Source organism: Abramis brama (genome assembly GCF_963993115.1).
Source record: "Abramis brama genome assembly, chromosome: 5".
In the NCBI taxonomy this organism is placed as follows: domain Eukaryota; kingdom Metazoa; phylum Chordata; class Actinopteri; order Cypriniformes; family Leuciscidae; genus Abramis; species Abramis brama.
The window spans coordinates 49,512,830-49,578,719 of NC_139967.1; the positions used below are offsets into that span (position 1 = coordinate 49,512,830).

Consider the following 65,890-nt stretch of genomic DNA (forward strand, 5'->3'; position numbering starts at 1 on the left):
ATTCCCTCTGCACGCAATAGGACAGCGCTTCAACCAACCAGAGCGTTTTCCCAACAGCGGAGCTAGTTGATAGATTCAACTTTTGCCATATCTGGCCGGCAAAACTACGAACACATCTTCCTTTTTTAAGAATGACTTCAGTGCCGTTCTTTGCTCTTTTCTCAAAGAAAAACTTAACTCCAAGTCCTCCAGAGTCGCGGCCAAAGCCGATTCGAAAGACTGTTCTCCAGCAGCCGCCATTCTTTGTTTTCAAGTAGCAGGAAACCGTCGCAACTCTGTCGTCATTATGTTAAGCCCGCCCTGCCTACTCTATACACGATGTGATTGGCCTGACCCAATTTAGGTTTTTGCAGCTCCGAAAGTCAATGGAGAGTTGCTAGACTACCCTGACTGCAAAATACATTTTGCTGCCGCTAGGGTGCGTCTAGATTTCTAGGCTAGTCAGACACATTAAAGAGCCACAAAACGCTATTTACTGTTTAAATTTCTTAAAAAATGACACAATTTGAAAGTTGGACTTTGTTTCATATCAAAAGTAAGCTGGTCTGTCCTGTCTGTCGGTGTGTTGTCAGCATCATCACATGGTGTGGAGTGAGAGAGGCGTGGCTTGTCGGACATAGCAACAGTAACTAAAGGGGGCGGGTCTTTGCGAATGGTCAATTGCAATCTGCCGGCCCAGAAAAGTTAGTAAAGCATAAAAAGTATTCTCGTCGCTTGATAAACTAGATAAAGGTTGAGCCACTGTAGTCACTTGGACTATTTTAACGATGTCTTTACTAACTTTTCTGGGATGGCAGATATCGATTACCTAGAAGCCTATGGAGGAGTGAGACAGCTCTCAGATTTCATCAGAAATATCTTAATTTGTGTTCAGAAGATGAACAAAAGTCTTACGGGGTTGGAACAACATGAGGGAGAGTAATTACTGACAGAATTTTCATTTTTGGGTGAACTAACGCTTTAAGGTTAGTAGGCTGTCTGTTGAGGAGCATCAGTATAAAGTGTTAGCTAATCAGCCTGTGGGACATCCGTCAGGAGAAGTCGTGCTTGTCTTCTGGACGATATCAGAGGAAACGTGTGTGTGGCACCGGCTGTCTGCCGTCTTTATCTCTGTGAGAAGCGGGATTCATGTCACTCTCTCGTCTGTTTTAACTTCCTTCTGTCTGTCGCTGCAGAAGGTCTGGATGAATCTCACACTGATAATGACAACACTTCTGATCTGGTCATTTCCCATCATCCTCTTGATACGGCGTCCAGAGTATCATGTGTGATAATGTGTTCATGTGCGTTATCATTTTGGGGCCAAATCAGGATAAAAGTGACTTACGAGATGTTCTGGGTCCGTGGTCGACGAATGTGCGGCTCCAGATAAGGGATCTGGGTGTAGTTTTAGACTCATCCTGAACATTTGCTGCTCAGATTAAGTGTGTGGTAAAAAAAGTAGATTCTTTCAGTCGAGGAGTGTGTGTGTGTGTGTTCCCCTACTGTCCACCACAGTGACCCTCAGTAATGTGTGTGTGTGTGTGTGTATATGTTAAAACACTGTGGTATAAACTGTACACTCATATTTTAATTTGTTACACTGTTAATTTGTACATTTAAATGTATGTTATAATATTTTATTATTTTGATGTCTTTATAATTATTCTATGTAATATTGGCAATATTATATTATGTACAGTCATGCCAATAAAGACATTTTGAATTGAGAGAGAGAGAGAGAGAGAGAGAGAGAATGAGTGTTTGTGTGAGAGAGAGAGAGAGAGAGAATGAGTGTTTGTGTGAGAGAGAGCGAGAGAGAGAGTGTGTGTGTGAGAGAGAGAGAGAGAGAGAGAGAGAGAGTGTGAGAGAGAGAGAGAGAGTGTGTGTGTGTGTGTGAGAGAGAGAGAGAGAGAGTGAGAGAGAGAGAGAGAGAGTGTGTGTGAGAGAGAGAGAGAGCGCAAATGAGTGAGTGTGTGTGTGTGTGTGTGTGTGTGTGTTTTTCAGTGTGTTTCCCCAAATTCAACTGAAAATGAAACTTTTAATGACTTCTGCAAAATGATTCAAGCCCCTGAAATGAATCCCTCACAACAGCACAAATCTGCAAATCCTCACTAATCAACAGCTTCATTAGTTGCTTGAGCTAGGACAATTCTTATTGCTCAATCTATTTGCCACACACTGTGTTTTATGGTTTTGATGTTGAATTTTTGCCAATACAGGTTGAATGTAGTAGATTATTATGAAAAAGATCACAAATCAAAAAGACTGTTGACATTCAATTTTAGTAGATTAATTCCCTTTGAAATGTGATTTCCTATCGGGAGCGTGATGTGTTATGATTGGTTGGGTTCATTTGTGCAAATGCTATGATTTCAATCAAGAGACACTGCATGACAAAAAAAAGTCACGTTTAGATTTAAATATTACATTATTGCAGGGATTAATATATGTTGTACGTTTGGGAACAGTTATTTTAACCCTAACATTTCATCTATTAAACAACCATGTCGGAGGACATATCCCATTGCCATATTCCAGGATCACAATGCCAAGATTCTTTGGGCTCAAATTGTGAAAGAGTGTGTCGGGGATCATGAGGAATCAGCTTCACCACTGAGTCTATATGTAACCCTGGACCACAAAACCAGTCACATGGGTAAAAAATTTTTAAACTGAGATGTATACATCATCTGCAAGCTGAATAAATAAGCTTTACATTGATGTATGGTTTGTTAGGATAGGACAATATTTGGCCGAGATACAACTATTGGAAATCTGGAATCTGAGGGTGCAAAAAAATCGAAACATTGAGAAAATCTCCTTTAAAGTTGTTCATTTATGTTCGCGATTGTGATGCATTCACTAACAAAAATAAATGTTTTATACATTTACGGTAGGAAATTTACAAAATATCATCATGGAACATAATCTTTACTTAATATCATAATGATTTTTGGCATGAAAGAAAAATTTACCAAAAATTGACCCATACAATGTATTGTTGGCTATTTCCACAGATATACCCGTGCGACTCGATACTGGGTTTGTGATCCAGGGTCACATATTAAAAGTCTTGGGATGCAACAAGGAAGACTTTACAGAGCGCTTGAACTCTCCCATCGTCAACACAAGATCTGCTCTGGAGAAAACCGTGATGTCATCGTCCAGGGCCGGGTTTCCCGATAACGATGTATCTTAGCTCTTAAGAGCGCTTTCTACGTGCAAGGTTACAAACGCTCGCAGCAATTCCACGAGCGTTTCCCAAAAATGCACTTAACATGAACGCGCGAGAACGCGCTCTACGTGCTACTTAAAAGTCGCTGTCCATTCGTGAAGTGCTGAAACATAACCTTATATGGAATCGTATTCTGAACGTTTAACCTAATAATTGTCATCTGTTGTGGATTAGCAATCAAGAAAAGTCTATATAAAGCACCTACAGGCGGGGGCACTGACAAAATGGCTGAAAAAAACAACAAGAAAAGATACCTTTCAAAGAGATGAAATTAATGTCCTTTTAGAGGAGATAGAGCGAAACAAAGATGTAATTTTTAACAGATTTAAAGGATTTCTTTTATTATTATATTTTTGTTCATTCATTTAATTTTGATTAAAATTATTAGATTAAATGATTTATATATTTATTTTTTTTCTGACCTTTTTAATTATTTAATTTATACATTAATTTAACCAACAACAAAAAAAGAGTAATAAAGTGTACAATAAAGTACAATCAAAACCTTATTATAATCACTTAGCATTGCATTTGAATAAACTTAAAGGTGTAATCTGCCGGTTGTCCTGCAGGTGTCCTCATAAATCTGTCTTCTTACGATGCACTTGGGGATGTACGATTACTCCAGAGCACTCGTAGATCTACGAAGATTTTCAAGTGCTACTTAAGCTACGATGCTTTTGGGAAACAGATCGTAATATTAAGATCAGTCGTACGATCGTTTTTACGATCAACTTAGGCTTACGATGCTTTTGGGAAACGCAGCCCAGCTCAGTTCAGTTCTCATATAATGCTGTCAATGCAGGAGATCAAAAATATTGTTGAATATTAAATATTAAATGTCCCCAACTAAGCAAGCGAAAAGCCAAAGGTGACATTTCTTGATGGAAATAAATGCTGTGATGTTGCATAAGGTTGTCGAAACAATGCCAAGATAAATGCACATAGTAATCAAAGCTAAAGTAGTAGAAAGTAAGTTTCTTTCTTTCTTTCTTACTAATCTTTCTTCCTTTCTAACTAATCTTTCTTTCTTTCTTTCTTTCTAACTAATCTTTCTTTCTAACTAATCTTTCTTTCTTTCTTACTAATCTTTCTTTTTCTTTCTAACTAATCTTTCTTTCTAACTAATCTTTCTTTTTTCCTAACTAATATCTTTTTTTCTTTGTAACTAATCTTTCTTTTTTTTTTTTTCTAACTAATCTTTCTTTCTAACTAATCTTTCTTTCTTTTTTTCTAACTAATCTTTCTTCATTTCTTTCTAACTAATATTTCTTTCTCATCTCTTTTTTCTTTCTAACTAATCTATATTTCTAACTAATCTTTCTTTCTTTCTAACTAATCTTTATTTATTTCTAACTAATCCTTCTTTCTTTCTTTATTTCTAACTAATCTCCCTTTCTTACTAATCTTTCTTTCAGACTAATTTCTTTCTTTCTAACTAATCTTTCTTTCTTTTTTCTAACTAATCTTTTTTCTTTCTTTCTAACTAATCTTTCTTTCTTTTTTTCTAACTAATCTTTCTTCATTTCTTTCTTTCTAAATAATATTTCTTTCTCATCTCTTTTTTCTTTCTAACTAATCTTTCTTTTTTTCTTTCTTTCTAACTAATCTTTCTTTCTTTTTTCTTTTTTTCTAACTAATCTCTTCATTTCTTTCTAACTATTTCTTTCTCATCTCTTTTTTCTTTCTAACTAATCTTTCTTTATTTATTTCTAACTAATCTTTATTTCTAACTAATCCTTCTTTCTTTATTTATTTATAACTAATCTCCCTTTCTTACTAATCTTTCTTTCAGACTAATTTCTTTCTTTCTAATTAATCTTTCTTTCTTTTTTTCTAACTAATATTTCTTTCTTTCTAACTAATCTTTCTTTCTTTCTTTCTAACTAATCTTTCTTTCTAACTAATCTTTCTTTCTTTCTAACTAATATTTCTTTCTACTACTAGTCCGACTGAAATAATATTGACTTTCTTTGGTCAGGCAGTGTAATATACTGTATATGTGCAGAACAGAGTGAAGTTGGACAAAACTTTAATGTACAAAACTTCTGCTTTGGCAGTTCTGCAATTCCCAGAACAGGACATTCCCAGAACATCACCGGAGAAGCAATAAATAAACTGTAATGACATTAGGAGGCGTTGTTTTCGTGATTTAATTTAAAGTGTGTCAAATTGGATTAAAATAATTCTTCAAAATGGGGAAAACTTGAACAAATATTACCAGATAATTACCGTTCGGGAAGTGCTTTAAATGGTAATGTTCCAGAGAAAACAGAAACATGCAATACAAATGTTATTTATGAAAGTTGATATAACAATGCAGTATAAAACAGTTTACATACAGACACAAATAATTATATGAACATACAAGAATACCACAGATATTGCACCAAATGCTCAAGTGGCATTTTCCTGCTTTTCACATCCAGCCGATGTTAAATGATCAGTTCACAGCTGTGCGCTTCATATACACACCACACACACACCACACCCTGAAAATGATTCAAATTTGGCTCTGTTCCTCAATACAAAACTGTCAGATGATTTCAGAAGACGTGGGATGTGGTGAATGAATACTTTTATGCTTTTTGACGCTCGACAGCCTCTGTCTGCAAAAGAGCAGCGTGAACATTGTGCTAAACGTCTCCTTTTGTGCTCCACCGATGAAAGAAAGTCACACACACACACACACACACACACACATAAAATTAATACAAATACATGAATAAATTCACATGAAATGCATAGTATACAGTATACTGTTGTAATAAGATACATCACAAGAGTTTTTGGTTTTGTTGGGCTCATTTTCACTTCAAATATAAAAACTCAAATATGAAAACTTCAGGCCAACTGCTGAAGTTATGAATTTACTATATACTGAATCTACAGCATAATGCATATACTGTACATATAATAACCACACACACTTTTTTTGAGGTAACGTAGTTACATTGTACTTTCTCAAATAAGTACTCAGAATATTAATTAACCATGTACTTACTATAGAATAACGGTTGTGGTTTGGTTTAGGGTTTGGTTTGGTTTGGTTTACTTGTAATTATGCATAATTTACTGCTATTAAAATAGTAAGTACATGAAGTAACGTGTAACTACGTCACCTCAAAATAAAGAGTTACAAAACAAAAAAACTGATTTGAAGTTGCTTAATTACTATTGCTAATAACCACATTTTCATGACAAAGTTACAAAATGTAATGAACAAACCATTTGATCTATGGTAAGTGTTTGATTTGAGAGAGAAAAATAAAAAATAAAAACACCCATACGAATCTCATGAAAACATCTTAGGTCATATTTCACCCCATAATCAAAAGAGAAAAAAAAAAACATTTTGCATAGAGAAAATTAAGGATTATTAATTTATTATTTATTACAGCCATAATATTTATATTTAAATGAACAATTTTCAATTTAGCAATGCAACAAATACAACTATGATCCAAAAAAACTCTTAAAAATTTCAGTAATAAGAATGAGATTGCAATGCAAATAAAAAGTCTTATAATTAATTTTGGCTTTGCATTGATTTGGGGGTTAAATATGCAAATTATTTCATGAGATTCATGCAGCCACTGTTTCTAGTTTTGGTCAAGCAAATATTTAACAAATCTACATCCATAGAGACTCGAGGTAGCCATTTTCCAATCTGTCCCATGCATGCGAGAGTACAGTAAGAACTCTAAAAATAAAAATCCTTCATTTTATTATCGCTGTTTTGATTTGTTTGAATGCTTCATCATATCACATCATGAGTGTTATGGGATACGAAGCGGTCTGTCTGTCTGACGTTTGTTTGTTTGTCTCTTTGAGCCGCGAACTGATGCGTCATGTGCTGTTTGTCTGTGAAGTCTTCTGTCGCCTCCATCAGAGAGGCTCCGGCACAAGAATGCCACGAATTTCCTGTTAGTTCCTGGGGGTTATGCGTTGTTTTTCCTGTCTCTGGGAGCCAAGTGTTTTCTTTTTTTATTCTTCGTCCCCGCTGACTTCCCGTAGCCGGCCGAGCGAGTGGAGTGTGTGAGGTACAGGGAACGTTTCTCTGGCTTTCTCCCGGCGTGGAGCGAGACGGCTTGAAGAGGGACGTTATGGTTGTGTTATGGTTATGTTATGACGTTATGCCATGCTGCTGGTGGGTGTGCTCTGGGTGCTGCCGATGCTGGCGTTGGCACTGCTGTCCTCAGATGGAGACGGGTGGGTGGGCACGGGCTGGCGTTTGGTCAAACCACATGGGCATCCGGATAGAGAAAACACTGGACAAAACACAGGGAATATTCAATTCAGTTCACATTTATGTGTATAGCGCTTTTCACAATACACATCATTTTAAAGGGGTGGTGTAATGCCCTTTTCACAAGATGTAAAATAAGTGTCTGATGTCCCCAGAGTGTGTATGTGAAGTTTTAGCTCAAAATACCCCACAGATATTTTTATATAGCATGTTAAAAACGCACCGTTTTTGTGTGTGTCCTTTTAAATGCAAATGAGCTGCTGCTCCCGGCACAGGGGGCGGAGCTTCAAGAGCTCGTGTGTTTTCAGTGTGTGTCTGTGTGAGGTAATCGGAGCTGCTAACACACAAACACACACGGAAAATTTCAAAAACTTTTAGCCTTTTATGTTCAAACCGGAGTCAGACAATGATGGAGAGACTCAAGAAGAAGTGACAACATGTAGAAGCAACAGGACATTTCTGAATGGTTAGTTGATGAATTTATGTAGCTGATGTGTAGTTATCTTCTAGTCATTGATTAGCATATTCTGTCTTGATAATCTATAAATCACGTTCCCGGGGGTGGGGTTTATGTAAATTTTAGGGTTGGTGATGTCACTAACCCGGGAGGAATGTGGTGTAGTCTCTACCAGCCGTTTGTTGTAGTCCTTAAAAAGCGATTTCTATAAAAGCAAATATCTCCCTTTGCTTTGAACTTTGAGCGTTTTAACTTTGCAGATGTTGTTTATGCTCAAACAGCAACATTACACACTAACTAAAGTTAGAAAAGTGAAATCATAATCAACCACCCCTTTAAAGCAGCTTTACAGAAAATGCATGAGTCTAGATTACAATTAAGGGCATTTGAAACCTGAGAGTCTAAGGTCCGAACCAAAGTTCATGTTTTGATACGTTTTACATATTCGGTAAGTTTTGGTTTGGTTTCACATTGCAATTATGCGAGCGCAATAAAGAACTTTACATGTCATACTCGCGTCCTGTCGTCATCATCTATGTGGGCTGCATCTCGACATTGATTGGTTTGTAAACGAACGTGTGTCTGACGTCAGCGTGTTGTCAGTTCGGCGGGAAACTTTGACAAGAATGAATGAACAGACGCAAATCGTTGCCACTATACTGTTATTATTACAGCATTACTCCCTGCAGCACCAACTATACTCGAGGCTAGTTCACAATTCGCCAAATGAACGTCCTCGTTGTGCGAACATTTTATAGTCGCCGGCAGGAAAGGAGGAGAAGACTGCGAGCAATCCTGCAGGAACCACCGGAACCTCCTGTAAATGGTCTGAAAGTCTGAACCATACAGAAAATGCTTTCACACTAGAAATGAACCAAACCTTTGTTCAGTTTGATCCGGACCAAAACTACCTCTTTTCGTCTGACCAAATTTCGTCTGTTCGGTCCGGACCGTGGTCCGGGGGAGGGTTCACACCTGTAATTTTGATTCGGATCAAACCGAAAAGTCTGAAAATCCGGACCAAACAAGGTAGGTGTGAAAGGGCCAGTCAAACCAAAAACTATTCAGACAACAGATATAAATTTTTTGGCGTTTTTTTGGCGTTTGGTCAAACCCCATGGGCAGCACTGGACAAAACACAGGGAATATTCAATTAGTGCTGGGCGGTATACCAGTTCACAGGGGCACCGCTAGCAGTTTTGGGCCCTATGAAAGAATATGAGGTTGGGCCCCTACCGCACCCATTCTATTAATAAAATCGATCTCTGGGGGCCCAAAAGTGCGTGGGCCCTTAAATTCGTCCTAATGTATTAGTTTAAACAATGTAATAATTTAATGCAGAAACAATGAGCTCAATGATCAATGTTAATGTTTGTTAACAATTGTGGCCCTGGATCACAAACCCAGTCTCGAGTCGCACGGGTATATCTGTGGCAATAGCCAACAATACATTGTATGGGTCAAAATTATCAATTTTTCTTTTATGCCAAAAATCATGAGGATATTAAGTAAAAATCATGATCCATGAAGATATTTTGTATATTTCCTACTGTAAATATATAAAACATTTATTTTTGTGAGTGAATGCAGCACAACCGTGAACATATATGAACAACTTTAAAGGAGATTTTCTCAATGTTTCGATTTTTTTGCACCCTCAGATTCCAGATGTTCAATAGTTGTATCTCGGCCAAATATTGTCATATCCTAACAAACCATACATCAATGGAAAGCTTATTTATTCAGCTTTCATGTGATGCATACATCTTAATTAAAAAAATACCCATGTGACTGGTTTTGTGGTCCAGGGTCACAAATGATTATGCCATTTAGAAAAATGCAGCATTGGTGCATGTTGATTCAGAGTTTGCGTCATCTGAAGTCTTCGCAGGAGTTGGCGCCGTCTCTCATATATTGAGCGCAATCCACGAAAACAAATAAGGACAGATTTCCACAGCGACTATCGTGCGAAGCGATCGCACCTCAAGGAAATGCGACAGGAAAAGAGCAGAGGAAGTGTGCAGAAGAAAAGATTGAGGTTTACCTGAGAGTTCGGCCGCTGTTGATCTCATTCCCAGAGCCACAGGATGCCCTGAAACACATGCACACATTACACCACGAGTCTAGAAGCTCATGAAGGGATCGCTTATATTCAGGACTTTTCCAAAAGTCCAGGGGTCTCATTTATAAACGTGGCGAACGCATGTTTCCAACCCCGTTTTACCACTTCCCAAGCAAAGGTTGTGATCTATTAAAAACAAACTTGTCGGAGAATGCGCACCTGTAAGTAAACTCTGAGCCATGCGTACGAACGTTTTGGAGACGGAAATTGGCGACACCGATGGTGAACGGAGGAACTGACGCCAGACGCTTGATTATGAGTCCTAATAATAAATACAGTGCATGTTCACAATAACAGTTTAAATAAATAAAAGAATGATTTCAACTATGTTTTACATCTGATATACACATTTAGATGAAATATGTCACTCTCATTAATGGAGTTAAGCACTTAAATGACATGAAATCATTACCGAGAAGTTACAAGATTTTTTATATTCTAATAAATAGAGATATTTGTAGTGTATGCGCTGCTTTTAAAACTTTTCCTGAGGCATGCTGTGTTTTAAAGTTTGCTTAACGCATGATGACAGCAGAACTCATGGTCTGAGGAAATATTTTTGCGCAAATAATGATCAATAATGCACAGTAAGACCAATCTGTTTCCATTAAAAATATAAAGGAATTAAAATACTATTTAGCCAGTGGAAAAGATTGAGAAAAACTTTCTTTGAAATGTATTTTATACTATTTTAGATTTATTTATTCTAAAACAAGGCAAGGATCAGCTTCTAAAGGATTTTTAGCAATGTAATGTGACGCACATCCGTATCTCATATTTTCCTAATGTCTCGTACCGTTAAACATGGAATCACGTGGATGAATATGCAAATGATATGCAGATGAGGATATGCATAGTAAAACGAGGCGTTGTAAGCTCATATATGGTTATTTCGGGTTGGAAACGCATGTGAACACAATCTTCCGCTGACTGGGGTTTATAAAGGGAATTCTGCGTACGAACGGTTTTATAAGTCTGAATATTTTTTAGCGTCCGCCATTTTTGGCTTTCGGGCGCATATACACTTTTAGTAAGGATCCTACGCACAGTTTTATAAATGAGACCCCAGATCATCAGTCTGGAGATACTGCGGCCTTACTTAACTGCTTCATCTTATTTCTAGTGGCAAATCATCGCGAGGCTTGTTAGAGCTGCTCTCTCCACCTCTCCCCTCATAAGCTAAAGGAGCAGAGAAAACTCTACCAAATACATCTTCTCACGCTTGAGTATTCATGTAAGTCACACATAGCTCATTCCCCACGAGTGTTACTCACCTGTGCGAATCTTGATGAACCATAAAGCACCGGTGAGGAGAACCCCGATCAGGAATCCTCCGAACGCGATTCCCAGAACAGCCGAGAGTCCGAACTCAAAACACGGATCTGAAACAAAGCAAGCAAGCATTCAGTTTTCCTCATTCAGTGGAAGACAATTACATTGTTTATGTCTTTGTAAACCCATTAACTTCCCCATGGATTAGTCGGAAATGAAACTAATCGTCCGGGATTTGAGCCTCTCGCTCCACAAGACAAGAATCAAAGTTACAAGAGTCAGGGAAGTTACTTTGAACCTGTAGTTTGTCAAGGTACACGCTACACATAATGCAGGGTACTTCAACTACAGTGAAAATACTCTGAAAAAGACACTAAACGCTAAACTAAAGTTATTGGAAAGTGTCAAGATTAGTAATTTCATTGATATAGTGCTTTCAGACAGAAAAGGACTGGCGTTAAAGAGACCTGGTATACAGTCAATCTCAGGGTTGAGATATTATTAATGAGTTGAGATTATATTAATACGTTCATCATCATTCAATTTATTATCGTTTTAATAAATGACATTATTTTCAAACCTGATCAGAACATTTGGAGTGGATCAGACCTGCAGGAGCTCTTGTTACTGATCATTTATTTATAAATCAAACCCAGACTTAACAAAATGAAAGCTTTCTTATTATAGTGTAATTTAAGCTCAGCAAGTGAAATATCCCTTACATGGAGGGTTCCTGCACCAATACATCATCATAAAACCTAAAACCTAATGCTCATTCAATGGTTCATGTCTCTGACGTCTGAAGAAACCGTTTCCTTCACGTCGAGGGGATTATTGCCTTGTTTGTTCAGCTGTGAAACTGATGTAGTGTTTCGTCACTACTCGTAGGAAAAAACAGCTTCACTGTCAGAAAAACATGCAATAAACTTTTAGGGTTTGAATAGCGCGCACTGGGGAACAGTAGCATTGTTAGCCAACACGCTAACCCTGTTTGAGGACCCTGTTGACCAAGCTATTAAACCAGTTGATGACCGCTGTTACAGCAGCGCTGTTGACCTCATTTACTACATATGAAAACTGCTTCCGTAACCAAATTTAGAATCCTGCAAACATTGTTCGCTGATCAGTGTTTCTATGTGACTAAGCCTAAATTAAATCTGCTCATCATTTAAAGCAATCGTGTCTCTTCTTGGATTAAACTGCTCGATTCTTGATTCTTAAAGCGTTAGTTCACCCAAATTCTGTTAAGTAATCACTCTCCCTCATGTTGTTCCAACCCCGTAAGACTTTCGTTCATTTCAGAACACAAATTAAGATATTTTTGATGAAATCTGAGAGCTGGATCACTCCTCCATAGGCTGCTAGGTAATTGCATTTGTTTATCAACCTTAACCTTAAGTTTATCAAGCGACGAGAATACTTTTTCATGATTCTTAAAGAACGTTTTGAAGCTTCAGAGTTTCAATGGAGGGACAGAAATCTCTCCGATTTCATTAAAATAGGCTATCTTCACCTTTGGATTCTGAAGATGCACGAAAGTCAAATGGGTTTAAAATGACATGAGGTTGAGTAAATTATGACATTTTCATCTTTGGGTGAACTAACACTAACCAAATCGGCGTGCATGCTTTGGCTCAGTGCTTGTCATATATCACAACTGTGCACTTTTGCAAAAATGTGTGCAATTTTTGGAACTTCAGATTCATATATCATCTGAAAGCTGAATAAATAAGCTTTCCATTGATGTATGGTTTGTTAGGATAGGACAATATTTGGCCGAGATACAACTATTGAACATCTGGAATCCGAGGGTGCAAAAAAATCGAAACATTGAGAAAATCTCCTTTAAAGTTGTTCATTTATGTTGGCGATTGTGCTGCATTCACTCACAAAAATACATGTTTTATATATTTACAGTAGGAAATTTACAAAATATCTTCATGGAACATGATCTTTACTTAATATCCTTATGATTTTTTAAATAAAAGAAAAATCTATATTTTTGACCCATACAATGTATTGTTGGCTATTGCCACAGATATACCCGTGCGACTCGAGACTGGTTTTGAGATCCAGGGTCACATTTAGTTTGTAAAATGCACGCTGTCTATGTAAGCGGCAATTAAAACCCTTCTAATTGGACACCGTGTTTTATTCACATCAGAAATACGCCGTTTCTGTTACTAAATAGTTTACTTTTAGTTTTACTTTTTATTCTTCTCCCAGTTCACCGGCCACTTACTCTCATGTCTCTAGGGAGAAGTGGATGAATTTGCATATTGTAAATCCGACAACTCTGATTCTCTGCCCTGAAGAGAAAACTATTACATGACGGCGCCGATCACGCGTTATCATCTAACATGATCATCATAAAAGTGTTTAAAAGACAAAATACAATCACTAACACACATTTGAAAATCGGAATATCAGATAATCACAATAAGAAGACAATTGTTCAAGTTAAAAACCCATGAGGTTTATTTTCTCAAAGCTACTGTAAATGGACTCTGTGTAATTTTGAATATTGAAGACAATGGACAAAATTAAGACTCTTGATGAATCCGAAACCAAGAAAGTCTTAATCTTAAAGCTTAAGGGAGCAAGTTCCATAGTGTAGACAATTTTTGATATGCAGTTTAAAGTTAAATAAATATATATTTTTAAATGTCTCACTTAATTCGATTCAATATTACTGTGCAATTCAGAGTAAAATGATACAAAAAAATGGTAAACGCACCCCATTCCCACACTCCAAGGGAAGGACCCTTAAAGAGACTTTATACCCTAACTTACTCTGTAAAAGGTGCATGTTAGTACCGTTGACTAGTATTATGTACCCTTAAGGTATGAACCTTTTAGGGGGAAATAAGGTACAAAGTTGTCCCAGTTGTACCATTAAAGTGTTGTTGTTGGAAAAACTACACTCATTTAAAAACAGCAGAACTACTGTCCGAACTACTGGCAAATGTAGTTGAGCTAGTCAAGTCAAGTCTCCTTCATTTATACAGCGCTTTAACAAAATAGATTGTTTCAAAGCAGCTTTACAGTGATAATAGGAGATTACAGGAGATTGTTTAGGCTTTACAGCAGATCTAGAATAAAGTTATTGTCCAGCTGAAGTTAGTTTTGATTGATTCACTTCCATTGCAAAGATCATTAGTTATTAACTTAGGGGCCGCTAACACGACACCGTTCTAACAGTTCAGTTGCTAGTAGCATGAATACTTTGAGCTAGTTACTCGCCAGCACTGACAGCACTTCATTGGTCCAGACCAGGCATGTTGATGCATGTGCGTTAAGGCTGATCTTCTGTCTCCTGGGTGGATTGACTCCTGTGGTTTCCACTCTTGAATCCTCTCTAGTTACACATCCAGCGTATGACCTCCACGTCCCAGTGCTCAGAGTGCCGCTCCACACACGCGCTCATCTTCCTCTCCGTGACAATGATGGGAAGCAGGAAGGTCAGCGGCAGCGGCTTGTTTTCGCTCGAGTCGTCCGTCTCTCTGTGATCGTGCACTTTGATGGCGAGGTGTTTGCTGAAGGCCAAGAGACGGCGAGAGTGTTTACCAAAAACACCTCGGCTGCTCAAATAATGCTTCCCGAGGGCCTTGAAGAACTCTTGGTTTGATGCCACAGGAAGGGTCTGTTTTATGTCCCTTTTGATTTGTTTTCTTCCCCAAGTCCGCCGCAGAGCTTCCACCAAACATCAGCTGTATTTGTGTGTTTGGTCAGAGAGTCTGAGCTGAGCAAACAGAGGCCGGAAACGGCGGAGCAGGGGGTCAGGAGGGGATGACCTTCGACCCCTCAAACAGGAAGGACTCGCATCCTCCAAAACACAGTGACTCCTGACAAATCACACGCAGTGCCGATCCTAGACTTCTGTCAATGCGTTCATAATGACCCTCAAACCATTAATCTGTTTTTTTCAGAGCAGTTACACATTCAACAAACAACAGTGAGATGACACAGTCATACCATGAACAATAGGACACATACAAGAACAAGACGAAAACATACAAATTAAATAAACAATTTAGCCTATAATAATAGCCAACTATACAGAACTATATCGTTTTCTTTTGTTGTTTGATGAATGACACGGACAGTAGCAGGTTTATTAGGCTGCTGTCACTTTAAGACGAAACGCACGGATCTAATATACTGACAAGGCTAATTTGCATATTCATAGAACTGCATATTCTAAATTAGGCAAGGGTGTCGAGTTACATTCAAGCTATTTTAAAGCATGACATTTTTTTCAAGGGAAAATGTTTAAATGTGTAATTTTGGTGATCAAAGATCAGTTTTAAGAGATACAATTATTGAATACAGGGGGACTTAATGACTCATTTATAAAGAGAGCCATTTACTTCTGAATGAATCTGCAGTTTGAGCGAATCAATCGGGTGAACCAATGATTCAATGGTCCATTTATAAAGAGAATCATTTACTTCTGAATGAATCAGCTGTTAGAAAAAATCGAATGAATGAATGATTCAATGACTCACTCATTTAGACATTTTTAGCTTTTCCTGGCAGTTTTAGCTTCTTATTTATAGTACCATTTCACATAGAAAATTATTTCATATTTTGTGGATAGTTTGCCCAAAAATGAAAATTCTGTTTATTTACATTTACTCATGCTGTTTCAAACCTGTATTTCTTTTGCGCAACATAAAAGAAGATACCTTAAAGAATGTTAATAAGTAATTCAGATGCAGCTTCTGAAAAAAAAAAAAAAGACCATTGTAGCCTAAAATTCTAATTCTATGTTGATTCAAATAATGCTTTCTATAAAATGATTGCCTACAGGGGGACTTTAACAGCAGCAATGGAACGCAAAAACAGAACACAAACACATAATATACCCTACTGTTGACCACTGCCTGTTCCGGATGAGCATCAATGCACTGGACAAACAAAAAGAAGAATAAACAAGAACTTCAGACGACTCGTCCATTGTCTCAGATGGAGGAAAAAACAGCGAGTGCATGAAGACGGGTCCGGCACGTACAGTCCTGCAGAAACACGACCCCGGCCGCCGGCGAGGAATGCGAGGGTTTGTTCTTGACTCATCTTCCCGGGGACTGTCTTCCCTCTTGAAGAACAACACCTTCCCTTCTTTGTGAGATGCTGACAATAGAGACCCGGGCCCGTGTTTCGGAAAGGCCATGCATACCAGACCTCGGACACAATAAATCCCCCACTGGCTCATTATTTCTGATTGCGGCCACAAGGTCATCGAGCAGGCCTTCCTATAAACACCCCCTTCCCGTTCTCCTGTCCTCGCATCCCGACCTCGTCACATGACGACTGATGATGTCACGACTCCAGAATAAACCCGCTTTGCTGAGGCGAGATGGGAGTTGTTGGGATCGGGGACAATGGCGTGTCGTCTTGTTGTTGTGCGCTCAAGTCAATGCTGTGCAACCAATGGGAGGATTTATTTCCTGTATGTTTCCAAATCAGGACTCAAGGTTATCCAGCATGACGGGGTTCAAGGTTACAGGGTATCATGCGTTTCCTGAATATCCTGAGATATTAATTTGTAGCAGCTGACGCACACAGATGACCCATCAAACCTGTGTTTATAAAATGGATGTTTCTGCAGATTTCAGCTGCGATTGTGTGTTTATTTTTAGGAGAAACTATACTTGGAAAGACTTAAACTTGGGACGGTGTTATTAATTATTGTAACTATTAATTAAACATTAGTGTGCGTTATCATACTGCCATTTAATAAAAGCAATTTAAAGTTTGTTAAGGACGTTTAATGCTATGAGTGGCTAATTGCCGTAATTAACCCTCTGGGGTCTGGGCTGTTTTTGGGGCCCTTGAGAAGTTCTGACATGCTCTGACATTTGTGCTTTTTTCAGTTGCTTATAAACATAATGGCAAAGGTGTAAATTCACTCTATAAAGCATAAACAGGGCTACAATAATATGTGAGCCACGTGTATGTACATGTTTTCATTTTTGAGAGAATAATGTTTATGCATGGATATTGAAAAAACTAAAAACTAACATTTCTGAAATAAGGCCACAAAACACATAGTAAATATGTGTCAATAAGACTTTTGACTAATGGATGTCCTCGCCTAGAATTTTTTCTTCAAAATTATGTGAAAATAGTTTTGCTTTATCGTTCACATAAAACCATACATTGATTTAAATTGATGTAAAACAGGTTTTGCTTGGAAAGCCAATATGCGAGGGGGGCGTGAACGAGGAGTGGTTTACACCTGAGAAATACAATGTCCCACCCACTCTGCATAATGAGCCATTCACTCAGGTGTGAAACTGACTGAGCCACAATGCAAGGACAAAAGATATATTTAGAAGAAGACTTATATTGACCATTTAAGATTTTGCTTACATCTATCTTGTAAATATGTTTAGCTATTTTATTAAAAAGGTTACAATTACAACAATAATTACAATTTCAACAATATTTCAAGTGTACTCTTTCTTTGTAAAAAAAAAATGATTATAGGCCTACATTTTATCTATGTATTCATTAGTTTGAATATAGTCAACATTGGAACAGCTAACATCTTAGTTGATGACTTATTTTTGACAAAAATAGTAATTTATATATAGAAATTGCTAAACAAAAGCTTATTTGACGTGGCAGTATATTCTACAGTAAAAACTGTACCCAAATCTAGTCAACAAGATGTTGTCTTTCATATTTCGCCTGACTGTAACGTTGTTTTCATGAAATATTAGGGCATATTGTTAATTTGCAGTTTAATACGTTGCTTATACAAATAGCCTACATTTTATTTCAACATATTTCAGTCGATTTTTACTCATCTCAGTATAGCAATACAGTTTGCTAAAACATCATCATTCATTCACACACGCGATTTAAATTTAACTTCTGGCAAAGATGAAGTTGACGATAGGCTTTTGACTCGCGATCTTCGCAGTAGGCTAGTGAACGAAATCCAGGAAATTTGTTAATGAAAAAATTATTAAAATTAAGATACAATTGATACAAAACGAAATTCGTTTTAAAGAAAGGATTTGTACTTTCTGTTTTGAGGTCTCTGTGAAAGTTTGAAGTGCTTTTTTTAGAGCACTCGCGTCCATAATGGAGAACTGTCACGTAATATTGTTTTTTGCCAGCTGTGGTAAACAGCGCGCATCTATGCCGTTCATTCATTCATAAACAGAAACCCGAGAAGGAAAAACTTACTAGTATTCCTCAGCTCGTATTCCTCGTAGTCCTCATTATTCCTCACAGCGCTGCGAGACGTTGTAAACAAGTAATGTTCTGAATAAACTTGTGTTTTGGTTTTCTCGAGCTGATGGGGGCGTTCACAGAGGATTGCGCGGATTACCTCAGCCATTTGCGTTTGAATAGCGTGCGCTCTCCGTGGGCGGAGTCACATTACATTTGAATTAGCTCTAATGAGGTCGACTGGAATCGCTCTCTTTTAATACAGATTTCACAAGATGAGAATATTTGTTTTTTATATAAATTACTTCATTTAAAAGAAGAGAATTCAAGCTTCATGCCTGTGTGTCTGTATGCCTGTTTGACTGAGTATTCACTGAGTTATTGCTCATTTTCGGACGCGTTTCAGAATGGACTTTACTGGCAGAGAGAAGGCAGAACTCGCTTCGTGTTTATTTTTCTTTATTTGGAAAAAAGCACAACACTTTGTTTTTATTGTGAGTATACACAAAAATAATACACATTTAACAGAATCGATTGATGTATGAAACTTGTTTTGTAAAATCAAAGTCAAAAGAGTATTTGGGGTCTCAATTCAACTCATAAGGAAAAAAGCGAGCAGATCACGCCGGCGTGATTGTCGACCTCTGAGGGTTAACAGGATAAACAATGTTTATTTGGCCAGTGTTTGAGCACAAATTTCCTAAAAATTAATACATTTCAGACATTTTTGTGGACATCTTATTTGCTACTATTGTATTATATAGAAGTCGATCAATATGGATTTTTCTTAATTACCAATGCCGATATACATATCAAAATATTTAATTTAAAGATAGCAAATAATAGTTGCAGTGAAACTAATACTTGACATATTTACTAAATTAGAAATAAATAATTAGAAAATTAATCAATATGGAAAACGATATATTTGATGTTGAACATTTTAAAGAAAAAAAATAGTATTGTCATTTCTGTTGTTCCTTTAAAATAAAATTATTATTAAATACTTGTTTTTTATTTGACAGTACAATAGCATTATTGCAACAGTAGTATATATTATTATGTATATTATTTTTTTAATAATTTAAATACAATTTAAATAAAATATTTTTGAGTAATAAAATTATAAAGCCAATATATTTGACATCACAATCACTTTGATTTTTAAACATCACAATATTTAATTTAAAGTAAATAATACTTGCAGTAAAACTAATACTGTACTTAACATAATATTTACTAAATTATTAGAAATAAATAATTAGAAAATTAATCAATATGAAAAGAATTAATTTGATCTTGATGGGGAAAGAACAGATTTGCAACTTCTTGATTCTGTAATCCTATTGTAATATTTTTTTATGAATGAAGAAGTTGTAAAAATCTTGACTAGAAAGGATCATGTCAAAATAAAAGTCCCGTTTCCTACACTTATAAGCAAACAGAAAAACGGATATGCTGATGCTGATAATAAAAAAATCAGCTGATCACTAGTATTATTACAATACCAAACCAGTAGTTATTGATATAATCAATGCTGTGTCATTTGAACACTGAGCATTGCGCTTTAAATGGACTTTTAACTTTTTTTCTTGGTGCACTTCTGAAATATTTGAGATGAAATGAGATGTTTTGTAAGTCGTACTCACTTGGGTTTGGTATATATGGCTTGACCTGCAAGTTCCTCTTGACTTGTGTTTCTGCGGCACAACGCTAAAATCACAAAAGAAAACAAGAAGAGATGATTGTATAATATGGGCTTTGGAAAAAGTCATGTTTGCACAACAGAGCTCCACAAACCTCAAATGAGAAAAAACAAAGTTTAACTGCACATTCTAGGTCCCACGAGCTGGATGGCATGTCCGGAAGCATCTCGAAGGAGAACCTGAGTTTATTGGGACAGTCGTTCGAACACGACTCCTCTTTGAGCAATATGTTCCTCACCACTGGCACGGATCGAACCCAACACCTGCTGACCTTGATGCGGAATGGGATCTCTATCATGGGAGGATGGGAGATCTGGTGAAGAGAAAGACATGCATGTTTAAACAAACCCAGACTGTGGTATACATGCATACACAACCTCAATTTGATAAACTCCCCTTCTGCTGGTCCTGCAGGCACAGAAACAGTGATGGCACAGTGAGATTTAATAAAGGTTTACAGGAATCATTGCTTTGTAAACGAATTTCCTCTAGTGGAAGCGTTTGGTACTGCAGCCAAACAAAATCTTATTGAAAGCTCATTTTTTTAAATATCAGACTCAAATTTTGAACACAACTCGTTTAGATTTTTTTAAGTTCACTTTTAAAAACTTTTTTCACTCCAGCAATAATCTGCCATGTGTCGATCAAACGTCAGTCTGTTGCTCTAAAGCATTCAAGACTTGCCACAAATTTTTATTTTTTTTTTTTAATTTGGAAATTTAATTTTCAGGTCTATGCTCAATCATAAACTGGATATTTGCATTTTTGAATTGCTTAAATCCTAGGAAAAATATAGCTGCGTTTTTAAATACAGATAATCGGCAGACTTTTACACGCGAGCCGCTCATGATCCGGTGTTTTCAGCGTCTCGGTTCACAGTGAACGCTGTGAGTTTGGGACACTTATAACATGCATTTGAAAATGCAACACGTGCAACCATCATTCCAGATTTGATGAGAATCATTTATAAATCAAAAGAGAAGATGTGAAGTCTCCCAGTGGTTTTCTGCCAAAATAAAAACTATATAGTTTTACATTTGAAAGCAAAAAAATAAAAAATAATAATAATAAAAATAGTACATTGCCGGAAGATCATAATTTAATTACAATATTCTCAAATGCGTACACATTAAAAGATAACAAAAAGCTGGTTTCTAGATTGTATGGAAGTATGCAAGCTTCCAAGAATCATTCATCAATATACATTAAACAAAAATGGGAGAAAGAGTCTGACTCACAAATAACAGATGAAGACTGGACAGATATATGTGTGATACAGGCAAATACCACAAACTCAAGATCCTGGAGGGAATTTGGATGGAAGAATTTAGTAAGATTTTTTATAACTCCCAAATTAACAGCACTTCATACAGGCTCACAGAGCCGTGGCTTTTGCTGGAGGCAATGTGAAACCCCGATGGCTAATCACTATCATATTTTCAAAAATAAAATTATTTTGTCAAGGAGTAGTGGCAGAGATTGGGAAAATATTTTCGTTCACTACTATATATTTAGGTAAAATACCAGGAAATGTTTTAGACAAGGATAAATATTTATTAAAAATATTGTTAGCAAGCAGTAGGAAAGCAATAACCCGTAAATGGTTGCAGGTTAACCCTCCAACTAAGGATCAATGGCTAGGGATCGTAAACGAAATATACAGTATGGAGAGACTTACATTTATATTAAAGGAACTGTATGTAAGATTGTGGCCAAAACTGGTACTGCAATCACTTTCAAATTACTGTAGAGCAGTGTATCCCCTCCCCCTCCCCCCTGACTCGAGGTTGCCAGATAGGCTGCAGGATCCAGCAGGAACGTAGGCTGACACGTTTGTAGCTGCAGCTGTGCTAACTAGAGCAGAGCTGGCAACCCGGATGCTGAAACACAACTGACTTCGTGATTGGTAGATAGGTGGAGGGTGGCGCTTCAGGCCAAAACACAACATGACAACATCAACATCAGTTGAGGGCTGCAACTATCACTTTTAAATGACAATATCCTGGCCGTACTACTGTTGTCAGTGATATAAGTATTTGAAATGAACATGATTTCTTAATGTCTAGTGACACATCAGGGCCATTTTATGATTAATGGAAATACATTTCTTACATACAGCTCCTTTAAGGCTCAAATTTGACAAATGTAACAAGTTGTGGGAAAAATGGATTATGTATGTAAACCATTGAGGAAATGTTGGAATTATTTTGTGATACTGTCTGATATTGTAGCATCCATGATAACTTTGTGTTCTTTGTTCCAATAAAAAAAAAGTAAAAAAAAAAAGTAAAAAAAAATAAATAAAAAAAATAGTATTGTCATTTTACTGTTGTGTATTAAAAAAAAAATATATATATATATATATTATTATAATTGAATATTTGTTTTTTATTTGACAGTACAATAGTATTATTGCAACAGTAGTATATTTATTTATTTATTTATTTAATAAATAATAATTTTAATAACATTTAAATAAAATCATAATAACAATAATACGCATAATAACAATAATACACATAATAACAATAATACGCAAAGTAATTGAAGGCAAAGAAATTAAGACAATCATAAATATTAATATTGTAATCGTACTGTTTTGTAAAATATTATTATTATTATTATTATTATTATTAAATAATTGTTTTGTACTTATTTCAACAGCAATATATTTCTTTATTCAATTAAAATGTATAATTGAAATACTAATAAATAAGATAAAATATTATTTTGAATAATAAAAATACAATAAAAATAATAACAATAACCAAAGAAATTAAAACAACCATAAATATTAGTAATGTAATTGTACTGATGTTCTGTAAAATAAAATTAGTAGTAGTATTAGTATCCAAAATGCTAAGGTAATATTTTATTTGTGTAATTTTTATAATAAAAAAAAAAAAAATATATATATATATATATATATTTAGAATAATAATAATGCTTGTATTATTATTATTATTAACAACAACATCAATAATAATAATAATAATAATAATAATAATAATAATATATTAATAATAATAATTGTTGTTGTTGTTGTTGTTTAGACATATTGAATGGGGAAAAAACTAAGAGACAATTTTGTCTAAAGCTCATAACATGCTCGTCACTGAACGCTGCAGCGATGGCTCATGCATCTCAATGCAAGTATAATAAATGTAGAATATGAGCCTTTGAACACACGAGAATGATGTACCTCTGCATAGATCCTCTTGTCACTCTGAACTCTGCTGCAGGAATCCAGAGGTGACCTGAAGTCTGGAGACGTGAACAGCAGCATCTCAAAAAGAGACGCTGGAGCAGAAGTGGGTGCCGGAGTGGTGCGCTCCACTTCTGCTGGTCCTGCAGGCGCAGAAACAGAGACGACACAGTGAGATTTAATAAAGCTTTGCAGGAACACTTGAGCGGCACACGTGTGTGTGTGTGTGTGTGCTGGGGCTGAACGACGACAGCAGCAAATCAACACGCGCAGGTTTTCATGCATGTTAATACGCATTCAACAGATTGACCTCTCAAACATTCGTTTTTTTTTTTTTTTTTTTCATCAGAATGGTACGAAACTTGGTAAAGGTTTTGGCACTTGCCATGTGAACATGGCCATGATTCGAACAGGTTAAATGGGTCTCTTTATGAATGAGTCATTGAATCATTGGTTCACCCGATTGATTGATTTATAGGTAATATTTTCATTGGCAGAACTGAGCAAAAACAGACAACATTTTGTCAAAAATAACCTAATATTAAAGTCCCCCTGTAGTCAATAATTTTATCCCTTAAAACTCATCTTTGATCTCCAAAATGACATATTTAAATGTTTTTTACTTGATAAAAATTCTTCATGCCTTAAAATATCTTGAATGTAACTCGACACTCTTGCCTCATTTAGTATGCGTGGTTCTATGAATATGCAAATGAGCCCCGCCTCCACTCACTCACTCAGCTCAGAGATCCACTCGTTGATGATCACACGTTGATCTGATTGGTTAAAAGGTAGTTTGTGACGTCAGAAACACCAGCGATTTCAAAGCGTGTTTTTGAGACTGTCTTTGGTTCACTGCAGTTTTAAGGAGAAAATACTCAGCAATGCTGTCGACTTATGAATTTACACATGCTTTGTCTTAAAGCATATTAAAAACACCACATAGACACATAAACTACATTAAAAGCTGGATTTACACCACAGGGGGACTTTAAAGGTGCCGTAAGCGATTTCTAAGAACCGCTGTTGATATTTGAAATCACCAAAACACACTTTATAGCCCCGCCCCTAAATTCACAAACATGCTATGCAACATAGGCACCTCCCCCTAATGAGTGGACACGCCCCATACTGCTGATTGGCTAGAAGTGTGTTTTGGTGCTCGGTCCGATCCGCTTTCAACAGCATTTCTCAGAAATCGCTTACTTCTTGTTTATTATTATTATTAACTGTTCTATACAATCAATATCACATTGGACATGCTATTCGGGACAAAAACAGCACTCATGTGATATTGCTTAACCATATCATATAATATGAGACACAAATCAGACAGAGGCATTTTTGCCCTAATATCTTGAATCGGGTACATAGAGCGCTCAAATATGGTAAACAGAAGCTAAAACGTGCTTGATTGATGCGCGGGGGCCAATGAGGTTTGTTCTCACACGTCAAGCAAGCAAGTAATCGTCCGTTCACTATATTTGAGGGAGATGGTAAATCCACATTGCATTACCTGGGGAGATGTCTGTGATCCACAGCTGGATGTGTGGTGCGTTCAGACGGATCTCAGAGTAGCTGTTGATGGGCATGCTTTTGTAGAATGACTGAACCTTCTGTATGATGTCTCCAGGGTCATCTGAGATCACCTTTTCCTTCAAGGGAACTGTCATGTTATTCAAGGTTACTGGATTGTTGGACTGTAGGGAGGAAAGATGCATCAGAAGCTGATTTACAGGATGCCGGTCACCTTTTACCATAAAAACAGTACTTATTTTGAAGTTCATTTTTGATGATCATTCTCACCACAAATCCGATGATGTGATTCGAGTGGATTTCCCACTCAGTGTTTGGTGGACCTCTGAGTAACAGTTTAGACGTAGATGACAAATGCACAATCACACGCCTGAAAGGAAATGACACATTTGTAATGTTTTTGAGAGACGTCCTTATGTTCAAGGCTGCATTTATCGTGCCCCTATTATGCTCTTTCAGATATGACCTTTCATGTAGTGAGTATTAAATCTATTTGTGAATGTAAATGTTCAGAAAATTTTCAAAGATTTAAGTGCAGATAAATTGAGTTTTTGTCTCCTAAAAGAAAGAACCGATCCTGAACTGAAACGAGTCTCACTTCATGTTACATACCTACGCAACAATGTAACAAATTTGCAGTCTATGGTCTTGATTGGCTGAGCAGCGTCTCTTAGCCCCGCCCTCAAACACTGTAGTTTATCTGAAACTGGAAGAGTTTGGTTTGTGTTGTTCGTGTCGAGAAGACGCTGTTTTCTTCTGCCAAAGCAAATCCACTTTGATGAGATTGATACGGTAAAACCCACGCCATCGCTACTGTTCGTATCACTGTGATCAAGAGCTGAGATTCAGATATGATAATGAGCGTTTGGTTTCTGAACAATCAGAGCAGAGCAGCTCTCAGAGAGGCGGGGCTTAGAGAGACTGAACCCTTGACCGAAGCGTTTCAGACACTGAGAGAAAAGAGCTGATGCTGCAGTGGAGATTTTACGAGAAAATTAAAGTGTTTTTTGACCTTAGATGCATTTAAACATATTGTAAGAGACCTTTAACACAAAATTAGGGATTTTTAAGATAGCATAATAGGGGCAAACTTCCCTATTTAATAATTTCAAACTTTTGACTGGTAGTGTAGACCGGCGAGATTCATTGAAAGATGTGATAGGAGGGCAGATGGAACTAAAAGGTACAGTGCTGGTAAACATTTTGGACCAATGGAAGGTCATACAGGAATAAAGGATGCTTATTTTGGCAAGGCATTTTTAGAAACCTCCATGGTGAAGTTTACAAGATGACACTGACCTTATTTTGATGTTGTCAGGAATATTAATCACGTGCAGCTGTTCTCCAGTATGCTTCATGTAACATGATTGCAGATCACTGGATGGCTCCAGCTTGATGAAGTGTTTCTCTGCTGGTGTTTCCAGCTGCAGGTCACATGTGGAGGGTCGCCGGAAGAGCTTGCCTGGAAGAGGCAGCGTTTCACAAATGATTGGATCACTGATAACACACACGACGTCAGAGCCAATGAAGCAGCAGAGAGTCTGATCTTACCCGTCATCCCAGTGAAAGTGATGCTACTGGGATGTCGTGCCGTGGTGAAGGATGTGACTCCACCATACTTGTCTGTGGCCCATTTCAGAAGTTCAGAATCTGCCGACGGGACAACTTCTTGCGGCTGAGACTGAGATCCTCTTCGCCCAAACTGTATTGAAGTCCCATTCGTCACCTGTGAAATAGATGGGAGTTTCCTTTCAGGATAAGACACAATATAAATCTGCTTCAGTCTCCACACGCAGGCCAGTCTGGTTCTGTGGTGCAGAAGCTCAAAACACTAAACGCAAATAATAAAACAATTACTTGATATAAACTTTTTCATAAGACTATCTGTACAACTGTTTAAAGCCTGTGAATTACAGTCAGGCACTTTCTCCTAAATGACAGTGTCTGTCTGCTTCATCTAACCAGAAGAACATTTGAAAAGGAATGTTTATTAAGTTCCCCTTCGAAAGGTTTGGGTCCCGTTCGCGCTGAGGTTGAGCGGAGACTCGGATCGTGGAGATCCCAGAGGAGTGCTCTGCTGGAGTAGGAGATGGCTTATGAGGGTGAAGAGGATTTACCACCTGAACCCTCACAGCCCTTAAACTGCCGTGGGAGCATGTGAGGGAATGGACCACTCGTGGCATGACAAACGGTTCCTTTCCGACCATAATTCCCCAGCTCCCGTGAGCCTTCCATAAGGCGTGGAAGAATTCGTATTCAGCACGCATCTATCGCCATCAACGAGCAAACTATGCTGATGTTGAGGGGATGCGTGAACATGGGTGTGTCGATGCCCCCAACTGACAAGACGTTCGCAAACTATCCTGCCGCTGGAGAGGCATCGACGCTGAAAGCTCCGGCCCTGCCTTCCAAGCCACTTGAGAAGACATCTCACTTGAATGGCAGGGCATAAGTGGCGGTGAGTCAGGCTGGGGCTGCTTTACACACAATGTCTGTGTTGCAAGCATACCGGGCTGACCAGCTGAAGGATTTGGACCAGGGTCAGGGTCTTTCCCCTGACGCAGTGGATGAGCTGCGCCGCACCACAGAGTTAGCTCTCCGGGCCACCAAACAAACAGCTGGCGCGATCAGAAGGTCGATGGCGGCGATGGAGAGACATCTGAGGTTGAACCTGGCCGACATCAGGCTTCCTTCTTGATACACCGGTTTCGGCGTGTGAACTTTTCGGCACCTCCGCTGAGGCGGGAGTGGATAAGTTTAGAGAGGCGAAGGCACGATCGACTGCATTTAGAGGTCCGAATCTTTGCCCAGACAGCCAGGGGGTCCTGGCCCGTCCTGGTTCGAGGATCGGAGACAGGGCCAGAGGTCCAGCGCCACTTCTTGTGCCCATTCCCTCCTAGGAGCAGGCGCAGAGAAGGAGCGGTTCTAGGAAGAAGGATTTGAGGGAGGTGATCCAGTACAGACGTTCTCAGCGTCAGTGAAGGATCCCCTTCCTCTGAGGGTAAAAACCACCCTCTCCTCTCTTCCTCTCTTCTTCTCCCCCACTTCTTTTACCCCAGGCGCTTCTTACATCAGACCTGAGGCTGGACCTATGATGAGTTATTCCTTCAATATGGAACCCTTCTGAAGGTCTGGCGTCGGGCTTGGTAGTGCAACCCTTTCAAACTCTAAAGCCCCTTTCACACAGAGATTCCGGAAAATACACAGATAAAGTGACCCAGGATTTGACCCGGGTTCGTTTTATTTTGGTTCATTCACACTGCCAGTGATTTTTCTCATGGAGAATTCTCTAGTGAGGCCACCTTTCATCCAAGCATCAAACAGATAAACTCTGTGTAGCGTGAGATGGCTTCCTCCCAATCTAGAGTTATTCTACTGAGGCCAACGCTCTGCACAAGATCCAGATAGACTACAACACCAAGCGTTGGCCCTTGTCGGGCCACCTTGATAGCCAGATTGTATTAGAATAGCTGGTCCCTTCTCACTTTAGAGAGTCGTTTTGAGATTATAGCTCTGAACTTCAGATCAGGGTTCTTGCAGGTTTCAGTAAGTCAAATTTAAGACCCTTTTAAGACATTTTAAGACCATAAAGATTGAAATTTAAGACCTACACGACGCATTACCAAATAAATATTCAAATCAAAGAATTAATTTTATTTCAGTGAATTCAGTAATTGAAAAAGCATTAATTTAATTTACAGATAAATCACATTAGTAACCTTCCACACCCAACAACGCGTGTCAGAGAAAAGAACAGAATCAAATATTTTTTTTTATAGAAAATTGTACTTTGCATATTATACTGTAAAAAACACATAATTAGTTGATTTTAGTTGATCATGACTAGAGATGAAATGGCATGAACATTTAATTTCATGATTATAGTGACAAAAATGATCACAGAATCCTGTTCAAAAAGTACAAATACTACACAATGAAATCAATTCACCATGTTTTATGTCGAAAACCAGCAAATAACAAATAAATTTCCATTAAAAATGAATATTTGTGTCTTGCATGTTATATACTAACATGTACAAGTTAAAATAAAGGTTTGACAAAAAAGGTTTTATAAAAAGATAAACCTCACATATTTCAGACTTTAAATATTTTTTTTTATAAAAAGAATGAGTCCAAAAAGATAAATTACTGACATTTACAATGCACTTTAGCTTATCTTTTATTATTAATAGTAAAATTAGGTCAGATTTTCCCGTGGCGTCTGTCGTTGCTATGCAACCATGCCCTGCGCTCTCCACAACGACAAAGAAGTTTTAGTGGCTAATGGATTTCCCACCACCGAAAAACGCTTGCTGTAGCTCTGCTACAAGATTCATTTACGGAGAAGAGAACACCACCCGTAGTGTTTGGGTGCACCCCCATCATTCCTGTTGACTGAGCTTTCAGACAGCGCCTGGAAAAAACGAGCGCGTCTCTTCTATTATGAGCACGCTTACCGCGCGCCTACATTTGAACGAACTTGAGCGCGCAAAAGACGCGATATGTGAACGGCCTCTTGGCGAGCGACCTCCAATCAGGCCGCGAGCGACGTGTTGGAGACCCTGCACTAGAGCTCCGCTTTGTAGGCTACGACTCGATACTTTTTTGCTACTTTGTAATAACTTTCTGCGGCCAGCGTTTCTGGAAATAAACGAGGGTAAACCCTTTTTAAGACCTGACTAAATGAAATTTAAGACCGCGGATGAAAATCTGGCCGTTTTTAAGACTTTTTAAGGCCTTAAATTTTAAGTTCAGAATTTTAGACTTTTTAAGACTTTTTAAGACCCCGCGGGAACCCTGTCAGATATATAATATTTGTGTCTGCCCTCATGGGGCCGCCTTGATATCTGGCTTAGGCTTTAGTACTAGGAATTAGGTGATGGTCTGCAAAGCATTCTCACCTCGAGCCTCTCAGTATCTGAGTGTAGGTTCCTTAGAGCTGGAGCCCATCAGGAGATTTTATTTCTGTACAATCTAGTTTTTCCTAGTACCCATAGCCTGTCCTAACCTGGCCCATTATTTTGTTCATGTTATTTTGTTCAATACAGACTAGTTAAAGACACCAAATGGCAGAGATTTGAGGTTTAAAACCGTGTTGATATATTCTGTGTATAAATCGTGCAACTTACACTGTTAGTAAATGCACTGGAAAGCAGCTTTTGGCCCTTGCTTGTTGTAGCGAACGAGTCGTGATGGATTCAGGCTTGAAAACGGTCAGTTGTGTTTCTCTGTGTCTCATTGATAAGAACATGTTGTTTCTCCAGACTCAAGACAGCGCATGTCTCCTCCAGGCCATCATAACACACTACATTTTTGATATTTTGCAGCTTGGCTTTGGAATTCATTCACAATCAGAGTTTAATTTTATAAACGTTGTTCACTCCCATTTGGTTTTGCACTGTAACTCCAGTGTGGTTTGTTTCACAGCAATCTAATAAAGGTTAACAAGGTTCGACGGTGGAAAGAATAAATTGAAGAAAACAAATTGTCATACCGGGCTGTTTTGTTTCGAGTGCTCTGGCACATCTATATTCTACACTAGTTAAAGTCTGTTAGCAAATTCCCATGGGATCACAGGCTAAACAAACAGGGTTAATTGCCTCTCGAAACAGAGCTGGAATGCACAGCTGTAGCTGGTTTTATTGTCAGACACCTGCCAGCGGATCCCACGCGACGGGCCATTAGTTCCACTGTTCAATATAAAGACGTGGATGTAAGAGTCCTTGTGCTGGCAGCTCGTCAACAAACATGCATCCTTTGCCATGTACAACATCTCTTATTTTTAGTGATGTACAAAGGAACTGTCTTCATCTAGACTGAATGCGCTGGTACTCACGATGATCTCCACGGCAGGATTCTCCTGAAGCGCGACCATGATGGTTTTTGTGGTGGTGGATCTTATGATCAGCACAGACGGGTTCGCTGCAGTTACGTTGAGGGAGAAGAACATCAGTTCATCCTGTGGAAATACAAGAACGGTTTCTGAAATTAAAATCTGAACCCATTTGGCCAGAAAAATGTACAATGCACTTTTTATCTCGCAATTCTTGTTTTCTTGCAATTGCTAGTTTAGATATAAGCTCAGAATTGCGAGAGAACACGCTTCCAGAGTAAACAGCACGGTATATTTTACAATTTAAAAAATATATATTTGTTTATCCCTTTAACATTATAGTAGTATGTAAATAATACAAAATGTATGTCAATATAAAATGTATGAAATATATATATATATATAAATAAATAAATAAATATATATATATATAAATATATATATATATATATATATATATATATATATATATATATATATATACACTCACCTAAAGGATTATTAGGAACACCTGTTCAATTTCTCAATGCAATTTCTTAATGCAATTATCTAATCAACCAATCACATGGCAGTTGCTTCAATGCATTTAGGGGTGTGGTCCTGGTCAAGACTATCTCCTGAACTCCAAACTGAATGTCAGAATGGGAAAGAAAGGTGATTTAAGCAATTTTGAGCGTGGCATGGTTGTTGGTGCCAGACGGGCCGGTCTGAGTATTTCACAATCTGCTCAGTTACTGGGATTTTCACGCACAACCATTTCTAGGGTTTACAAAGAATGGTGTGAAAAGGGAAAAACATCCAGTATGCGGCAGTCCTGTGGGCGAAAATGCCTTGTTGATGCTAGAGGTCAGAGGAGAATGGGCCGACTGATTCAAGCTGATAGAAGAGCAACTTTGACTGAAATAACCACTCGTTACAACCGAGGTATGCAGCAAAGCATTTGTGAAGCCACAACACGCACAACCTTGAGGCGGATGGGCTACAACAGCAGAAGACCCCACCGGGTACCACTCATCTCCACTACAAATAGGAAAAAGAGGCTACAATTTGCACGAGCTCACCAAAATTGGACAGTTGAAGACTGGAAAAATGTTGCCTGGTCTGATGAGTCTCGATTTCTGTTGAGATATTCAGATGGTAGAGTCAGAATTTGTCGTAAATAGAATGAGAACATGGATCCATCATGCCTTGTTACCACTGTGCAGGCTGGTGGTGGTGGTGTAATGGTGTGGGGGATGTTTTCTTGGCACACTTTAGGCCCCTTAGTGCCAATTGGGCATCGTTTAAATGCCACGGCCTACCTGAGCATTGTTTCTGACCATGTCCATCCCTTTATGACCACCATGTACCCATCCTCTGAAGGCTACTTCCAGCAGGATAATGCACCATGTCACAAAGCTCGAATCATTTCAAATTGGTTTCTTGAACATGACAATGAGTTCACTGTACTAAAATGGCCCCCACAGTCACCAGATCTCAACCCAATAGAGCATCTTTGGGATGTGGTGGAACGGGAGCTTCGTGCCCTGGATGTGCATCCCACAAATCTCCATCAACTGCAAGATGCTATCCTATCAATATGGGCCAACATTTCTAAAGAATGCTTTCAGCACCTTGTTGAATCAATGCCACGTAGAATTAAAGGTGCCCTAGAATGTGAAATTGAATTTATCTTGGCATAGTTAAATAACAAGAGTTCAGTACATGGACATGACATACAGTGAGTCTTAAACACCATAGTTTCCTCTTTCTTATTTAAATCTCGTTTTTGAAAAACACCCCTGAAAAACAGTCGAATCTCCACATAACACCGACTGTGACGCAACAGTCGGGATCATTAATATGTACGCCTCCAAAAATTTGCATATGCCAGCCCATGCTCAGTGCCAGGCAGAACTGCGCAGCCGAATCATCAGAAGTTCTGCAGGTGAAGAAACAAGCGAGGATCATAGGGAAAATGGCAGATCTATCTATAATCTATCTATAATCGGATACCGCTACAGTTTAATTCGAAGTTGTTAGTTGCTCTGCCCATTTCACCACGGACTGTTTTTCTAACCTGGGATAATACCAAGCAGCCAGGCTTCTCTCGGCGTCTCAAACGGACAAAGGGGGCAATTTCAACTAACGTTATATTCCCACAAGCGGTAAGTAGTGATTTTATTAACGATAATTTACACTGTGTTATCTAGATCCAGCGCGATATTGTTTTTTCCTCGAGAGACATCGTGGTTTGCAAACGAGCGAATGAAGCATGGCAGTTGCTCAGTGTTTGGATGTACAAATTAACACAAAAATATTTTTTTAGCTCCTTCATCCGAGCCTCTGGAGAACCAGTGGGTTATGTGAATTTCTGATGTGTAATTGTTCAAGTTCAGACAGATAATCTTTCTCTCAAAGTCGTTCAACACTGTTTATGCATCAGTAAATCACGTTGCAGTGATAAGATCTTCATTCACGCGATCAACAGGCTGTCATCTGCTTAATGCTGGAATAGATCTAAATACTTAAAAAACTTCTCATGATTCGTTAATCCCGATAGCTGTAATAGTAAAAACCTATAAAAGCTGTAATAGTAAAAGTTTTCCAGATAGCTCTACATGTAATGCCAGATATTTCATATGCAAGCATGTCAGCCAATCACAGCAGTGGGCAACAACACTGAAGTCTCACACAGACACGCCCCTTCAAACAGAGTGTTCAAATCAATGGATGAAATCAGGCTAGGAAATATGCCTTTTATTTCTAAATTATAACAAATTTTGATCTAAAAAACATACTAACATTATAAGGGCACCCCAGGAAACATTATAAAATAATAAAATAATCCATTCTACGGCACCTTTAAGGCAGTTCTGAAGGCGAAAGGGGGTCAAACACAGTTTTAGTATGGTGTTCCTAATAATCCTTTAGGTGAGTGTATATATACACACACACACACACACACACACAGAACACAACACCCAGAACACAACAGCTAGATCACAACGGTGAGTTTTACATGGGCAGGCATCAGAAAAAGCTAGTATGCTGTTATAATCTCAAGTGTACTGGGCGATTGTGAAGATGTTTGTGTGTGTACTCTTATGTAACGGTCAGAGCGTCACTCAAACGAAAGCACAGTTCAGTGATCCAATACACATTTCACGCGTTTCTTATCCCACACATCCCACAGATCACGGAGCTCTTGCTTCACCAGCTGAGGATCTGAATCTGAAGACAGAGTAAAGCTGGAGTAAATGAGACACAATCTGATCCAGGCGGCAGAAATTCCCACAGGCTCTTTTCCTGTGATTAGGAAGCACAGAAATCACGCACCATAAACATTTGTGCTGGTCTGGCAGTGGCGTTGTTGTTTTGCAGACATTCAGACGCGCTGAAGTGAGGACTGGAAGCCTGGGCTCTGCTTCAGCACAAGCTTTATCTTTACCTATGCTTTACTGCGGTAACACAGTGTACAACTCAACTAAACCTGTGTCTCAAACCATGCACTTATACTATATACTCAACTGCCTATACTAGTAGTGCATTCATTGTATAAGGTTATTCAACATGGCTTTAGCACATGAAGTGTCCAACATTCCACACTTCCTTTTTCCGGTTAATTAAGTGCATCATCCGGGATTTTCAAGGCCACTTTTTCTTTCTGGGACTCTATTTATACTGCACAATGGAAAATAATAATGCAAACCTTAAGACTTAATCAAGCCTGTCAGTTTTTTTCCATAAAAAGAAAGAAAGAAATTTCTAAGGTCTCTAAATGTTCAACAAGATTTGCTGATAAACCTGACGCACACGATCTACTACAGTCTGAGTGATAGTTTAGACTTTTTAGCAAGTAAAAGTCTTTAAGTATATTCAACGTGTTTTTGTGCTGTGAAATCTTTCTTATTTTGCACAAGTAAATGTAAGAATAAATTTGATATTGTAAATAATATTTCAGCTGGACTGTAGCCGGTTTAATTAATTTAGAAATGCTTTTTTTAAATACACAACATTTTTATGTTTTTTAACATTCCTGCAGGGTTGGTGAACTGGGTTGTAAAAACACAAGACTTCATGAAGTGAAGAAGATGAACAGAAGGCGAATCCCAGCACAAGTGACCCAGAGAGCAGCACATCGACCTCTTCAGCCATGTCTGAGAGAAACACTTGTTTAGTAGAAACAAGTTTGTAGAAACAAGTTTGTTTCTACCATGCAGCGAATGTATTGACAAGACCTTGAGCGGAGAACAGCCATGAATGTTTCATGGAGGAATAAACAGAGTAACAAAAGTTCAGTATCTAGAGCCGCTGTATCATCGACATCTGACTCTACGAGACTGAGACTCTGTCCACTTTACACCGTCTCTAAACCAGACACAACAGACACACGATTCCAGCAACAGACAATTCTGTCCACACCAGATGCGTCAAGTCAATCAAAACTCACAGCCAATCAGAACAGAGTGTGGGCGGAGTCTCCCTGCAAAAGCACTGCACTCACAACCAAATCAATCAAAAGTCACAGCCAATCAGAACAGAGTGTGGGCGGAGTCTCCCTGCAAAAGCACTGCACTCACAACAAAATCAATCAAAAGTCACAGCCAATCAGAAGAGAGTGTGGGCGGAGTCTCCCTGCAAAAGCACTGCACTCACAACCAAATCAATCAAAAGTCACAGCCAATCAGAAGAGAGTGTGGGCGGAGTCTCTCTGTAAGCACACTGCACTCACAACCAATCAATCAAAAATCACAGCCAATCAGAAGAGAGTGTGGGCGGAGTCTCTCTGAAAGCACACTGCACTCACAACCAATCAATCAAAACTCACAGCCAATCAGAAGAGAGTGTGGGCGGAGTCTCTCTGTAAGCGCACTGCACTCACAATCAAATCAATCAAAACTCACAGCCAATCAGAAGAGAGTGTGGGCGGAGTCTCTCTGTAAGCGCACTGCACTCGCAACCAATCAATCAAAAATTACAGCCAAGGTGAATTATCCACTGTTGGTTCAATACGGCTATAAAGGTCATGCAAAAATGATATTCAAACTCAAAATTAAATCTTTTAACATTAAATGAAGCACATAATCAGTAACCATTGTCGTATAACAACCCATCCACTGATCAATCAGATCATTTTAATGCTTCCTCAAAACAACACAGTGAGTCTCAGATGGTCAAATCTGTGTCTCCTGTGTCAGTCTGGAGGAAGAGCTTCCATCTGGAGTAAATCTGACGAACCCGGACTCGCTCATACTGAGAGCAAATCCACTCGTAATCTCCACACTTTCCTCGTCACCAGAACAGCACAGGAATGAAGTCTGAGTAAATGAAAACTGCAAACTGCCCCCTGGAGAACAACCGTTCATCTACGATGCCAAAGACATTAATGAAAGTCAGATGTAAAGGAGAATAACAATGACTGTAATGAGTTTGTTGTTTTAGACCTCCATTAGTAGATCAGCGATCATAAAATCAACTGTGCAACAACACAAGAAACTTTCCACACAGATTCCTAAAGTCTAAAGCCTTCCTCCAAATATTGAGTTAAAGAAACATTGTGAATCTGCCCAGAAGTGTTGTTAAACTGAGAGACCTACAGCAGTGTCTATGAGACATCAATAATACACACTTCATAAATCTGAGAGAGCAACACAAGAAACACTGTTTTTCAGTTGCATTGGCCACAGTTTGGTCTGGAATGAAGGAAAAATTACTCTCAAAGTAATTCAACACAGATGGACAACATGTCAACTTCATTTGCACAAAACAACAACAATTCAATTACAAACTTGTATGAATGTCATTCCTTTTTTCTTTTTTTTTTTCTTAAATTAATTTTTAGTTTCTTAATTATGAATTCAGTACCATTTTTTCAAAGTCCATAATTCGAACATTGAGAAAATAAAGTACATTTAGCACACTTTTATGTTTTCTGACACATTTGCATGTTAATTTCAATTAAATAAAAATGTGATAGTTTAAATAGTTTACATATATAATAGAATTAGCTGAACTTTAAAGTGTTTTTTAGAACTTCAGTACATCTTTATGTGTAATTTCATAATTACTTCTATTGTCTTTGGTTTAAAGTGTCCTGACCAACATTTATGGTAAACTAAAATATACTTCAATGCCATTTCTATTGAAACTTGTATGTCACACATTTGTAATGATGAAGCTATAAACGAATATATTTATAAAATGTAATATTGAAAAACACACTACAGATTAAATTATAACTAAGTACTTACATGAGCTTTAGCATGTTAGTCAACGCAACAAATACTGTAAGTGCAATTCTTTAAAAGATTATTAAAACACAATGATTTCAAACATACTTTAAAGTAAAACTGTTAATTCGACATTATTAGAAGTGCACTTTTTAAGAGTGTGTTAAGAAACAGTCATGAAAGTGTAACTCTGCGTTTAACATTTGAAGAACATTACAAGTGCATGTTAAACAAAAATTAAGCACACCTCTTTTTTCACAAGGGAAAGCTGAGAGAATGTAGAAAACCCAGTCCAGAACTTCACCTATCTGAAGCCTAGTCTCCAGTCAACAAGGTCCGCAGTAAGACCAGCACACACACACACACTTCATAAATCTGACTGAAAAAACACGAGCATCACATTTCAGCTGGAGTTTCCCAACAGAGACTGGAGACTGGGATTGATGGGATGAACTGAACCTCAGCACAGCGGGTCAAACCAAACACTGAGAACCATCCCTGGAGAGGTGCATGATGGGAGCGTTAGCTCTGGAGATTCATGAGCGCAGGGAATGATGATGTGCTAACTACAGCGAAACCCTGTGATGCGATGCACAAAAACACTCGCGACAGGACACTGACCTGAAACCAAGCGGCAACCTTCCCGTCTCTCTCTAGAATCAACACTGAAGAGACTTAACCTGCAGTTCATCCACTGGCCACTAGAGGCCGGCTGCAGAAGAGAATCAATCCCATAAGCCCTCATGTTAAAATGCCCAACTTTACAGCAGACATAAACGTTTAGAGTCTGGTGCAAAAAGTGGTTTTGGTCTATATCGCTAATTTTGTCCTTCATGACGACTGTGAGGGGGTGAATATTTTTATAACTCATCCGTGTAAATTATATTAAGCCTTAAAGTTCTGCATAATTAAGGGCGTGGCCACTTGAGTGACAGGTGGATTGCCGCTGATGTCACTACTAGCCGTTTGTCCAGGGGGCCAATGTTTCGTAAAAATTTGAAGCTTCCCCGGGTGCCGCCATTGATTAGCAGACCCCCACCTGCTGTTAGCATTCCATTGAATCCCATTCATTTTGGCGTCACTTTGACAGCGAATAACTTTACATCTGAGGCGTTTAAAGACTCCATTTGTCCATTATTTATTTCTAAAGAAACACGAAAATGTATAAAAGGCTCCATTACCTTGTATCTTACGTTATGGCCCCGTAGAAGCCGTTTTTGTAAAAATAGGCTAACGATTGCGTCATAACCACGCGACTCTCTGTCGCACAGTAGAGAGATTACCGTATAGGAGAAGCTCGCGGGCAATCGGGGGGACGTGGAGGCAAAATGACAAAGTAATTAATCAGAATACTTAGCAAAAGTTTCTCCTGCTCCAGCTCATGGACAGCTCCTACTCACACTCTCCGTCTCTGCGAGATTCGGAAGGGAATGATTCAGATTTCTCTCGGCACAGCTACTAGAAGACAGACGGGTTGCTCACGTCACATCTACGTCGTCAAGCTCAGTGTGAGTCTGCAGTCGCTCAGCCATCAGGAAGAAGAGCTTCTAATTGACTTCACTTTTCTCCGTTGAAACCTATGGGGTCGCTGTGTCCAGTTTATATACTGTCTATGCGTTTGTCTGCTAGCGTTAGCGTCACGTCACCTCAGCTAAAATCAGCTGTTTTCTATGTGAATATATAGTAAAGTGTAATTTATTCCTGTGATCAAAGCTGAATGTTCAGCATCATTACTCCAGTCTTCAGTGTCACATGATCCTTCAGAAATCATTCTAATATGATGATTTGATGTTCAGGAAACATTTATGATTATTATAATCAAAGTTCATATTATTGTGGAAACTGTGATACATTTTATTTTCCAGGATTCTTTGATTAATAGAAAGTAAAAAAATAAAATAAAAAAAACAGCATTTATTTGAAAAATAATATTTTGTAACATTATAAATGTCACTTTTGATCAATTTGATCAATTAAATGCTGAATAAAAGTATTAATTTCTTTTTTTTTAAATAATAATGGTAGTGTACTGTACAGTATATTTCCAATATTTGAAGTTTTGTCATATACATTTATTTAATGCAGGAAAACACATATACTTTTTACAACTCTTCACCTTTGGATCAACAATTTCAATTTCTCTGTTCTGTTGTATTTTCATTGCAAACGTCTTGAGTTTGATTTCCGAGTCGAGCTTCTATATTTAATATGGAAACTGCGTGCTGAAGGAAACAATCCAGCCATGTTAATAATTTGCACCAATCCTCAACGGTGTTTACACACACACACACGCAGGCCTCCCATAATCCATCGCTGTCCGCCTCACTCCGTTCGGGTCAAACAATGTCTGATCACTCGCCCTGGCTATTTCTGTTCCTGTGCTTTCAAGATACAATTGTTTTCCTTTTGCGCATTTTTTTTCTCCTGAGCACTTTTTTCAGGGCTTTGCTGATGCATAACAGTTTCCGGTTATTCTTCGTCTCTCCCTCGGCCGGGTCGGCTCCAGCTTACACTGTGTGTGTGTGTGTGTGTGTGTGTTCGTCTCCCCTCGACCGGGTCGGCTCCAGCGCTCCAGACAGTGACATCACTGAAGCCGAAGCTCCGCCCACTCCGACACAACTCACTTACACTGTGTGTGTGTGTGTGTGTGTGTGTGTGTGTGTGGTGGCTTCCTCCAATGCATTAATGGGATCATTTACATCATTAAATATTTGTATTTACACATATTTACTGAATAACAATATTCAATAACACACTAAAGTTAAAATGAATCAAGTGCTTTACATGTGCTTTAGTCAACACATCAAAATAAGTGCACTTCTTTAAAGCACAACAAATGATTGTTAAAGGGGATCTATTATGCAAAATTCATATTGCATATTGTTTTTTGTCCGCAGTGTGTGAACACAACCACCCTGTCTGTTGTCTTCTCCATTAATCTGAAACTGTGTCTCAAAATGAGCCGTTCAGGAATGTGCTAATATTTAGTTTAATGATGTCCGTCTGACATCCAGCTTTCTGTGTGCGTGATTCGGATGTGTGCGCTCAGAAAACCACAGATAGAGATCAAATCAAAACCAAACAGATGTTTTAGTTTTTGGCAGAGTCTCTGAGGCACCAGCTGGACAGCCCCCCCCCCGCCCTCTTCTGGACAGGGGGCGGAGCAGCAGCTCATTTGCATTTAAAGATACATGCACGAAAACAGCATGCCATTCCTTCCACTCAAAAGTATATAATTAATGATAAGTGGGGTATAAACTTATAATAAATGATCTGTGGGGTATTTTCAGCTGAAACTTCACTGACTTAATCTTGGGACACCTGAGACTTATATTACATATTGTAAAAAGGGGCATAATAGGTCCGCCTTTAAAACATAATGATATATAATGTACTTTAAAGAAAAACTTTTAAAACTGCACTTCACTTAAGTGTACTTAAAGTGTGTTAAGAATCATGAACGTGAACTATCTTTAAGTACAGTTAAGTGGCCTTTTATTTCATTAATATTATATGATCTGCAAGTACAGCTTTTTAAAAAATATTCTTTGAAGATTTTAAGTGCACTTCTGTTTGAGCTCCTGCTGGTCTGAAGATCTCCTCTATTATCAGTGTGTTTGAACAAAGCAGTTTCTTTCATAAAACGCTCTGCTGCGTTTCACAAAACTCCTCATGAGAAATAAAACTGGACACAAACGAGTTGTTTCTGCAATCATTACAGAACAGAAAATGTTTCTCTTTTTCCTCCAAAACATGTGTCAACTCAACTTTTTAATTCACTCCAGAAGATACAGGACAGGACGTTTCCACAGCTTTGTGTTGAAATTATTATTATAATCAATTCAGTCATACAGCAGAGATGAAGAAACCGGCCGTGTCTCATCCTGAAACCATCTCAGTGAAGGCATTTACTCTCCAGCTGACAGACGCTGATTATTAATCATACAGTCGACATGATGAGTGTCTCTGAAGAGCAAACCGTCACATGAAAGATGACGCTGACACACAAACCCCTCCTGCTTTGAGTGTTGCATCATGGGAGATGCTCACTAATGCTCTGTGTTGGTCTTTCTCAACCCCACGTGGAGAAACCAGTGTGTGTCGAGTGTTAGTGATGTTCCTGCTCAAACGAGACGTCTCAACATGGAAAATCTGCTATTCATTGTACTGGACTATTCTGGCAGAATAAAAGTCAGTAGTTTTATCCCTTAAAACTCATCTTGATCACCAAAATGACATATTTAAACGCTTTTTCTTTGAAAAAAATTCTTCATGCCTTAAAATATCTTGAATGTAACTCGACACCCTTGCCTCATTTAGTATATGCGGTTCTATGAATATGCAAATGAGCCCCGCCTCCACTCACTCACTCAGCTCAGAGATCCACTCGTGTACGAAAAATCAAACCCTGCGGTGAAAATCAAGTTTTTAATGTAGTTTATATGTCTATGTGGTGTTTTTAATGTGCTTTAAGACAAACCATGTGTAAATTCATAAGTCGACACCATTGCTGTGTAACAGACAAGCCTGTTACGAAGTCCTGTATCTGCAGTCTGTCTTCCACACCGCTAGGGGTGCTATGGTGCCTAAATGTTCTCTTAAGTAAAGGTGGGTTTGTAGAGGAAGTGAGCAGAACAGCAGCCGTAGAAAGCATGGCTTCCCTGCATTTGTCCTGGGGTGCGTTTCCCGAAAGCATCGTTGGCCAACTATTGTCGCAAGTTCATCGCAATGTCCATTGAACTCTATTGGTAACGAGGGAACTTGCGACCATAGTTGGCTAACGATGCTTTCGGGAAACGCACCCCTGGTTGGGAAATGTTTCATTTCAAGCTCAACTTAAAGTACGGATTTGTTTTCTTTCCTGTTATTTAAAAGTATGCCTTGATGATGATGATGATGTTTGTTGCTAAGAAGTTTGATACAGTTTATTTGTATGTATTTTAGAAGGACTCTTTATCGGTGACTTTAACACTGCATGTTGCAAACTAAATATGGATTATTTATTTAAAGTCCAGAGGGATGTAAGCTTTGGGCGTTTGGCTTACTTATGAGTCTGATGCATGAGAACTGTTATCGTAAGGAGTGATTCATCGCAAATGGTTGGATTATTCATCTACTAAGGGACTGCTTCAACTTTGGACATTGTTTGATGAACTATAACATCAGATAAGACTTACACACATCAATTTTCACTTTATTGAACTGCGCATCCTAAAGACCAATTCCTGTAAAGTGCCTATCCGGTATATTGTTTAGTTTATTGTAGTTGCTTTTCTTTCTCTTGTATTTGCTTTTTGGGTGATTGACAATTATTTTTGTTTGCATAGGAATATAAAAAAAAAATATAGTGTTTATTCATCTGGGGAACATCTTTCCTTCTTGAACAGCTATTAGGCGAACTGAATCCCCCATTATTGCGTTTTATAACTTTGTTTTGCATTAAAAATAGGAGACGGAGTATTTTCTCCTTAAAACTGCAGTGAACCAAAGACACGCTTTGAAATCGCTGGTGTTTCTGACGTCACAAACTACCTTGTAACCAAAAGATCAACGTGTGATCGTCAACCAGTGGATCTCTGAGCTGAGTGAGTGAGTGGAGGCGGGGCTCATTTGCATATTCATATAACCGCGAATATTAAATGAGGCAAGGGTGTCCAGTTACAAGTCAAGATATTTTTAAGGTGTGAACACATTTTTCTAAGAGAAAAATATATTTAAATATGTCATTTTGGTGATCAAAGATGAGTTTTAAGTTTTAATACAATTATTGACTACAGGGGGACTTTAACACTTCTTAACACACTTAAAGGTAGTGTAGGTAGGATTGTTATAAAAAACTTTTTTCCAAATTTGTTTAAACTTTTTATATATATCACTGCATAATTAAAATGTAAGTACTCTGATAAAAAGAGTATAAAAATCGAGTGACTCTAGACCGTTTAATCTGTATTAAACACAGCTCATTATTTCCATTCGGGACAAAACAAAGGATTGGCTTAGGCGACTGTCACTCTCTCGCAACCATGGCAACCACCCTTTTGCCACACAGGATCTGCCCATATGCGCGCGCACCCGTTTGATTTGAGGAATTCAAGAGGCACGGAACCTAGGAATAGCAAAACAATGGCAGAGAAAGAGCAATCAAAAATTCACATTACCGGCATATGCAGTTAGCGAAGGCAAACAAGGCAAAAAAGGAAGACAGTACTAGAAAAGGTAATGAACAAAAAGTCTTTGAATAAAACGCGTGTCAATATCCTCGGACCCTAGTTGCACGGCCTCTTGCACGACCTCCTCTGCTTCGCCCTCGACCCCGGACCTGTCCTCGAGCTGACGATGCGGTACTTGTCTCTGGAGTGTAGTCCTCATCAGAGTCAACAATGCTTTCATCATGGAAACTCTTACATGCAGAACACCGTATATGTTAAGAATCTTACATGAAATTCATCTTCATCACAGTGTAACTGATGGTAATGGAAAAACGTGTATGTAATGCAACCTGTTTTTAGCTTTGCCTTATAGATATAACTAGCTCGTTAGTGAATCAAAAAATATATATTTTAAACTTTACCAATATCAATATGCTAGCTTGATAGTGAGTACTAAAATACATCTTATTTGTTTATCTTCATAATGATAAAGTTAGATTTTTTTTATTACATGTGATTCTGACATGATGTCACTACATGCACTGCGCTCCTTCCTCTCCGCTCGTCTCAGGTAAATAATGTGTCTTCAGTTCAGCGGTCGGCGTCGCGCGTTCATGTGTTTTGGGGGCGTGGCTTTGGAAGGAGCCCAGAAGGGAGGGGGTGGAGTGAATGGAAATAATGAGCTGTCTTTAAAACAGTCCTGAAAGGTCTACAGACACTCGATTTTTATACTTTCTTTTTCAGAGTACTTACATTTTAATTATGTTTTGATATATAAATAAAGTTTAAACAAATTTGGAAAAGAAGTTTTTTATTAAAATCCTACCTACAATACCTTTAAGTACACTTTTAAAAAGTCATTATGTTTTAATAATCTTTTAAAGAAGAGCACTTACTTTGACGTGTTGACTAACATACCAAAGCTGATTAAAAGTACTTGATTATAATTTTAACTGTACTGATATCACATTTAAAGTTAAAATATTTTAAATGTACTTAACTGCAATTTCATCATTGCAAATGTGCAATAAAAACGCATTTACAGCATAAACGCTTGTCAGTATATTCAGCAATATTACATATAAAGATGTGCTTAAGTCCTACTTAAGTGGCTCAAAAACACTCTTAAGTTCAACTAATTGCACTTAAGTATATTATTTCTGTATTAAGGACTCAAAGTATGCTAAAGTGGGTCTCTAAACCAGTCTGAACCACTTCATGCTGGTCTTTCCAGCTGCTGGTTTGTACTGGATTTGTGAATGAAAGCGACTCACGTTTGAGAACAGCAGGTTTAGGATGTGGACTTCTCTCTTGTCGTCCTGGGTGGTGAAATTCGTCCAGCATCCCAGAGTTGTTTCCTTCAGGATGATCCAATCATTGCTGTTTCCGGGAACATCCTTCAGCTCACAGATCACACTGGAGTCTAAAGAGAATAAAAGAGTTATTGAAATCATCTGCGGCCCTGGGGAAAACTATCCCGCCAGCAGCTCATAAATCACCTCCAGAATAAACCATGTGCTTCCTCTGGAGGACACGGGTCGCAACTAAAATACTGACACTAAAATTCATCTAAATTGCATATAACCCTAACCCTAACAAATCAAACTTATCAAATTCCTCATGTTTTCTCTCGAATGAAGTGATCTACTAGCATCTACTGTGTCTCTGGGTCACGATATTTAGGCCTAAATGTGAGATTTTTGCATATCAAATTTTCATGCATTTGGATTACACAGTTTTAACATAAATGTGTTGCATAAATGACGTGATGCATATTTGTCGTGCATTAATGAAATGGGTCAATGAATTTTGAAAATATGATCATTTAAATAAAATCAAACAGATGCAAATAGTTTTTTGAGTTTAGAAACCTTCACGTTTCACTGACAAATATGCATCATATGTCATTTATGCAATGTTAAAACTGTGTAATCTAAATGCATGAACATTTTATATGCATAAATCTTACATTTCGGCCTAAATATTCTGACCCAGAGACACAGTAGATGCTAAAACACTTGTTTTCACTTCATTGATGACTTAATTCGACCGAAAACATGAGGAATTTGATGATTAAAGTAAATGGAATCCTTGTCCTCTGATTAATAATGTGATGTGTAACGACTTGAGAGAAATATGCCAAACCAATTTCAACTTCTTTTTAAATAGATCTAAAGGCAAAAGGATGAATGGCACGTGCAACATTGCTAAAGAAATCATCTCAAAGTGAACAGCAGATCATCGTGTGAAAGTATGATTCAGCATTTGCAGAGTAAAACGGAAACCTAGGGATGCACCAATATAAAAATTGTCCAATTCCGATAACCGATAATTCTTTATACTTGAAAGCCGATAACCGATATACTGGCCGATAAATCTAGATCCAAATTTTTATATAATTTTTGAGAGCTTGATTACAAAAACAAAAGTCTCCCAAGTAAAATCCATGTCCCAAGCACACAATTATAACGGTATCATTATAATTTTATGTAACTTTGCACTTAGCTTTGTGTGTTGCACTGAACTGTATTTTCCTTTTTTGAGTGATTCCAATCAGATTTCAAGCAATTTAAACCCATCATGATGAACAGTGCACATCTGAAGCGTCTCAGCTGAAGGAAATCATACATTATGTATCGGCTTTAATATATCAGCCACATTTTCTTATCAGGCCGATAATGATCATATTAAAAAATGATTATATATCGGCCGATACCGATATGGTGGCCGATATATCGTGCATCCCTAAAATCTACACAAAGGCTTTAAGCGATTTAGATGCACACAATGACATCTGAAAGGATCAAGAATGAAAAGAATGGAGCTTTGAATCATATTACGTATTTATAACAAGCAGCGGTTTCAAATAAAGGCTCAGATTTAGAGTTACAACAAAGCAATATGTTGATAATCAACAAAACATTATCAACATATTGCTCATACTGCAACATAAAAGTCATTTATTTATTTGATTAACTGATTTTATCTCTTGTGTTTCCTGGACTGAACATTTTCTATGTATCCCAATGTTCTCCAATAAAAGCTGTTATTTATTTCGATATATATATATATATATATATATATATATACACTATCATTAAAACGTTTTTTCAAAGAAAATAATTATTTTTATTCAGAAGCATTAAATGTTTAGTTACAAAAAGATTATATTTCACATAAATACTGTTCTTTTGAACTTTAAATAAAATGTCACAGTTTCCACAAAAATATGACCGTTCAACATTGATAATAATCAGTATTTTTTCTTGAGCATCATAGCTGTTTTAAATTCTAAAAATATATCTCAATTGTTGTTGGCGAGCAGAAGAGACTCTTTCAGAAATGCCGGTGCATGTGTGTCTTCAGTGACTCAGGTAAACACACGCTCTGCTCTTTTACTGAGGACGGAGTGGAAGGAAATACAGGAAGCTTCAATGAGGACAACAGGAAATGACATGTTTAGACGTCAAGCCGATGGTGACGGCAGTCTAGGCTTTGTCTTTGTCTCAGTAAGTCTGGGTTTATCAGAGGAGGTCAGCAAAGACTGAATGGGGAAACACTGTAAATACACACGGCATATTCTTAATGAGCATCTTTATCATGTTTCCCAGTAAAAATATCTAAACATCTTTAACTTCATGTTCCTGGTAATCTTGAATCAGAATAACTTCCTCTCACAGCATCTCTTCTCTGATGATGAGGGCGGGGCTATAACATGTCACTCACATGAGATCAGCCAATAGCAAACCACAACCAACCAATCACAACCATAGATATATCAGATCAGCGCTGACGTGGAAACACTGTGCCATGAACCAACAAGTTATAGAAGGCTTTAAGTCCACAAATCTGCAACATTCACAGTGGATTTAATGTAGTAACACTAACTGTAACTATGGTATTGTGGCAGAAATAGTCAAATGCTTGCGAGTACTACACATCTTTTTCCAGCACTATATAATATCATATTTAAATGTTATTTTTAATGTGATGACAAAAAAAAAAAAAAAGTGTTCATCCTTCAAAGATTGTCCACATTTATAAAACTAAAAGTTTTAAGATGTAGGAAAACACACTTATTTAAAAAATAAAAAAAAGATTAAATTACCATTGTAACCAGTAGGTGGCAGCAGAGGACATTATTGGCTATTTTCACTCCCTAATATTTTTTCACTTGTTTTGCTTTTGAATTAATATTAAGACATTATGAATGATAGTAAATAAACTTAATTGTATCTACACCTCAAATTAAGCTCAGTGCTTTACTGTCAACCCTCCAGTGCTACCAAATACAGCGCTAGCAAAACAGTTATTCTGGAGCCCTGGGTCTAAAATCATCCAGTCACTGGACGGCTTGATATAAAACCACACTTATTAGACAAGACTGCTATCGACTTCTCTTCAGACATCCTCATTATATTGTTTTGATGGGCCGTCAGAGAGACTGACGTTCATACATATATCAGTCCGACTCGTGGGACGTGAACGGTGACCCGGAAATGCCAGAGCTTTCAGTAAGCGGTTCTGTGTTAAATGAGCTATAAGCCACGGCTTTATCTGGCTTCATCAGAGCGCCGATGACTCTTTCCCATGCGATGAAATGTTTAAGTCATTCAATCGGGCCGAGACACAAATAATGTCCCGCCATCCATCCATCACAACAACTCGTTTGTTATTTTCTCTCTGCCCTCGTGTGTGTGTGTGTGTGTGTGTGTGTGAAAGGCTTCATCTTGCATTCTGACCCTCAGGCCTTGGTCTGAAGCAACACACACATTCTTACACGCACGCACACGCACAGACAAACTCGCACTCATTCTCACACACAGGCACTCTCACACACACACACACACACGCACACACTCATGCAGACACACTCACACACATACGCACATACACACGCATGCACACACGCGCGCACAAACAGCTCTCGCCAACTGGGTGAGTAATATCAGAGTGGCTCACAGAGGAATTGCTTAAAACTGGAAAACACACACACACACACACACACACACGCACAGCAGTCAGGCACCAACAGATGCATTTCGTTTCCAGCATTAGAGAAGGTCATGCTGTGGGTTTCCAGAGAAGACTTCAATTTTGGGGAAAATGCTTCAGATCAATCAGAGTCACTGTCCTGAAGCTTGTCCAGACATCACATGATCACGCTAATAATCCCACGGGATCATTTATTTCCTCAAGCCAGGTACGGATGTTAACTCTTTCCCTGCCAGCGCCAGCATTTTTGATCATTGCCACAAAACTTGTATGAATATTTTGTTGTATGAATATGTAAACAATCTATATATCAAAAGAAAGAACAGAGCCTCTGCTTTTAAACAAAAAATATTCAAGCTTCACTCGTTCTGTTTTATCAACACTTGAATGTGGATTTCACAAAATCCTGTTTCTGTTGAAGACTTCATCCGGACGGGCGGAGCCTAAAATGAACACTTGTATATGAAACGTGTCAATCGCCAGTAAGGCTGGTAATTTTTTTAGAATTTAATTGACAGTTTTATAATTTCCAGTAATACAATGTTGTAAAAACATGAATGACGCAGTTGTTGCTGCATCGTCGCGAAAGTTTAAGCCCTGAAATCCACGTCTTAGACAGCAAACGAACACTGAATTTAACTCTCTTACGTCATCTTACGCTTTAAAATGCCCATACTAGCTACAAATATCCTCCTAAACATCATCATTATGTCATAAGTGAACATAAACAGCTGAGAGGAAAACGCATGTGTAACAGTGAACTGGATCCGTGCAGCTCTTAAAGGGACTGTGTGTAGGAATTTCTCCCATCTAGTGGTGAAACTGTATTTTGCATTCAAACGAATAATGCTCTCCAGCGCCTCACTTTTTCAAATGCGCGTTGCATCTACGGTAGCCGTTATGTACCAAAAAGCTATGACAGGATGTCTTATAATAGCACTTCTTTTCTTCGGGTGAACAGGTTTGTTATTTAAAACAAACTGAAACTTGAAACAACGAAAAAAAGAATGTTACAGTATGAATTACTGGTAATTAGTAGTAATGCCTTCTTTACTCGTTATATTTTTTGAAGTACGTGCATTGTTAGATATCATCATCATCCGTGCCTTCTCTAACGTTACTGTACTCAATAGCTGCTATTCATCAAAGAGCCTGTTTAACTTTTAACTATAAATGTTCTACTGTCTATATAATAAAGTACACAACCAAGCAATGAAAAAAAAAAGCTTGTAATTAAAACCGTAACACTGACTTACCTGTCGAGAAGAAAGCAGGCAACTTCAGCGTCTCTTCTGAAAGCTTTCTCCTGCATTAGCTATCCCGACATTAGCCCTTGTTTTTGTAATCTCCGGTCACGTTTCCTTTTACGGTCTATTTTGGACTTTTTCGACGACGAGGACTCCTTATCCTGTGACTCAGCATATGTATGAATGAACGGTGTATAATAACCGTGCAGTGCAGCCTTTTAAACTTGCCGCGACAGTGACAAGCGCCTCTCTCTGCTCTGCTCCTCCGCTTCTGTTGGCTTCAGTCACGTGACGCTGGCTCTGAACGAAAACGCGTTGTGGAAACGCGTTGGCCTAGTACTTTTTGTCCCTCTCTGCTATTAAAGTTTTTCAAGATGGCGGAACTACATGGAAGCCTCCGTGGACCTACCCGTCCCATGTATATAAAGATAATAAATTCTTCGTTTACGAGGATTAGTCTGATCATTGGGATAGGTATTTGTACACCATTGAGGGCATATTTATTAATAAAAATATTGATTTTAGATAATAAAATACCTAAAAAGCTACACATAGTCCCTTTAAAGTGACAGTAGCCTAATATATACAGTAGCTACCATCTGTGTCCTTAAAGTTAATCAAACTACAACAGACAGAGAAAAATCTCTCTTATCTTGACTGAATAACTTCTATAACTTGAATAAGGATTAATCTACGTTTAATTTATACAGTGAAGACTATGCAGTGTTATTTTACGTTTATATGTTTACAATTTCTGTGTCTGAAAATGGTCATTTTTTCACTGGTATCTAAAATTTTGGTGTCCGTTTCATGCCGAGTAAAAAGGGATTGCTCTTAAAGGGGTGGTTGATTATGATTCACTTTTCTAACTTTAGTTAGTGTGTAACGTTGCTGTTTGAGCATAAACAACATCTGCAAAGTTACAACACTCAAAGTTCAGAGCAAAGGGAGATATTTGCTTTTACAGAAATCGCTTTTTAAGGACTACAACAAACGGCTGGTAGAGACTACACCACATTCCTTCCGGGTTAGTGACATCACAAACCCTAGAATTTACATAAACCCTGCCCCCTGAACACGATTTACAGATTATCAAGACAGAATATGCTAATCAATGAGTAGAAGATAACTACACATCAGCTTCATAAATTCATCAACTAACCATTCAGAAATGTCCTGTTGCTTCTACATGTTGTCACTTCTTCTCGAGTCTCTCCATCATTGTCTGACTCCGGTTTGAACATAAAAGGCAAAAAGTTTTTGAAATGTTCAGTGTGTGTCTGTGTGAGGTAATCGGAGCTGCCAAAACACACACAAGCTCTTGAAGCTCCGCCCCCTGTGCCGGGAGCAGCAGCTCATTTGCATTTAAAGGGACACACACAAAAACAGTGAAAAAGTGACAATTTGAACATGCTAAAAAAATATCTATTTTGAGATAAAACTTCACACACACACACACACACACACACTGGGTTCACCAGAGACTTATTTTACATCTTGTGGAAAGGGCATTATAGGATAATAATCAGAGATTGCTGGAAAACCGTTTCAAAAGCATTGTCATAAATGATCTTGTGAACGGCGGAGAAACGGTTAAGAGCTAATCTTGCTCAAAACTGCGTGTCAGCTTCTTCTCACATAATCGTTTCTTGTTTTTAAGGTCAAAAACCAGCAGACAGCAAAAGCATTGAGTCACTCCAAGAACATTTCAGATAACGATGATGTTTTTAAGAAAGCATGTTGATCTGGCATCCTGCAAACGCTCATTTCCGGCTCTGAGGTCAAAGGCGCCAGAATCCTCTTCAACCAGCAGCCGGCTTCCTTCACATGAATCACTCCTTTACCGGTAAACCGGTCGTACGTTTCCCGTCAGGAACATAATAAGAGATTGGGAGGATCGTCTGTGGAATGACACTGACGCGGATCGAGTCCAGTTCAGCTGAGGTTAGGGAGGGTCTGAAGGTAAAACACATAAAACCTTCTGCAGATTGTGTGGAAAACACTTACATTTCCGCTACTAAAATAGATTTGAGGAAGCACATATTTTACTCTCTTGATTGGTTTTCCCAAGCAGATACATGCAGAACATGTCATGTTTTAGCTTAAAGACTCGGACAATAAACTGGTCTCATCGTTTCTTCTGAAACGAACACATTTTAAGCAGATCTGGAGCTCAATTAACAGATGTCAATCACTCAGGCAGTTTAATGGGAACTGCTTATGATTGTGTTGCTCATTCTTCTGAACAATGTTCTTTTTATATCACTGCTGTACTGTTATATTTTTTGTTAAGATTTTGAAATGTAATTTAATGTAACTTTTTTAATTGTGCTGCTGTCAAAACAATTAATTGCAATTTTGTTTGTCGTTTTTATTAAATTTTTTTTGAATGTTTATATAGTTTTTATTAAGTTTTTAGTTTTAGCTTTGTTTTATTTATGTTGGTACTTACACTTAAATTAGATACCTAAATTAAATTAAACTTTAATTTCATTTAATATTAGTCTTAATAAATAAATAAAAATCTTTTTAATTTCATTTAATTTTTTTTATTTGACTGCTGTCAAATCGATTAATCGCATCTAACATAAAAGTTTGTATATAAATACAATACGTGAGTATGTTAGATGTGATTAATCGTGATTAATCGATTCGACAGCACTACTGAATTTTCAAGTTTTAGTAATTTTGTGTATCCTTTTCACAGTTTTTTTTTAATGTTTATATAGTTTTTATTAAGTTTTAGTTTTAGCATATTTAGTTTTATTTATTTTGGCACTTATAAAAAAATAAATTAAACTTAATTCAGTTAATATTTATTTTATTTATAGTTTTTATGGTTTTAGCTTAATTTGTTAGTTTGTTTGTTTTATTTTAGTACTTGCTGTCTTAGCAACAAGACGAAATAAGAAAAAAGGTATTTTAGTCATTTCAGCTGTAGTGGACTGTCCTTGCTTCTGAAGCGCTGGGTTAGCGACGGGAGGCTGATGAAAGTGTTTTCAGGCAGAGACGGAAGAGGAACGGTGAGGAGTGGACGGGGCGATATATATATATATATATATATACACACACAAAATTTTGTGTTAGATGCGATTAATCGATTAATCGTGATTAATCGATTTGACAGCACTATTGAATTTTAAAGTTTTAGTGATTAAAAAATGAAAAACTTTTAAATTTCATTTAACTTTTTTTATTTTACTGCTGTCAAATCAATTAATCGCATCTAACATAAAGTAAGTTTGTATATAAATACAATATGTGAGTATGTTAGATGCGATTAATCGCAATTAATCGATTCGACAGCACTACTGAATTTTAAAGTTTTTGTAATTTTGTGTGTCCTTTTTCAGTTTTTTAAATGTTTATATAGTTTTTATTAAGTTTTAGTTTTAGCATATTTAGTTTTATTTATTTTGGCACTTATAAAAAAATGTTTTAACTTTAATTTCAGTTAATATTTATTTTTAGTTTTTATGGTTTTAGCTTAATTTGTTTGTTTGTTTGTTTGTTTGTTTGTTTGTTTTATTTTAGTACTTGCTGTCTTGGCAACAAGACGAAATAAGAAAAAAGGTATTTTAGTCATAGTTTTCAGCTGTAGTGGACTGTCCTTGCTTCTGAAGCGCTGGGTTAGCGACGGGAGGCTGATGAAAGTGTTTTCAGGCCGAGACGGAAGAGGAACGGTGAGGTGTGGACGGGGCGAGAGACAGGGAGAGAGAGGGAGGTCACGGGCTGCTACACACACCTATTGTCCCAGCGTTTCCTCGGCTCTAGACTGAGGCCTGACCATCCACAGGAAGACAAACAAACTCTTATCAGTGGCGTGCAGAGACTAGCAGCGTCCCGCGACCTCTGACCCGCTCAAATCCCCCAGATTCATCTCCTTATCATCCCAGTCATGACTCGTCGTCATCATTTGAGCGCAAAATTAGAATAGCGCATAAAACGTTTGTGAATAAAGCAGCGTTTCCATCCCATGTGTTCAAGAGAACAAAATCATCAGTTCCTGTGAAACTGGTGCAGAATATCAGTGATAAAACTGTACGTTTCTGCAATGTGGCTGTTTTCCCTCCGTCATAAACGAGTGTGTCTCAGAGCGCAACCAGGCGGTTTGTCTCGCCGGGATCTGTGGAGACGGCCTGTCTTTGTGTAGGTCTGTGTGTGTGTGTGTGTGTGTGTGTGTGTGTGTGTGTGTGTGTGTGTGTGTGTGTGTGTGTGTGCAGGTCTGTGTAAACCTCCGGGACCGACTGTCGGCCGTCGCATCGGGTCGGAAATACACAGACCAACAAACAAAGCGCGGGGAGATTTTGAACTTGTGCCCTGCTTTTAACCCCAGACGTGTGTGTGTGTGTGTGTGTTTTGGTTTATATTACATTGTGGGAACCAAATGTCCCCACAAGGATAGTAAAACCTGAGATCACCTCCATTGTGGGGACCAGCCAGCGGCACGAGGGAAATGGGTTAATAAACATACTAAATTATATTTTTTTGAAAATGTAAACATGCAGAAAGTTTTCTGTGATGTGTAGGTTTAGGGGTAGGGTGTAAAGAGATAGAATATACAGTTTGTACAGTATAAAAACCATTAAGTCTATGGAGAGTCCCCACAAAGATGTGTGTACCTGTTTGAGTGTGTGTGTGAGTGAGTGTGTGTGTGTGTGTGTGTGTGTGTGTGTGTGTGTGAGTGAGTGTGAGTGTGTGTGAGTGAGTGTGTGAGTGTGTGTGAGTGAGTGAGTGAGTGAGTGTGTGTGTGTTTGTGTGTGTGAGTGTTTGTGTGTGTTTGAGTGTGTGTGTGTGTGTGTGTGTGTGTGTGTTTAATGTACAGAAGGCCTAAATAACCTTTTGACTTCAAACGAACCTTCAAACTGTTAAACTTCACGGCAAGGCTGTCAAAAAAAACAGAGCTGTTTGTTTTCTAGTTAGTCAGCTTTTGTGCTCCTGACACACACACAGAATCTGTCCACTCCTGACACACACTTTCTTTCTCTGCTAAAAACACACGCTGCTTCTGTGAAAGTTATTTAAATACTTGCATTTGCTTGCATTTTTCTTCTCGAAAGCATGTTTGCAAGTTCTCTTCCAAGTTTCATGCTTTCTCTGATTCAGGTTCTTGGATATTAGACACACACACACACACACACACACTCACTCACACTCACACACACACACTCACTCACTCACACACACTCACTCTCACTCACTCACTCACACACACTCACACACTCACTCACACACACTCACACTCACACACACTCACTCACACACTCACACACACACACACACACTCACACACACTCAATCACTCACTCACACATACTCACACACACTCACTCACTCACACACTCACACACACACACACACACTCACTCACACTCACACACACACTCACTCACACACACTCACTCTCACTCACTCACACACACTCACACACTCACACACACTCACTCACACACACTCACACTCACACACACTCACTCACACACACACAGCCATGTTTATGTGATTTGTGAGGACATTCCATAGGCGTAATGGTTTTTATACTGTACAAACTGTATATTCTATCCCCTTACACTGCCCCTATCCCTAAACCTGCCCATCACAGGAAACATTCTGCATTTTTACATTTAAAAAAAAACACTGCTTAGTATGTTTTTACAGTTTTTCTCGATTGTTTACACACATTTTCTGGTACTTGAGACACAATGAGCACAACATGTAACTCATTCACCAACCCCCTGAACCAATTCTGCTAAACTACAAGCACAATTCCTGCTTTACACTCAAATTGCAGTTCTAAAACACACCTTTTTCAAAACACTACACACAATTCTCTGCTTTTGGCACAATTTTCATGCAGAAAATCTCTTGTTTTCACAAGGAACACACTGCCATTCAAATACACACACTGACTCATCACATGGGCAAACACCATCACACAGGTTTACAATTAGCAATCAGAGCTTTAGCATAAAAGAGCAACAGGTGAGCTCTTCAATGGAGCAATGGATGCCAACATTGGATTTTTTTTTTTTTTACTGTAACTGTATACAGTCAATTCTTCTGTTGTTTTGTATGTAGACCACTGTATGTCCAACTTTGTGTTGGTTGGGATGTACACTGTGTACATTGTTTTTGTGGGAAAAATAAAATATATTTGTTACCATGTATTTGTGTGTTCTGAGTATAAAAACAATATTCTCAAATATTTTACAACACACTTATGTATGTACTGTCTGTAGAAAGTGTAACACTGAACAAAAAAAGGCCTAAGTCATTATAATGAATGGAGAAGAAGTGTTTTCCATTCATCATAGTGTTTTACAGTGAGCACATCAGTGTTCAACTGGTTCTTATAAATGTCTGTTCATATGATGGTTTGTGTGTGTCATTTGAAAACAAAATACCATTTTGAGAAGAAATAACATTGTTTTGAATGTAAAGTTTCATTTTGCAAGAGAATTGAGGGGTTTTGCCCATTGTGTGTGTGTTTTTTTGGATTTGTGTGTAGAGTTCTGAGAATATGAGGCATGCTTTCAGAAAATGTGTGTAAACAATCGAGAAAAACTGTAAAGCCATTTGAAAAATGAGGACCCCCAAAATGTCCTCATAAATCACGTATTTTCCCGAGTGTCCTCATTTGCAGGTGTGTTATCATAAAAATGTCCTCAGTTGTCATGAAAACAAGTACACTCACACACACACACACACACTCACACACACTCAATCACTCACTCACACACACTCACTCACACACACACACACACACTCACACACTCAGTGTGTGTGGTCCTGGGGTGTTTTCTCTCTTCCTACACAGATCTTCTTGTCCACACTTGTCTTCGAGGGGAATCTCCAGCAGAATCCGTCCAGTAGAGAAGTGTGCGACTGAACACAGAGACTGAGCGGAGGAATGACAGAGTTTTATCCAGCGAATCTCCAGCACAAGCAGGACAAGAGTGAGAGCTCGCCGTCAGAGGAGGAAAAGCACAGATTGTTAATTGCGAGCGCAGATATAAATCGGTCTCCATGTGGTCGCGTCAGCAGGTCTCAGACCAGCCGGCGAGGAAGTGCCTCATTTAAACACGACACGCCATATTTAACAGGGGATTTTTCCTGTTACCATCATTGTGCTTATTCACTGAGGAACGTCTGTCTCTCTCTCGGAAAAAAACCCAAAAAAACTCGTCATATGTGTCAATTGTTCAATTTCTGGTTAGGTCAGGCAAAACTGGCCATTTACACACAAGAAAAGACAAACACTGAGAACAGTTTGGCAGCAATTTTTCTAAAATTAGTCAAATCTAGGATTTCGATGGATTATCATTATTATAGATTCATGCATGATCTTTTATCTTTTGAGGTAATATGGTGTTTAAATAAGATCCTTTCTTTTAAGATTTGTATTGGTTTTTAATATCAATGGTGTCGTTTGGCAGTTTGTAGTATTGGTTTGTGTAATGTAAATTGGGTAACACTTTATTTTACAGTGTCCTTGTTATATATGTTACATGTACTTATCATAGTAAAAACAGTAAATTATGCATAATTACATGCAACTAACCCTCAACCAAACCCTAATCCTACCCTAACCCTATAGTATGTACATGTAGTTAATTAATATTACTCAGTACTTAAATATATAATTACACTGTAACAATGACACCTTAAAATAATGTGTGACCGTAAATTGTAATAAAAGGGGTTTTGAAAATCAAAAAATCTCTCTCTCTCTCTCTCTCTCTCTCTCTCTCTCTCTCTCTCTCTCTCTCTCTCTCTCTCTCTCTCTCTCTCTCCTCTCTCTCTCTCTCTCTCTCTCTCCTCTCTCTCTCGGTGTCTGAAGGAACGATGTATAATATCAGCGAGTTACATAACGCTCCTCTTCCTGAGGATGTCTCTTGTGTTCCAGTGGTCAGTCACTAACAAACACACACGAGCCATCTTGAGCTTTTTCCCACTGTCGTCCTCTCTGACCACACACACACACACACACACACAGAACGACTTTGTTTCATTATCGACAAACTGTTTCATAGTGAATTGAGATGGTTTCATAATTGATGAACTTTACACAGTTATTGAGCAGAACTGAGTCAACAGTGAACTATATTGAGCAGCAAAAAATGCTTTTCTTACTTAGTATTTTTGCCTTGTTGAGAGAGTGTAAAATGCCATAAGATATTATGTCTTGTTTTCTGGGAATATAAATCAAAATTAAGTGATTTGCTGCTTAAAAAAAATAAAAAATAATGATCTGCCAATGGGGTGAGAAAAATAATCTTAATTCAAACAGAAGCTAAATTATTTTTCTTTTCTCACTGGCAGATAATTTTGCTTGTTTTAAGCAACAAATCACTTAATTTTGATTCATTTCCCCAGAAAACAAGACATAATATCGAATCGCATTTTACTACTTTAGTAAATGCATCTTGATTTAAGAATTTTGAGATATTTGGACTGGAAACAAGACAAAAACACTAAGTAAGAAAAGCATTTTTGCAGTGTAATGACACTATTGTCAGAATATTTGATAAGTTTGAAGCGTTACAGGAATGAAAGTGATGATTCAGGAGGGAAACATTAATAAATCTGCTGAGCGGAGCAGAGAGATGCAAAGTGAAAGTACAAGCAAACTCTCGCGACAGATCAACGACACACAGTCCAGAGCGAGCCATGCTGTCGGTATCCTTCAAACATGCCGTAATATCAGATGATTGTGTCTGGAAAGCTTCTCACTATCCATCTGATCCCTCTCAGCAAGCAAAATCCGTCATTTCACCGTCTAGGTTAACTATAGACCCGATATAGTCCGGCTATGAGGAACACTTCTAACCAAAATAACCTTGAATTTGGTTACATGTCATTTTTGCCAAAATAACTTGCGGGATGTATGACTTCCATCATGTAAGCAAAGTTAACAGTGATAAAAAGGTGTTTGGTTTCATTTGCATTCAACATTACGGAATTGTTACATTTGAACGTTCAAATGTAACAGTTCCGTAATGTTGAATGCAAAATGGAATGTTCGCACATTTTAAAAAACAAAACTTCAGAGAATATTCCAAAATAAGTTGTTACATTTAAAAAATATTTCAGAAACAAAATGCTCCATGAATTATGTATGAGTAACGTTTTAATGTTTAAATGTATTAAAGAGCAGATCACTTAGCTTCATAGCTTTGCTAGAACGTTCCCTATGATCTGAGTAATGACCAACACAACACACACCTGCAGGATCTGGAGAAGAGCGGATCAAACACACTGGACTGACTCAAACTCAACGCATTAAGAGTCCATCCTTCAGCAGATCTCCACTCATCAGATGGACATTTGAAACACCTCACAGCTCAATGCACAAACGTTAAAGTGCTATCAGATACACACTGGCTGTTTGATTCAACATTTGACTCCACAATCTACATGAAAACCCCAGCACGTCTCAGTGTGATCTTTATGATTTCATTCAGATATCTCTCGCTGTACACACAGAACACACTTTTCACAGCACAGTTCCTCTTTCTGAATGAAGGCATATTAGTCCTCTTACTGACATATTAGTACATGCAATGGCAACGTGTTAGAAATGAAACTGCAGAGACTGCAGTTTCATTTTTAACACGTTGCCATTGCATGTACTAATATGTTAGTACAGATTATGGGGTAACACTTTATTTTACAGTGTCCTTGTTACATATGTTACATGTACTTATCATAGTAATAACAGTAAATTATGCATAATTACATGCAACTAACCCTCAAACAAATCTTAATCCTACCCTAACCCTATAGTAAGTACATGTTGTTAAATAATATTACACGGTACTTAAATATATAATTACACTGTAACAATGACACATTAAAATAAAGTGTAACCGATTATGGTTATACTTTATTTTAAAGTGTCATTGTTACAGTGTAATTATATATTTAAGTAATATTAAGTAAATGCATGTACTTAGGGTTAGGGTAGGATTAGGGTTTGGTTGAGGGTTAGTTGCATGTAATTAGACTGAAATTAGATTAGAATTTAGTCCTAATTTGTAAATCGCTTTGGACAAAAGCATCTGCTAAATGACTAAATGTAAATGTAATTATGCATAATTTACTGTTATTACTATGGTAAGTACATGTAACATATGTAACAAAGACACTGTAAAATAAAGTGAAACCCATATTATTAGCGTTGAACTGAAACACACTTACCTGAAGCTGCAGTTCTCACACACAGAAGAACGGCTATAAGACACGTGATGCTCTTCATCTTCATCATCTTCAGTGGTGTTTGCAGGTAAAGTGTGTGTTCTGATGTACTCGACTCAAAGCTGTGGCTGATATTTCAGGGCAGTGACCAAAATATTCCACTCAATACTTCCTGTGAGAGAAATCTGCATTAGTTTGATGGAAGGAGAGACTATCTTTAACAATATTTATCAGTTTCTTGAGTTAGGGATTTTCAGACACGTTTGCATTTATTAATATAGCCTATAACATACATATTTTTTACAATATAACTTTCTTCTAACTGCTCATGTATGCAACTATGCCGGCGTCTGTTAACTTTAATAGAGCTGAATCTTACCAAATTAACAATTTAAATAACACTTAATATGAATAATCATCATCCCGGTGTAAATAGACATTTATGGTAACTTAATTTAGAGAAATCCTGAGACCTTCAGATCATAGCATTGACATCAGATGCATCCACAACTCTAGATTATGAATATAACACTCAACTGTACTGTCGGATTAAATATCGCAAAAATAGAATTCACTCGTTATGCAATTTCAATCACTTAAAAGTTGTACAAAGTTCATTACAGCGCATCTAGAAAGTTATTATAGAGCGACGAAAGCAAATATCTGTATGATCACAGCTACTGTAACTAATCACAGACATATTTCACAAACACTCACATTTAAAGAAAACACGCGAACGAGGTTTACCTCGCGCTGGAAACTCCGCACGGGCGCGCGCACAGTGATCGGCTCCTCCAGTGATCAGATCTTCCAGTCAGTCCAGCTGAACCCTCGGCAGTGACGTCATCATCCTCACACTGACCCTCCCATCACACACACACACACACACACCAACACACAGCCTCAGTCCTATGCGCAATAATGGACCGTAAACATGGAGTGATTATCACTTGCATTATATACTAATCAATAGTTATCAGATGAACTGATTGATGAAGATGAAGAGGATTCTAGGACATGCGCAGAAGTTCTCACGGGTTAAACACTCGATGACGTCTCCCTCTTCAGGCCAGGACAGTTACTGACACTCATCATCCATTCAGTGCAGAGTTTCAATACAATGCTCATTGAAATTATTATGCATTATCGGCTACAATTTACAAATAACAGAAATAAAGACAAAATCTATCTATCTATCTATCTATCTATCTATCTATCTATCTATCTATCTATCTATCTATCTATCTATCTATCTATCTATCTATCTATCCAGTGGCGTAGGTTTGATTTTGAAATTGGTGGGGACGGGGACATCAATATAAATATATTTTAAGTTTTGATCGAAATTATTGCTAAGGATATATCAGTGTCACTGGATATTGGTAGGGACACGTCCCTAGCGTCCCTACTAAATTCTACGCCCCTGTATCTATCTATCTATCTATCATATGTCTGTCTATCTATAGATAGACAGATATTCGATCCCTTACTCCAAAAGCACTTATTGTTAATGATATGAATATGATTACAGACTATAATCTAGATGTGCAGTGTTTGACAGAAACCTGGCTAAAACCAAACGATTACATTACTTTAAATGAGTCCACCCCGCAAGATTACTGTTATAAACATGAGCCTCGTCTGACAGGCAAAGGGGGAGGTGTTGCTGTAATTTATAGTAATATTTTCAGAATTACTAAGAAGTCTAGTTTCAAATATAATTCTTTTGAAGTGTTGGTGCTTAATATAGCAATATATAGTGTAAATGATAAATCACCTTTGAGATTTGTGCTGGCTACTGTATACAGGCCACCAGGGCACCATACAGACTTTATCAAAGAAAGAGCTAGTACTGGCTGCAGATAAAGTACTAATTGTTGGTGATTTTAATATACATGTGGATAATGAAAAAGATGCAGTGGGATTGGCATTTAAAGACATTCTGAACTCTATTGGAGTTAGACAACACGTGTCAGGACCCACTCACTGTCGTAATCATACTCTAGATCTAATATTATCACATGGAATAGATGTTGATGCCGTTGAAATTCTGCAGCAGAGCGATGACATCTCAGATCATTATCTAGTCTCGTGTAAACTTCATTTAGCCAAGGCTGCAAAGACGACTCCGTGTTACAAATATGTTAGATCTATCACTTCTGCCACTAAAGATTGCTTTATTAATAATCTTCCTGATCAGTTTCATCATCTCAGCATCCCGGACAGCTTAGAAGAACTCGATATTACGACAGAAACTCTTAACTCTCTCTTTTCCAGCACTTTAGACACAGTTGCTCTGTTGCGCTTAAAGAAGATTAAAGAAAATAGTCCAACGCCGTGGTACAGCGAGCACACTCGGGCCCTTAAGAGAGCAGCCGGAGAGATGGAGCGCAACTGGAAGAAAACAAAACTAGAGGTATTTCGCATTTCATGGAAGGAGAGCTCGATTGCACACAGAGAGGCTTTAAAAGCTGCTAGATCTGCTTATTTTTCAACCCTATTAGAAGAAAATAAACAAAACTCTAGGTATTTATTTGAAACGGTGGCTAAACTAACGAGAAATAAAGCTTCAACCCCAGAAGTTTCCAAGCAGCACAGCAGTAATGACTTTATGAACTTCTTCACTTATAAGATTGATAATATCAGGGAGAAAATTATAACTCTGCAACCGTCTACTACAGTATCGCATCAGGGAGTGCATTGTAGTCTCCCTGAGGAAAAATATGATTCATTTATTGCTATAGAAGAGGAAGAATTTGCTAAACTCGTTAAATCATCTAAATCTACAACATGTATGTTAGACCGTATACAGACTAAGCTACTGAAAGAGATGCTTCCAGAGGTCACAGATCATCTTCTTAATATCATTAATTCATCTTTGTCTCTAGGATACGTACCAAAAACCTTTAAGCTGGCTATGATTAAACCGCCTGTTAAAAAAACGCAACTTGAGCCTACAGAATTAGTCAATTACAGGCCGATCTCGAATCTACCCTTTCTGTTAAAGATATTAGAAAAAACAGTATCCTCACAACTGTGTTCCTTTCTTGAAAGAAATGATATCTGTGAGGATTTCCAGTCCGGATTTAGACCGTACCATAGTACCGAGACGGCTCTCATTAGAGTCACAAATGATTTGCTCTTATCATCCGATCGTGGTTGTACAGTATCTCTCTATTAGTGTTACTCGATCTTAGTGCTGCATTTGACACCATTGACCACAACACTCTTTTAAATAGACTCGAACATTATGTTGGCATTAGTGGAATTGCATTAGCATGGTTTAAATCATACTTATCTGACCGTTATCAGTTTGTAGCAGTAAATGAAGAGATGTCTCATCGATCACAAGTTCAGTATGGCGTACCACAAGGCTCAGTACTAGGACCGCTGCTGTTCACTCTGTACATGCTACCATTAGGCATGGGCGTCGGAGGAAAAAAAAAGTGGGTGGGTCCTCCCCCAGAAAAATGTTACTGGAGTAAATACCATTTCATGGCGGTTCTTTGCCTCCACGTCGTGCATTAAATGCACATCTATCCGTGGATTATCCCTCTAATACCATGGTAATTTGCCAGCAATGACAATTTAAAGCTGTTATTGATATTTGCAACGCAATATTTGACTGGAAGGGTACAACGGGCGGTTACTTTCGTCAGTTGCGGCTCGTTGAGAAATATAATGTAGCGATTCAGCGGAAATGGAGTTTAAATTTATTAGGGAATTCCCTAATAATTGGATTTGACTGACGGCACTCTGAAAAGCGAACAGACAAATGCGCTGAATCAGAGATGGTAAAAGTAAGTATCTATCTATCTATCTATCTATCTGTCTATCTATCTATCTATCTATCTATCTATCTATCTATCTGTCTGTCTGTCTGTCTGTCTGTCTATCTTTCTATCTATCTATCTATCTATCTACTTATCATATGTCTATCTATCTATCTATCTATCTATCTATCTGTCTGTCTGTCTGTCTGTCTATCTGTCTGTCTATCTATCTATCTATCTATCTATCTATCTACAGTATCTATCTATCTATCTATCTACTTATCATATGTCTATCTATCTATCTATCTATCTATCTATCTGTCTGTCTGTCTGTCTGTCTATCTATCTATCTATCTATCTATCTATCTATCTATCTACAGTATCTATCTATCTATCTATCTATCTATCTATCTATCTATCATATGTCTGTCTATCATCTATCTATCTATCTATCTATCTATCTATCTATCTATCTATCTATCTATCATATGTCTGCCTGTCTGTCTGTCTGTCTGTCTGTCTGTCTGTCTGTCTATCTATCTATCTATCTATCTATCTATCTATCTATCTATCATATGTCTGTCTGTCTGTCTGTCTGTCTGTCTATCTATCTATCTATCTATCTATCTGTCTATCTATCTATCTATCATATGTCTGTCTGTCTGTCTGTCTGTCTGTCTGTCTATCTATCTATCTATCTATCTATCATATGTCTGTCTGTCTGTCTGTCTATCTATCTATCTATCTATCTATCTATCTATCTATCTATCTATCTATCTATCTATCTATCTATCATATGTCTGTCTGCCTGCCTGTCTGTCTGTATGTCTGTCTATCTATCTATCTATCTATCTATCTATCTATCTATCTATCTATCTATCTATCTATCTATCTATCTATCATATGTCTGTCTGTCTGTCTGTCTGTCTATCTATCTATCTATCATATGTCTGTCTGTCTGTCTGTCTGTCTATCTATCTATCTATCTATCTATCTATCTATCTATCTATCATATGTCTGTCTGCCTGCCTGTCTGTCTGTATGTCTGTCTATCTATCTATCTATCTATCTATCTATCTATCTATCATATGTCTGTCTGTCTGTCTGTCTGTCTATCTATCTATCTATCATATGTCTGTCTGTCTGTCTGTCTATCTATCTATCTATCTATCTATCTATCTATCATATGTCTGTCTGTCTGTCTGTCTATCTATCTATCTATCTATCTATCTATCTATCTATCTATCTATCTATCTATCTATCATATGTCTGTCTGTCTGTCTGTCTATCTATCCATCTATCTATCTATCTATCTATCTATCTATCTATCTATCTATCTATCTATCTATCTATCATATGTCTGTCTGTCTGTCTGTCTGTCTATCTGTCTATCTGTCTATCTATCTATCTATCTATCTATCTATCTATCATATGTCTGTCTGTCTGTCTGTCTATCTATCTATCTATCTATCTATCTATCTATCTATCATATGTCTGTCTGTCTGTCTATCTATCTATCTATCTATCTATCTATCTATCTATCATATGTCTGTCTGTCTGTCTGTCTATCTATCTATCTATCTATCTATCTATCTATCTATCTATCATATGTCTGTCTGTCTGTCTGTCTGTCTGTCTATCTATCATATGTCTGTCTGTCTGTCTATCTGTCTATCTGTCTATCTATCTATCTATCTATCTATCTATCTATCTATCTATCTATCTATCTATCATATGCAGTGCTCGAAGTGGGGCGGTACTCACCGGTACGCAGTACCGGCACTTCTACATTTTACTCTTAAGCGTACCTGCACTTTTTCTTGCGTACCGCTACTTCTCGCATGTAGCCGGTACTCTACCACTGACAGAAAAAGCGTCAGTGTCCGCCCGTTTCACATATACTCCGTTTGCAGTGCATATTTTTTTCTGCACCCATGTTAACAGGTTAGAGCTTTCACACTGCACGCGCATACGGTCCGGTGATCCGTTCCAGGTGTATACAGCAGTGCAACGATCGTTTCCGCACCGAGTCTATTTTTGCTGTGCTGCACGAGCTGAATTAAAGTGGCAGCGCATGGTTCGTGGTCAAAATTTACACAGAATGACATGAAAATATAATAATATCACCATAAATGCATTTAATTAAATAAAATGTAGTAATCTCACCATAATTGTATTTTTGGACTTGCAGACTTGGAGGAGTTCCGTTTGCACGCACGCACGCACGACTTGTTTAAATACATTTATGTTGTTAATAAATAACAATAAATTGTTGTTGTACCTGCAATATCTCCAAGTTTTGTTTTTCACTGTAGAAATGTCAAATGTCATGATTTGCCAATGCAAGAGAGTACCGGCACCTTTTTTCCCCCACTTCAAGCACTGATCATATGTCTGTCTGTCTGTCTGTCTATCTGTCTGTCTATCTATCTATCATATGTCTGTCTGTCTGTCTACCTATCTATCTATCTATCTATCTATCTATCTATCTATCATATGTCTGTCTGTCTGTCTGTCTGTCTGTCTATCTATCTA

At 37.9% G+C, this 65,890-nt stretch overlaps 1 protein-coding gene across 9 annotated transcripts; it reads right to left on the bottom strand.

Moving 5' to 3' along the window:
- Positions 1-5,497: 5,497 nt before the first annotated feature.
- On the bottom strand, positions 5,498-60,512 carry eng (endoglin). Of its 9 annotated transcripts, none has more exons than XR_014606375.1 (15): positions 60,330-60,457; positions 59,586-59,754; positions 44,418-44,566; positions 30,786-30,908; positions 26,501-26,675; positions 26,249-26,411; positions 25,220-25,319; positions 24,930-25,113; positions 23,411-23,556; positions 20,303-20,521; positions 20,152-20,215; positions 11,320-11,427; positions 11,150-11,224; positions 9,968-10,015; positions 5,498-7,488 (listed from the first exon to the last, which is right to left on the bottom strand). XR_014606375.1 is itself a non-coding variant. In XM_084115618.1 (15 exons), the coding sequence occupies exons 2-14, from the start codon at positions 59,650-59,652 to the stop codon at positions 7,709-7,711; spliced, it is 1,638 nt and encodes a 545-aa protein (XP_083971744.1). In that variant the 5' UTR covers positions 59,653-59,754; positions 60,330-60,457; the 3' UTR covers positions 5,498-7,488; positions 7,690-7,708. The 9 variants fall into 9 exon arrangements, 6 of the variants coding, with proteins under 6 accessions (XP_083971744.1, XP_083971742.1, XP_083971745.1 ...); XR_014606376.1 differs by having other exon boundaries at positions 11,145-11,224; XR_014606377.1 differs by having other exon boundaries at positions 11,145-11,224; positions 60,300-60,396.
- Positions 60,513-65,890: the final 5,378 nt, after the last annotated feature.

What these genes read in the sequence shown, in the direction of transcription:
- eng (XM_084115614.1), bottom strand. Translation starts at nt 59,652, where the DNA reads ATGATGAAGATGAAGAGCATCACGTGTCTTATAGCCGTTCTTCTGTGT. An exon ending in CACTTTCACTGGGATGACGG is followed by an intron (nt 26,412 to 26,500) that starts GTAAGATCAGAC and finishes TGCCTCTTCCAG; the next exon opens with GCAAGCTCTTCCGGCGACCC. An exon ending in ATCACATCATCGGATTTGTG is followed by an intron (nt 25,114 to 25,219) that starts GTGAGAATGATC and finishes TCCTCCCTACAG; the next exon opens with TCCAACAATCCAGTAACCTT.